Here is a 72,089-nt window from a genome sequence, read left to right as displayed (position 1 = left end):
TTGCTCAGGCAAGTTAAACAGAGCCAAACTGAATATAGGAAAGTAGAGTGGTCCCCCAGCTGCTTTATGACCATAATGAATGAAGTATAGTGTGAACAGCATTAGTAACAAGGGAGAATTCATTTGACCAGCCCCATTTTTCCTCATAAAATTAATGTCTTCACTGCTTTTGCTGTTGTTTCTGTTTCTTGTTTACTTATTGCTAATCAAAACTCTAGCAGAATTGTTGGTTGTCTAGGTCTCTAAACAGTCAGGCATATGAGTATCATACCAATTTCATTTTCTTCTAAAAAACCTCCCCAGGAGCCAATAATGGTCCAATTTGCATGTTGCTTTTTCTGTCAGATGAATAGCTGTCAACTGAGAGTCTATTTGGCTTTTTGGCTATTTTTAGTCTTCAATTTCCCATATCCACACAATTCTTATCCTTTGGTGACTTTATTTCCTTGGTCCTGTCCTCCAGGAGTTTTTTTTGGAAAATGTGTATGTGAAGAAACTATTGTGGTAGTAGCAGTATAAAAATGTCTTTATCCTATACTCACTCATGATTGAAATTAATAAGGTTTACAATTTTAGGGCTGAAGTCCTTTTGTTTAAGAATATCTAAGTATTGTCCTTATATCTTCTCTTTTCATTGTTTCTCTTAAGTCTGAGGTCAGGATAATTCCTTATTCTAAAAGTTTTCTCCACAATGTATCTTGGTGCTGTGATTTCATTGTATATTTTCAATCTAGAAATGTAAGATTTTTTATTTTAAAAATAATTATTTTTCTCAAGTCATTTCATTAATCATTTACCTCCTCTTGTTCCATACTCTTCCTCTGTAAAATTCTTACAATACATGTACTAGGTTTTATAAAGTGTTTTTTAATGTCTTGCCTATCATTTTCCTATTAGTCTTTCTTAAAAATTATTTTGTTACTATTAATTGTGTGTGTGTGTGTGTCTGTGTGTGTGTGTGTGTGTGTGTGTGTGTGTGTGTAGGTGCCTTCAGAGGCCAGGGGTGTTAAAAATCTCCTGGAGGTAAAGTTACAGGAGATTGGTCTGTGTAGCCAGATGTGGGTGCTGGGAAATGAACTCAGCTCCTCTGCAAGAATAGTACATGTTCTTAACCACTGATGTGTAGCATGAATCTTAAAAGTTCTTATTAATAAAATCAAACCCGAGGACAGTTATTGGGGTCAAATTCTGGATGGTCAGAGAGACAGAACAAGCCACAGATAACCTCACTTGGCCAACTTCTCAGCTGGTCTTGTTTCCTCAGACTGGAAGCCTCTGTGTCCTCATATCTGAATGGCTCTCAGCTGAACTGTGCTGTTAGAAGCCTGGAAGCTTAACCAGCCAAATGCTTAACCAGCCAAATGCTTCTAGTTTCTGGCCCTCACTCCTTATATACCTTTCTGCTTCCTACCACCACTCCCCGGGATTAAAGGCTTGCTTTCAGGGATTAAAGGCATGATGAGTCACCATGCCTGTCTGTATCCTTGAACACATGGATTTCTGCCTCTGGAATGCTAGGATTAAAGGCATGTGTTGCCACTGCCTATCCTTTATGTTTAATATTGTGGCTGCTCTGACTCTGACCCCAGATAAGTTTATTAGCATGCACAATATTTGGGGGAATACAATACCACACTGATGCACCTCTCTAACTCGAGTATATTAATCTTTATTACTATTTTTAAAATTTACATCACTTACTCCTTCCAAGAATCCTATCAAATCACTAAATTTATGCAATTATGTTTTCTTTTACACTGACTTTAATGTACCCTGCTATGATATCTTCTTTTTCTAAGATTTAATTTTTATTTTTAAATTTATTTTAAATTTTTAAAAATTATTATTATTTTTAATTAAGATTTTCTTTTTTTAATGAAAATAGATTCTTCTCTCACACAATACATTCCAACCACAACTTCCCCTCCCTCCACACCTCCTAGCTCCCTTATACCTCCTCCCTTCCCCACATCCATGCCCCCTCCTTTTCCTCTTCAGAAAAGGGCAGATTTTTAAAAGACAACAACCAGACAAGATAAAACAAGGTACAATAAGACAAGGCAAAAGCCTTTATATTAAGGATGGACAAGGCAACCAGTAAGAGGGAAAGGATCCCAAGAGCAGGCAAAGGAGTTAGAGACACATCTGTTCTCACTGTTAGGAGTCCCAAAAGAACACCAAGCTAACAGTCATAACATATGCAGAGGACCTGGTACAGACTCATGCAGGCCTCATGCTTACTGCCTCCATCTCTGTGAACTCACTTGAGCCCTGCTTATTTGATTCTTCGGTCCATGTTTTCCTGGTGTCCTCCAATCCCTCTGATTCCTACAGTCTTTCCTCCCCATCTTCTGTGGAGTTCTCCCATCTCCGAGGGGAGGGGGCCCAATGGAAACCTCCAATTTAGACTCTCTCTGAATAATGTCTAGTTGTGGATCTCTGCACCTAGGCCAGTTTGCTGCCAGAGGAAGCCTATTTGATGATGACTGGATATGGCACCCATCTGTGAACTATGAATATGGCAGAATATCATTAGGAATTGTTGTACTGATTTTTTTCTTTTCCTTTTATTCTTCTTTCTTTCTTTTTTGCCAGTAATGTTTGGTTCTACCCTAGGTCTTTGAGGTATCTGCTCTCATGTTCCAGGCCATCCAGGAAGTGTAGAGCCTGGGCTTCCTTTCATGAGTGAGCCTCAATATACTCCAAACATCAATTGTCCACTCCCACATGTTCTTATCACCATTGCCCCCAGCACATCTTGCAAGCAAGACAGGTTGTATTTGGAGGGTTGTGTGCCTGGGTTGGTATCCAGGTTTCTGTTTTCATAGCTTGGGTAGGATTATGTAATTATTTCCTTCCTGTGATAGTTTACATAGAATTTGTTTTCTAATGACACAGAGAGTAGACCACAAGAAGGAAGATTTCAGGTCAAGTTTAGAGTGAATCATCAGGGTCTTTGTCCTGTGAGTGTGTGTAGTGTCTCCAGCATTAGGGGAACACCCTCAAACCCTGAGCAGCAACTAAGGACTACATTAATAATTTATATTGTTTGGGGAGACATTTGGACTATCCTGACCAAATATTTAAAAGGAGGATTCTTTTCTCTGATACTAGGGTTTTCTTAATCTATGATTCTTGTAGGAAGCACTGTCAGCACAAGTGTCTTATCTTTCTTTACATATATACACACACAAATTCATATGTGCATTGTTTATAATTTTAGGTAAGTATAAAGTAATAAGATTCTTTGAGGATTTATCAACCTAATATCTTTCTAAAGGTATATTTGATGTATGATTTTAACTTTGCTTCCTTATGTAAATGCTCTGTATTTTTTTTCCATAATTTTGTTGTGTGCATGGTTGATACACTTAACAATCATCAGTTCATGGTGGCTACTTCTTTGTTTTGGTATCTGCCCTTCTAGTTATGAGCTTTGCTTCATTTTCATGCAATCCTTTGTGCTTTGGTAATATTGCAGAATGTAAAGTTGAAAAGCCTAATAGGTAAGTCCTGTTAACTACCCATCTCAGGTCTCTCAACTGTCTGCCTCAGAACTAATGAACAATTAATCATATCAAATTTATCAGATTTTAGGTAAGAGTGTAAATGCTAACCCCTTTTCTGTTTACCAGCAATAAACCAGTAGAAATTAAAATTGACATACTATAGATCATATTGGAATCTTAAAAAGTAAAATACTAAGACATAAGTCTAACCAACAAGGATGAGATGTACACTAGGAAAGCTTTGAGGAATGATCTATTTTAAAACCTAATTAAATGGAGGAAAAGATACTCATTGTTGTACCTTCTGTTTTCTCCAACAATACCTTTAGAAACATTGTAATCTTCATGGAAATCCAAACAAGTTCATGAATATCTATAAATTCTTTATTATGTTTATACATAAAAGGGAAAAACAAACAAGCAAGCAAGCGAAAAAAGAAGAGCTAACTCTACATAGAAGGAGAAAAATAAAACTAAACAGTGGATGCTTCTGTTCTGTCATCACCCCAGTTTCCTAACAATAGTTACTGTTACCTCTTCAAAAGAGAATATTGTTAGAATAGGAGATGCAGAGTGGATAGAAATCTCGGGACAGGGACCCAAAGATCAGCTGCTCCATAAAAGCTCTTGGCTCTCTGGCCAGGAAGGTAAGAAAGGAGCTCAAGTTAAAGGTTTTCTGTGATGGTGGAAACTAGAATTCCAATCCAGACATTAATTCCTTTTAGTCAACAGCCTTAGAAATAGACCTTCAAACTCCCATGCTAAAAGTAGCTTATGTCTATTCATCAATTTCAGCACAGATCTTGAATGGTTTTGAGAGGGCAAGATGACACTGTCAGATGTAATCTCTTGCAGGGATGGAGACTTTTCTTTCCAATTGGGAAGGGTGAAGGACCTATTGAAGGAAACAACCACGGGAAGGTGGGGTCACATCAAGCCATGTGAGAGAAACAAACGGAACACAATTAATGAGATGACATAATGTTCCCTTTCAGAATCCTGCTCCCTTGCACAATCTTACAAACTGCAAACATGTTCATCAAGCCTGCTCACTTTTCTGACTACACAAAAACGATGTAGCCCCCCCTTTTCCGTCTCTGTTATTAGCATCCACCATGCATCTGAGCTCCATACCAGCATAATACAAAGGCCATGGATTTTTTTTTTTCTCTCTCTTCCATTCTCCTTCTCATGGTAGCTGCAAAGATTTATGGTATGCCTACTCTGGACTGTTCTTTAAAACTCTAATAAAACTGTTCTTGAATTTTAAAAACAAAACAAAACAAATGACTGTTTCCTAAAGAGAAAATTACATCAGTAGAACAGAATATAAAAGTCAGGAAGAAACACACACACACACACATACACACACACACACACACACACACACACACACACACACGACAAACATGCAAGGACAATACAAGGAATAAAAGTATTCTGTAATAAATTAATATTCAAAAGAAAAGCAGCAAATGGACCCATACCTATACCTTACAAATTGTAGAGCATTAATTCAAATATATTGGAGACACAGATGAGAAATGTAAAATTATAGAATTAATTTAAAATGTAATAGGAGAAAATCTACATTATATTAGATATGAACATTAATTTTATAAAACACTAAAGGTATAATACATGAAAAATAGCTGGTAATCTGAATATTATCATTTATACTATGGAGGTGGTAATGAAAATAAATAGTAAATTAAACCTAATATACTTATAAAGACATACCTATAAAGAACTGTTACCTAACACATGTGTAAATATAACTACACACACAAAGAATTTACAAAATTGAACGTATGAAAATGAGCATCATTAAAAATGGCACAAACACTTGAACAGACACCTCATCAAAGAAGATAAACATATGGGATATAATATATGGAAATATGTTTCACCTCATATGTCATTAGGGAAATGCAAATGAAACACTCACCTCTTAAGGCAGCCCAAGATCAGAGCTCAGCAATGGCAAATGTTGGCAAGAGTGTGAAGCAGTAGGAACACTCCCATTCACCATTGATGGGGATGAAAAGAGTGCATCCATGATGGCAGCCAGTTCGAGGTTTTGTAGAGAACTACATATACATGTGTATAGCATGGGATCTCCCAGGTGATCCGGGGTCAGGTCTTACTCTTCTAATAATGCACTTGTCCCTTGTCTCTGTGCCTTAATCTTAGATTTTGTTCCTGTCCCTCTCTGCCTCACATTGCTACCTTAGTGAGATTCCTCTCCTTTTATTTTCTTCTGTATTTTTAGGAAACACACTATCATTTTATTACTTAGATCAGTAACACACATCTTAGAAATTACATGAAGAGAAAATGTGAATCTACATAGTACATACTGAAGGATATAATTTTCTTTCTGTTTTGAAAACTTGAAGAATTACTTAAATACTGCAAACTCACCATTGTTTTTTCCTTTTTATTTAAATTTAAAAGTTTTTTTTTCCATTTTCCATACCAACCAAAGTTCCCCCTCCCTCCTCCCCTCCCAATCATCCCCCACCCTTTTCCAACCCCTCCCCCATCCACTCTTCAGAGAAGGTAAGGCCTCCCATGGGGAGTCAACAAAGTCTGGCATATTAAGTTGAGGCAGGATCAAGCTCCTCCCCGCTGCATCAAGGCTGAGCAAGGTATCCCTCCATGGGGAATGGGCTCCAAAAAACCAATTCATGCACTAAATAAATCCTGTTCCTACTGCCAGTGGTCCCACAAACTGCCCAAGCCACGCAACTGTCACCCACATTCAGATGGCCTAGTTCAGTTCCATGCACTTTCCCCAGCTGGCAGTCCAGAGTCAGTGAGCTCCAACTAGTTCAGGTCAGCTGTCTTGGTGGATTTCCCCATCATAATCTTGATGACTTTGCTCATGTAATCCCTCCTGTCTCTCTTCCACTGGACTCCAGGATCTCATTGTAAGTACACTGCTCAGTAAGCTTTAATAATGTACAGGGTTATGGAGATAACAGGAGAATCATGACAGGAAACTGTCACTACCTTCAAATCTCATCATTACAGTTAGCCCCTCTTTAGAATTCCATGTAATTAAACAATGAAAATATTTTTTTCCTTTTGTATCTGACTCCATTCACTAATTAAAATGTTTTGAAGACTTATTGAGGGTGAGGCTGGTGTGCACTGATCCATCATTTTATTCTATCAGTATTCACATTAAAAGCAAGTGCTAATACTTCCTTACTGTCGTGGTATATTGAGTTTTGAGTTCTTATTCTAGAAGTGCATGTGAAATTATCATTTTTCTTAAAGAATGCATAATATGTACAGTTCCACGATACAGTCACTGGGACACATGTGATACAACATCTGAGAAACTGGTATTTCAAAGCATGACTGTTTGCTGAACAATTAACAAGTTCAGTGTGATCCTTCTACAGAGATATCATGTATTTAGTTTTCAGTTACATGCAAGGTTTATTCGTTTATATTTTAGTTACTTTGCCTTCTAAATATGTTTATAAATTTATACTTTAATGATTTTTAAACAGGATATAATTTGATGTATTGACACAAAGAGCATCTAAAGCAAGAGTTGCCTTGCTCCCACCTGCTGGGTTTAAACAGTACTTTTCACACAATAGTATCCATACACAATCCATATTCTATCCAAGGTCATAGAAGATGGAACCTTTATGCTTTTTTGTGGATGTGAATAAAGAAGTGCAGAGTTGTTGAACTATGCTTTGAAAACATGCTGTTAATCATTTATCATAAAAGTGATACCCATTTGCATACCTGGTAGTGATTTGCTGCTCATAGTGATCTTCTGTGCATCAAGGAGAAAGGGAAGCTGAAACAGTGAGTTTATCTGGTTCTGTATGAGCACTAAGGATAGTAATCAGAGAGTTCCTTAACTGAAAACATATCCTGGCTTATGTTACCAAATGTTCTTGGACAGCATAAGTATTTTTATTTGAAAGTTGCATTAAACAACTTTCTGATGAATTCCAATGAAAGACAAACATATTTACTATATTGCCTCATCATGCTACCTACTGACTACAATACAGAGGCCTGCTCCTCTTCCCAAATCCTATTTTAGAAGACAGGATAAATTGAAATATTAGAAGAAAACTGAAAAGTCAAAACAATACCAAAGGTATCCCAGAACCTTAAGGAGTTACTGAAAATAGAGTGTGCCGTACCTGGCTGGTAGGGAAACTGCACAGAGCTCGGTGAGTTACAGCCATGCCCAGGGAACACTCCAAGCCTCCCAGTAAATGAATGTTCCCAGCAAACAGATGAGAAAATACTCTAAGTAGAACAGGAGGTGAGATAGAGATCAGCAAGGCAGCTATCTGCTCAGGGCGCATCTAAAGGCAGGGGAACAGCTGCCGAGAGATCCCTTTTCATGACAGCTGTCAGGGCATTTTCACCAGGGCAAGACTCACTAACAGATTTCCTCAAAAGCAGCAGGGCATATGCTAAGGGGGACTCAGAAGTCATGTCTAGAGGACAGCGAGGAAAGCAGGAAGGGATCCGCCATAGTCGTCTGCACAGCTCCTAAAACCGGAGTTTCTGTGATCAGAACCATCATTCCCTGAGTGCTTGCTCATTCTACTAAAACATTGTTCAGGCATCAGAAAAGAGTAATCTATTTACAAAGATAAATACATCAGCCGCAGACAGAGTCTTTTCAGTGGCATTTTGTCTGAACCAATTGAGGTCATCCTAAGCTAACAGCTACTAAACCTCGCCAATGTAATTGCTGAGTTTAGAATTATAATACTCATAGCCTAAACTAACTAAACAGTGACAAAAATAAAAATTTAGTATCTATGAAAAATGTAATATTAGAACACACCAGAAAGCTTTATGTTGCTGTACCAGAACACCTGAAGAAATTAATTTACCAAGAGTACGATCCACTTTGAGTTTTTCCAAGGTTTCCGTCCATGACTGTGTGATCTCATCATCATGGTGGGAATATGTGGTGAGGCAAGGGTCTCACAGTCCTCAAGGGCATGGTCCCAATGAACCAAGAACTTCTCACTAGATTTCCCTCCTGAAGGTCCCCAGTACCTCATAATTCCACCACCCCAAGGACCAGGACTTTACCCAGAGAGCTCTGGATCTCACTCATCTAAATCACAGTAGCAAAAAAAGAAATAGTTAAAATGATTTAAAAAAATAACCTTTATCATACAAATTGTTAGTGCAAAGTAGTATTAAGGTACAATGTGGGGAAATCCTAGAAAGTATTGGGTCTGTATATGCATAAATCCTACAGCCTGCTGTATTGGCTCCAGGAGATGATTAAAATAATATAAAAGAAAAACAAAACATTTACCAGAAAGACATTTATCCATTAGGAGAGACGACCCATCAACTTTTTATAGAAATATTTAAACATGAATAGACCTGGTAAGTATGTATTTGTTTTTAATAAAATAAAAATACGAATGAAATCTTGTAAGGAAAAGGCAGGGGGACTAACTACAGATTCCATCATTATTCTAATATTTTGGATCCCACCCTTCTATGTGTGCTTGTCAATTCAGGATTATGTGTGCCTTGGACTGGTGCACACAGATAAGCCTGTCAAGACAGGAAGTCTCTGTATTCTTGAAAAGAACTATTAGGCAACAGTAGGCAGTTATTCCAGGAAGAGTTATATGGAGTGAATTTTTAAACATAAATGAGAGTGATGTTGTTGTAGATCAGTTGATAAGTTGCTTAAAGCAGGTACAGAGCCCTGAATTTGATACCCAGCATGGCATAAAACAGATCTGGTGGTGTGTATCTGTAATCCCAAAACTCAGGAGGAGAGGCTAGTGGATCAGGAGTTCAAGAACATCCCAGAGAGTTCTAGCTGAATGAGACCCTGTCTCAGAAAGAGAGAGAGAGAGAGAGAGAGAGAGAGAGAGAGAGAGAGAGAGAGAGAGAGAGAGAGAGAGAGATGAGCGGAGGGAAGGAGGGAGGGAGGGAGACAGAAAGAAGAAAGCAAATGAAATCTCTAGGAGAGAATGTCTCCCTTCAGTTACAAAATAGTGCAGACTTTTCTGAAACAACTCTTTACCCTTGAGATTTTCTCGGCCATTTTCCCCCCTGGAGTTTCTGATATACTTCTAGGAAGGTCACCTATCTGCCTCAGGCTTGTAGTTCAAGCTGTGCTTCTCAGCTATTGCTGCTGCTGCAGCCCTCTTGCCTCTTGCCTCCTCTTGCCACTGCTGTACCATCGTACACTAAACCCTGAAATCATAAGCCCCAAATAAACTCTTTCTTCTACAAGTTACCCTGGCTATAGCGCTTCGTCATAGCAATAAGACAGTCACTAAGACACAGTAAACAATAATCAGTGAAGGTGAATTCGTTCCATGTATTTGGCGCTGATCCAAGTACTTCATACGTGTTAATTTTCATCCATAGACAGAAACAATATTTCCAGCTTCATCTGTTGATTTGACAGATAAAAGGAAGGAAAAAGAGGCCCAGTGAAGCTACAATGGCAAGCAGTGTGCAGGAAGATGTTACAAACTGTTTCCTCATAAAGTATGGAGAAAGCTGGTGTTGCTCAGGACCCTGGCATATGCTATTGAAGATCTCCAGATCCAGTTAGCAGTGTGCCTGTGTTCTAGAGGCAAATCAATATCCTGACTGGGTAGAAAGACTTGTTTGGATGACCATTATGATAGGGTAGAGTAATCCATTTCCCCACCTGGACTACATCTAACTATAAACATGGTGGTCCAACATGTTTACAAGGGAAACGAAGTAGTTCAGGGAACCCCAGGTAACATGGCAGACTGAGAGCCCCTCATCAGCCCAGCACAACCTAGGTACGACTTTATAGTTGTCCTCAAGCTTGCAACAGATTTTCAGTGCAGGGAGCAGAGGAGACTCTGACAGTGCTGTAGGTTTTGATCCCATCAATCCTTGTAAAGTACAGAAGAGCAGCTGTGCTAACAGCATCGTGGTATTATAGTAGGACGTACTTCAGAAATTATTGTTCTTTTTGTATATGATGCTAAGGGTCAAATCCATATTTTCACTCATGTTAAGCACGATTTCTACCACTGATTTACATCTCTGAGTGATGTGGGACAGAATAAGTGTAGCCCAGGCTGGCTTCAAACTCACGACTCCCCTACCTCATCCTTCACAGCTAGAAATCCTTTTATAAATCCTCTCACTAAATGAGTGCAAAGTGTAAGCGACAGTGTCCCATGCGATGCCCCACAGACGCCAGCTCCTTGGAGCCTAGGGGCAGCATTTTGTTGTTGCCAGCACAGAGGTGGCCCACTGACAGCTTCATTGAGAACTGGGGAACTGACTAAACCACTTGGGTTGCTCAGTTGGGGTGATGAGGATGATGATGATGTGGAAAAAGAAGTGGAACTCTGATCTGAGCTTCATGCTCAGGGGAGCACAGGATCCCCAGGACATTCCCTTCAACTGGACTTTGCATGAAAAAGTAACCAGCCACAGACACCTGCACCAGCATTTGGCCTTCCTGAAAGGAATTTTTGAGATTTTTTTTCAAATGAATACAAAGTAAATTTTGAGAAGAACAAAACTGATATTTTTACACCTAAAAAGGTAGAGATTTCAGTGATTATATTTGAGTAATTATGTTAATATTTGGAAGATGTGAATGTCCAGGGTCTATCAATCTCTCCCTGTGTCTCTGTCTCTGTCTCTTTCTCTCTCTCTCTCTCTCCATCCCTCCCTCTTCTCTCTCTTCCCTTTCTCCTTCCTTATCCACCCACTATCTCATTCTATCTGTCAGATTATTTAATCTCTAAACTCAGCTTTACTCTATTTTAGGTTTATTCTCCAAAACTCAATTTCAAGGCTGTATAACAGCATAAAGAAATTAATGCACCTAATAGAATAATAGCTTCCTAAATTTTTAGTAGGAAGTAGGAACAGACTCACAGTCAGAAAAATAATTATTTGTACATGCCACCTGTGAACACACTTTTAAAAAAGCAACTCACTTTAGACTTGTCCTAATTTTAACTTAATTTCATTTTAACACTTGTGTTTGCAAACATTTCTGAGATTCTTTCTGTAACGATTGGTTTCCATCAAATTTATCAGCGAAATTAGTGTGAAGACTTTGGAATTACAGGTTCTGATTGAATCTGCATGTACTTCGCTGCACTAATTGATTAGAGTCAAGGCATTTTTAGGATATGCTGTATTGCATCCATGGAGACATCTTAGTAACAACTGACACTTTCTGTCAGGGTCCACCACACTTACAGAATACAGTCTGACTGTGGAGAAGCAAAACATGATTTTGACAGATGAAACACCTAAATATATTCATGCTCTTTAAAATCTAAACTCTCTAGGTGGGTCATTAGAAACAATACTTCAAAATCGAGACTGACAAGTCGAGGAATAGTAAGTATCGCTCCATTGTTAAAGCTCAATATAGCTTCCATACCATTAAAAATGGGGGTTTTGATCTGCTAACAAAGTGACGTTTTGATTTTACTGTCTCTCCTCACACCCTTCTCACATTGACAATTTGTAGCAAAGAAAGAACAAATCAAGCAGATAATTTGAATATTGGCTTTTGTCTTCCTTTCTGTCTGCCTTCTCTAAAGAGATAAACTGACAAGGGATGCCTTGGTTTATCCAATCTCAACAATTTCTCTTTCACTTGACATCTTTCATGAGCTCATTTACGTTAGCATACGGACTGTTTCTCCACTTAGATTTTACATGAGATGAATAAATTGTAATTAAATGAAATAAAGTACTAATGACCCTAAATCCTTTATAGTTTCTTAAAAAAATTATGAGCACTGTTGTCACATGATTTAAATAATGATTAGATACATCTCTGTGCTTACATTTTTAAATTAAATTATGATATGTAAATTTCCTTCTACAGAAATCTCCTCCCCAAAACCAGCAGTTAGTATTTCTGGATGTAATTTCTTCATAAAATAGTGTTTTATTAGTATGTATATTCCCTTTATCCACATTTAACATCATTGTGAACACTGAAGTTTTATTTAATAACTTTTTTAAATATATATAGGCATTTACTTCCTTGTTTTAGCAAATGAATATTCAAATTAATGAAACTTATACCTTTACTGTTGGACATTGAGGATATTTCTGATTTTCTTTTTGGATTACAAAACTCATACCAGAACACGTGTCTGTATGTATCTCCTAAGATGCTCAGTAATAAATATAAACATATCACATTGTTCATCAATTTTCCCAGTCCAAACTTCAAATACAACAAAGTAAAGAAATGTTTCTGACTTTAATATTCAAGAAATACCTAACGATGTGGTCAGGCAGGAATGACTGTTAAGGCCAATGATAGGCAACAGCAGGTCTAAGCAGCCAGATCTAGCTCTGTTTATGGTGGGTAGCAGATTGGAAGACTTCTGAGACATGACGTCTCAGCCTTTTTCCCCGTGAGGATGAATCCCTGCTACTTTGTTATGTCAAAAATGAAAAAAAAAAATCAAAATCCACATGACAATGTCTCAAGTGGAAAACAGATCAGAGAAGCCCAACTGCACACATCTTTCCTCTCTTACTTTGGTATAGCACATTAAGGAGATTTTGTACCTGACCCGGTGGGTTTCATTCCAGGGATGCAAGCTGACTCGTTCCATGCACACAAATAAATAAGTATAATTCATTACATAAATAGATTTAAGGTCGCTAATCAAACGATCATCTTAATTGGTGTGGAAAGTCCTTCTCAAAGTCCAACACCTGTTAATGATATAAACATTAGGAATAGAAAGAGCATGCTGTCACATAACAAGGTGAAATATGACAGACCTGTTGTCAATTATATTAAAGAAGGGGGAAACAAGACCATTTTCTCCATAATCTAACATGAGACAAGGCTATCCACTCTCTCCATTTTTACTTTGTATATTGATTGTAGTCATAGCTAGAATAATTAGACATGGATATATAAAGGATGTAAACAGTAAAAGATGATTTCAAATTATTTCTACTTGCAAATGGCATTTTTCTAGACCTAAAAGACCAAACAGAATCCCACAGAAAACTCACAGATGTAATTAGTCATCACTTTCAGAAAAGTAGACTAGAAAATGAACAAAACCTGTTAGTTTAACTACATACTACTAAACTTACAGAGAAAGCAATAGGGACAGGACAGGGAACTCAATCACAACAGCCTTATTTTGTTTAATTACATACAAAAAAAATTCACCAATGAAAGACTACACAATGAAAACCTTAAAACACAGGCAAAAGAAATTAAAGAGGAAAGTAGAGGATGTAAAGACTCTCAAAGGACAGAGAGGATGAATAGTGTGAAAATAGCTACATTATAAAAGTGATCTACAGATCCAATAAATCCCCATCAAAACCCAAATTCTAGTCTATATTAAGCTAGAGGAAAGCAATTCTAAAATTCATGTAGAAGTACAAAAGACTGTAGTAGTAAAAACAACCCTCATCCAAAACAGGAATTATAGAGATATATTGCAATATCTAATCTCAAAACACATTATAGTACTAGAGTAACAAGAACAGCACAATACTTGTAATGAAACCCATTTAGACTATTGTTATAAATTAGAGAATCTAGAAATTAACCAAACAGTCATAGGCACCTAATTTTTTGACTAATCTGTCAAAAATAAACACTGAGGAAAAGACAACTTTAACAAGAGGAACTGGAAAGAGCTGGATTTTTATATGTAAACAACAACTCTAGACCCATAAATTTCACCATGACTAAAAATGAACTTAAAGTGAACCAAAAACTTGAAATTTTGAAGTCAATAGAGGAAAATGTGTGTTTGTGCTTGCGTGTGTGTGTGTGTGTGTGTGTGTGTGTATGTGTGTATGTGTGTGTGTGTGTGTGTGATGATAAAAGAGATCATGAATTTGAAACAGAGCAGGAGAGGTACATGGAGAGTTTGGAGGAAGGAGAGACAAGGGAAAACTACATAATTATAATCTCAAAAAATAAAAAGAAAATATGGGTAAAATTCTGCAAGACACAGATATAGGCAGGATTTTCTGCAAATGACTCCCACAACATAAGAAAAATTCAACAGCTGAAGAACAGGATTGAATCAAATTATAACACTTCTGGAGAGGGAATGAAACAGTCATCAAAGAGAAGAGACACACTATAGAATGAGACCAGTTCTTCAAAAACTACACATCAAGCACAGATTAATATCTGAAATATTTTAAGCAACATAAAATTAAAACACCAAAGAAACAAATAACCCAACCAATAAAAAAACTAATGAACTGAATAGACAGATCTCGAAACAATAAACACAAATGGCCACTGCATTACTGAAAAAGCATTCTATATTCTTAACTCTTACAGAGTTCCAGGTTAAAACAGCTATCAGATTTTATTTTATCCTTGTCAGGATGGCTATCATCAAGAAAATGTATATTGGCAATAACATAGGGGGAACAAAGCCTGCTGCTGCTGAGAATGTAAATTTGTGCAGCTTCTGTGGAAATCAGTATGGCAGCTTCTCAGAAAACTAAAATTGCAACTACCATATGACCCAGTTATACTATTCCTGCTTATACATGTGATGGATTCTAAGTCAACACACAACAAAGGTATTCATGCATCCTTGTTTACTGTTGCACTATTCGTAATAGCTAAGGTAAGAACACAGTCAAGAAGCCTAACAAAAGAAGAATAGATAAAAAATGTGGTACATACATATGTAGAGTTCTATTCTACTGTAAAGGGCAATGAAATCATGACATCCAAAGGAAAATGAATGGAACTTGAAATCATCATGTTAAATGAAGTAGACCAGACACACAAAAAGATAAACATGTCACATTTTCTCTCATATATCAAACCTCAATTTAAAATGTGTGTGTGTGTGTGTGTGTGCATGTGGTGTGTTGTGTGTGTGTGTATGTGTATGTGTGTGTGTATGTGTGCGTGTGTGCATACATGTCTGTGTGTGTTTCAGTCGTGATACTATAAAATGGATCATGAGAAAGTAGGAAAAGATCTTAAATGAGGAGGGAAAAGAGTAAATACATGTGACAGAAAAGGATAATGAAGAAAAAGGGAAGCAGCCAGAAGAAGGCAAGCCCCACTTGGGAGGAGAACAACAAAATGAAGTGGAGCATAGTATAAAGACAAACACAAATATAAAGATAATGATATAACAAAACCAGAAATGTCTTGTTTCAACTAACATTCCTATTTGAAAAGAAATTAGCTACACATGTTCAAAATGGCTGCCTTGAAGTGTTATCAAAATGTGAGTTTGGTCTACAATTAGTATTTCAGCATTTATTTCCAATTAAATACTCAAAGTAGATATAGATTATAAGTAACCATAATGGGCAAGTCAATGAAGCCATGCTTCTTTCAAGCTAAGTAAATATATAACTTAATGATAAAAATGAGACAATAAAAATTTATATCAAAAAACATAAGCACAAGTGCATCTATGGTTATTTTCTTTGATGTGAGTAAAAGATTCCTTTGCCTGTGCATGACAAATGCATGCAACAGAGAAATATTATTCTGTACAAGTGTTTGGAGACTTAAAATGATTGATCATAGACACTATATATATATATATATATATATATATATATATATATATATGCACATACATCTGTGCACACACATACACTTAACTTTTACAATCTTTAATTAATTTTGCTCATATTGAAAATATTAAATTATGTGAATAATCAAATTACTGTACACAAAAATGACTTTAACAAATTCATCTTATACAAAAGAGTATAGTAAATGTTCAATATAAAATATTCACTTCTAGTTGATTTTTTTTTCTGCTAAGAAAATCTCAGGAGGAGCTCCTTGAATGTAAAAAGTTATAGAGTCTACATGAATAAATATCACATAAGCGTATGAGTGTATGATAAGCCATCACAGCCGTTGCCTATAAAAGGATTCACAATTTGGTGACAATGTGGGAGATTCTATTCCCTGGAGGGTTATAGGTTGCTTTTCTCTATGCAGAATTCTCAGCAGCACCATGTCTCTACCATATGGACAGCTTATGGAAGACCGCCTGTTGTTATTTCTGGAATAGGAACTTGACCCACATACTTACGTTTTTTCACATTCACCCATTTCTTCTAGTAAGATATCCTCTGCGCATAGTTGTAAGTCCTTTGTAGAGATTATTAATATTAGGAGCTGCATTGCAGCTTCTCAACTTCCGTTCACCGCATCTACCTTATACCTAATACCTAACAACATATTTTTTGAAAGTATAAAATAAAAAATATAGACCTTATTGGTCATTTGGTGACCATCTAATGGTTTCATTATATCTAGTCTATTGATAGTGTACAAACACAGCACACGGGGACACCGTCTGCCAAAAAAAGTATTTTACAATAAGAAAATGAGCGATTCTACTGCGCTTAAATTCTGCCAAAGCATGTTGAACCACATTTCAGATGTTTTAGGATGAGGAAAACCTAAAAGACAATTTTCTAGGTATCAGTCCATGTACATGCCTCCAAGGGACTTCAAAGTACATGACACTAATTCACTCCTGCTTAAATCATTTCAATGTTTCCCAAGAGCTAGTGAATACTTTAAGTTTTCTCTGGTTCTATGTTTTCATGAATTAGAAAAGGGTGCTTCACTTATAGCTAATGTCTGAGAGAGGTTATAGTTCAGGTCTGAACTAAGCTATCAGAGAATGATCTTGGCTTCCAAAGTGCTTTTAATAGATTGCATTTAAAATCTGATCATAGTAGTGTGTTTTAGGAATATTAGAGGGGTTAGATCCATAGTACTGCTGTTGGGAACTGCCAATGTCAGGATGGACAACTAAAGGTAGATGGAGTTCATCATTCTCAGTATCTACTCATGTCACATGTATGCTCCTTTGAAAAAAAAAAACGCAGGTTCCTTGGGATTAAGATGGATAAGATCTGGAAATTCTCACATATACTCATATTTTATGATATGTGTTAATTAGTGTATATCACAGAATGAATCTAAAATAATAATATCAAATAATTAGGAAGGATGTGTGGGGAAGTCAGAACCATGGTCACTCTGATGACATTGGTTCTGGGGACACAAGATGTCAAAAGGAAGACTACATTATTAGTTTATCCAAGAATATGAGCTCATGGAGTGTAAAATGGAAACAGAATCTGCTATAGAGGATAATGCTGAAACTTGCCTGGCTAGAGTGAAGAATTCAGATAAGAAAGTCAAAATACAGTACAAAGAAGAGATGGATTCCGAAGGTAGATGTCATGGAGTTCCTATTGTTGTGTTAGACACCAGGACCAAAGCAACTTAGGGAAGAAAAAGTTTATTTAAGCTTACAGTTTACAGGCTAGCAGCCAGGAAAGTCAGGACAGGAACTCAAGAAAGGAATCTGGAGGTGGGAGATGATGAAGAAGCCATGAAGAAATGCTGTTACTGCCTTGTTCCCCAAGCTGACTCAGCCTGCTTTAATATACCATCCAGGACCACTTGCCCACACGTGGTATCACCCACACTGATTTGGACCCTCTCACATTATTCACCAATCAAGAAAGAGCTCTACAGACTTTCCTAGAAGCCAATTCTTTGGGCGTTTTCTAAATTAAGATTCCTCTTCCTAGATGAACCCTGCTTGAGTTGAGTTGATCCAAGAGCCTGCCCGCACATGAAAGCTGCACCAAGCAGAAGAGCTGGAACATGAACTACAGAATAAAGCCATCATGATACACATGAAATTTGGGAGACTCAGTCTCAGAGCTACAGATAGGACAGTGAGAGGACATAAATCCCAGCAATAAGATCTAAGATACTCTGATCATTTCAGTCATAAGAGACAGCATCAACAGTGACTTTCAGTAACAAAGGCCAGTGGGACTGTTCCAAACCGAAGTGTGGGGTTAATCATTTCAAATTTGTGAACAGTAGAACTCTTTATGTGTAAAGTTTTTCTGGAACAGTGGGCTCTGTGAACAGAGCCCTTGAGTCTCACCCTGAGGATAGAACACAATAGTTTATACAATAAATGGGGGTCTCTGCAAGCTCAGATATCTTCCATATTGTTGGAAAAAATGATGTCACAATATGTGTAAACTTTGAAGCTGCAATGTAAATAAAATATGATTATTTTTATGCTATATTAGCCATATTTCTGAACTCCTTCCGCTCTCTACTTTAGCTGTGCTGCCTTTCAGTGTGCAGCTTTCAAAGGAGTGTTGGTTAATTGACTCTGACCAAGAAGACCATAAAACAAGCACTACTTTTAAACACAATAGTAACCTATAGAGTTTTAAAAATGGAATTAAGATAGACAAACATAAAAAGTTTTAATCTGTATATTTTAGCCAAAACAATTTACTTAGGGAGCTATATGGTAAAGCTGATTATATTCATTGTGATTTGAATACAGAGAAATATGTCCATTTATTTAACAGTTCCTGCTATTAGTTGAAACTAATAGAGGAATTACTAGTGAGAGATGAAGATAATATATGAAAATTTTAAGATCTTATGCAATGAAGTTTTAGAAATGGGAAAGGTATTTTTCATGTCAGAATTTTAAGAAGCAGATGGCTTAAGTCAGAAGGTTGAGTCATACTTAAATCCATGTAGAGGAGGAATTAAGAAGCAAGGTCATAGCTGAGCAAAATGAAAGTCATGGCATCCTCCTGCGTCTTCTGTGTGTATCCTGTGCCAGCACCATGTCCAGATAACACTTTCTACTCTTCACTGCACCACACAGGCATGTACACATACGCACTCACTCATGCATGCACTGTCCATACACACACTGAAAATCCTGAATTAAACATGAACTGATAAAGCTAGAGACTGAAACATCAGCTGCAGGAATATTAGTGTGTAATGTGGGAATTGTCCCACTTTGTATTTTGAGAGAGGTCTCCTAAAAATCCTCAACTTGAACCCAGGGCATTGAGTTTTAGGGCAGGGAAACGTGTCCCAGGTGACCTCAAAGAAGCTGATTTTGTGTTACAGGGCCACACCTGCAGCACGTGTGGGTACCCAAATACTTTCATTACTACGCTTATATTCTTTTTTAAGTTTTTATTAGTTATTATTGTTTATGTGGATGTATGAAGTGTGCGGGCAGAATGCATGTCACAATGCTCATGGAAAGTGAGAGGGCAGCTTTGTGGATACTGTTCTCTTCAACCACCTGTATGTGGGTTAGGGACTTGAACTCAGTTCACAGGCTTGTGCATCAAGCCCCTTCACTCACTGCGCCATATCACCAGCTCTTGCTTATCTTAAGCTTGTAATCTAAGGACACATGTCTAGGTGAGGAGAAGCAATTTAAGCACTCTTCAACCAATATTTATCAACTGGTCACTACATACCAGGGCTTGCTGTGTGTCTTATGTCTCTGATATCGAATAGGAGACATGCACATATTCGCAGAGCTCTCATTCTATGGGAGGGGATTAGCCTGGAGAGAGGGCATGTCAAAACTTGAGAAAATGGTAGGATCGACAATGGTTGCTAGGGAGCATTCAGAGAGGACAACTAATATGTTCTTGTATGGAGGAGAATTCCAGAGCCAAGCCGAACATGCTTGCTTGCAAAGCAGCCACAGTTATAACTGAGAAAACCTCAAAACTTTCTTCCTAAAATTCAGTCAGTTAAGTTCACTGTTAGAATTGACAATATGTGACAACTTATGCATTGTTCACCTGGACTGCCTAGTGAAAACAAAGCAGTATTTAGTACTCTGACTTTAAGGCTTCCAGTTCTGAATGCCTGGGACTCTCTTACCTAAGACTATAGGATTTATCCATCCCTATGCCTCTTCGAAGATGATTCTCTGAACATTATGCATATCTATTTCAGCAAAATGCCAAGTTCTTATTCTTTATCACCAGCCAAATTATCCTATCAACCATATCCCAGTGTAATAAGAATGTAAAGCTCATTCATGCTATTTGGAATTAATACATATTTAATAACTATTTAATGGAATACAGAATAAATTAGTTAGCATTTCTTAAATGTAAAGGTTACAGTGAAGCATTCAAATGTCTTAATTTTACCAGCTTATCAGTATAATGTTCTTTTAAGTGAAATGTAGTCTTTAATTTAAATGTAGGTGAGCCTGTATTGATCTTTCTTCAAATTTTCCCTGCAGTGATGTATTTTACGAGGGTCTCAGTGCACAATTAATTATGTACCATTGATGAGATGACATTTTTTACGTGCCAGACACTACTCACATTCAGTGGGTGTCATCTCATATGGTCTTGACAGGAGTCCTCAAGAGAGTTATATCATTTTTCCTAAACCTCCCGATGAAGAAAGGAAAACATAACTAAGTCAGGTCACTTACTTGTTGCTAATGCTGTGAGTGGGTGTCCTGGGCTTAGAGGCCAGGCAGTCTGCCTGCAGAGACCATTCTATTAAAAGTGTCTTATACTTTCTGTTCTCTCAGAGAACTAGATCATCTGCAGGATGGAACTACCCCTGAAGAAAAGACAAAGGAATGAGCCACTAGGCTGGGTACACATTCAGATTAAAATCGTCAATGTAAATATATCAATCTAATAATATATTTATAATATACTAATAATAATTTCTAAAATGTGTTGATAATGTGAAAATTCTGTAAATTGGTTTAGTGTTGTTCTGAGATAAAAATTTTATATGTAGCTTTCTACAAATTATCTTTTTTTCTTTCCTTTTTCTTTTTTCTCCTCTGTGAGAACAAAGGTAAAATAAAGCTCCAATTCAGAGTCATGTTGTTAGTGGCAATTATCATTTCTTACTGAAAGTTAAAGTTTCAAGTGAAAGAAAAAGAAAAGACAATCATATGTCACATGGCAACAATTTTTACATCTCTAAGTGCAGTATACAAATGAAAGCAATATTCAGAGTAACTAGAAAGGGTTATATAGTACATAATTTTATTATAAACTGATATGTACCCTTATAAAACTGCCTTAGTGTATTTTCATATTCAGGTCATCAATAAATGTCATTTTTCAAAATTACTTAAGTGATTAAATATTCACTCTGACAAATATGTCTTGAGAAATATCTTTGCAAAAGAATACAGCTGTAAAAGCCCAGATCATGGTAGACAGTCAGCTGTATGAAACATTAATATTAGTTTTTATATTAGCTTAGCTTAGCATAAACTTACAATGTGACCATCTGTTTCTAAAACAGCTACTTCTAGAATAAACTTTTAGTTTTTCAGAGCCCTGTCATCCTTGGAATTGTCCAAGGTAGATATTCTATTCCAAAAATTAATTTTGCAGGGCAAAAATAGGGGCAATATTTTTAGAGGAGTGAGAGAAATGCATATTCCTCAGCTATACTTAGACGTGGAAGTGATGGATTCAATCAAGAATTAGGTTTAGGTTTAGGGCAGTAACATCAGAGACTCCTGGGTTGGCTGTGGTGATATATTTTGTCCCCCAATATATTGTGCATTCTAATAAATTTCTCTGGGTTCAGAGAGCAGAACAGCCACTAGATATAGAGGCCAGAAATAGTGGCACACACATCTTTAATTCTAAAATTCCAAAGGCAGAGATCCGTCTGGATCTCTGTGAGTTCAATATCACACTGGAAATAGCCAGGCATGGTGACGCATGCCTTTAATCCCAGGAAATGATGGCAGGAAGCAGAAAGATATATAAGGTGTGAGGACCAGGAACTAGAACCTGTTAAGCTTTTAGGCTTTTGAGCAGCAGTTCAGCTGAGATCCATTCGGATGAGGACACAGGCTTCCAGATTGAGGAAATGAGATCAGCTGAGGAATTGGCAAGGTGAGGTTAGCTGTGGCTGGTTCTGTTTCTCTGATATTTCAGCGTTCACTGTAATACCTAGATCCGGGTTTATTTTTGTTAATAAGACCCTTTAAGATTCGTGCTACACCTGACCATTTGGAGATTTAGAAATCCTCAGATTATAACAAATTTATCCTGAAATTCTTCCTTTCAGGCACAACTATACAAAGATACGTGTGAATTTCCAAAGAGTTCATGCTATGTGCTGAATGTTTAACTCTACTCAAAATTCATATAGTGAAACCCTGAGCCCAGTACAACAATTTGATGGGAGCTTTAAGTGGCACAATAGTGGAATGTCTGTGTTCTTTCAAAAACTCATGCCAATGTTCAGCCCCCATGGAGAAGTATCACCTTTACAAAACTAGCTAATGAATGAATGATTCACCCTCACAACCTGGAGTAATGATCCCATTTTTTAAAAGCTCTAAATGAGTCTATTCTTTCATCTCTTACACCAAAAGGCCACAGGATTAGGGATATCTGGAAGTTGGAGCATGAGTTATGATTACAGAAAAATGAGAAGAAATCTCACCAACTCACCTTCATCTTAGACTTTGCAGCTTCTCATGAAATAAATGTCTAACATTAATGATTTCTTAGACCTGGGTATTTTTCTAAAGTACTGGAAACAAACAAGCACAGGAGGTAATTAGGTTTAGAAGAGGTGAGTTGGTCACTGTCCCTTCAAAAAGGAGCTGAGAAGACGGAGGGCGGGGGGTCCATTAGTAAAGTGATGCCATGCAGTCAATGAAAACTAGAGTACAATGCACAATGATTTGTCAAAGGCCAAGGCAACACACACTGATAACCCCAGCATTCTAGGTCTGGAGACAGGGGGATCTTCCTGTTCTCTGGCCTGTCAGTCTAGCCAAAGTGGTGAGTTCCGGGTTCAGTGAGAGACTGTCTCATAACACAAGATGCAGAGACACTGAAGAAGTTACTGAACATTTACCTTCAGTCTACTACACATGCACATGCAAGAGCACACATACATGCAAACCTGCACACATGTAAACACATACACATGCATACAAACTAGTAAATATGCATATGCAGATATATATAGAAACAGAGATGATGAGAACAGAGTACCCTTTCCCATCCAGGTAAGGATGGAAGAAAGCTCAATCTTCAAGCAAGAAAAGTTCTGTCACCAGCAACTGCCTATGATCACACACTGATACCCAACTTTTCGGCCTCCAAAACAGTAAGAAATAAATGACTGCAGTTGAAGCTGATTAACCTGTGGGATTTTTTTTTAAGAACACACTTGATAAGATTTTCCTCTTTCAATTAACTCCCTATTTTTGAAACATGGTCTTATTGTGTAGACAGGTTGTCTTCAAACTTGCATCGTTTTAACGTAATTACTTTTTTTGAAAAATTTGCCTTCAAATAGTGTCTCATTCTGAGAACATAAAAGTTGAGATTTTCACATATAGAATTCTTGGGAGACTTGGTTTGACCGTGATGAATGAGAAAGAGAATTGGAGCAGACTGTGGAGAGAAGTATGGAGAAACGGCAGTGAAGAAAACGTCAGTGTGGCTTTTGTGTTATGAACAAGAGAATGAGAAATAGTTTAATTTAAATGTGCTTTTCTCCTACCTAAATCTCATGTGACAAATCAGAATAGAAAAAAAAAAACAAAAAGAAAAGGAAAAGAAAGAAAACAACAATAATGTGAAAGAGATGACAAATACTTCTGAGTTCCCAGTATTTTATGACAATTCCAAAGTTGACCAAACAGAGGAAAAATAAAGAATAAGTTTGGAATTTTATTTTAATGTACCTTCCAATCAAGTATGTTGCATAGGTACAATAAAATTCACATTTAATAAAGGAGGAAAATTATTTAAAAAGGATAAACCACTGAAAACCATGTTTCATAAGCAAACTTCTTCCTCTATTTTATCTTTGGATACTGATCATGAGGTAACCCAGAATTCCGGTTCTGTTCAAAGTATGGTATACTGCAGTCCCCAAGGGGTTGGTTGTTGGTCAGTGACCCTCCACTTGCCCCAAAACAACACAGCCTATAGACATAGTCCCTAGTTACTGACCTGAACTACATCATAAGATCATATTGCTGAAAGCATCATATTCTTGGAGTGCAGGACATTGAGAAATGAATCTGGAACTGAACTCGAAGCTTTCTCTCTATGGGCTACTTTCTACAGTGCCAGAGGAGCTACACAGGCTGCTGAGGGAGAAAAGTCATCAATGATTCTTACCAGCTGGGGACCTTAAGAGCTACAAATTACGCCCTGTTGGAAAGGTATGCTATTGGTGCAATAGTGGCATGTCTGTTACAGGGTTAACTAATCCACGTTTTGGTTAAATTTGAAGACTGCTCCTCCTGAGAAAACTTACACCTGGAAGCCTGGTCAAGAATCTGTGGCTGGCCCGGCAGTGGTGGTACACACCTTTAATCCCAGCACTTGGGAGTCAGAGGCAGGCATCTGTGAGTTCGAGGCCAGCCTGGGCTACAGAGTGAGTTATAGGACAGCTATGGTTGTTACACAGAAAAACCCTGATTCAGGGGAAAAAAAATGTGGCTAGGGGGTGTCATAAATCTACTACTGTGTTTTGGCTAAAGAATTTTTATCATATTACTTTCTAAATACATGTGTTTATACCCATAGATTAGTGCTGCTCTTGGCCTTTGTCAGAGAAACTTCTCTTCGAGCAGATGGTCAATTCAAAGACTCACAACTGGCCACAGTGCAGAGAACAGATGATTGTTGAATACTCAGCTCCTACATCACTCCCTCCAAGACTCACAGAGGATCGCAGAAATGGGATGGAGTAGGAAAATGGAAGAAGCAGAGGTTGTAAAAGAGTGCTATGAATCAGTGTCTTCTGAATACGACATGGTTACTATGCTCATAAAAGTATGTACCACATCTATGTTTATGTGCATGAGTCCTGAGCAAGGCTAGGCGACCATCACCATTCTACCATGCATGGAAGAGGGACTCAGTAAGCCCCAGCCCTCATTTAAGAACTATGGGCAGTTAATGGTTCCTCAGGAAAGGGTGTAGTATCAAGTGATGTAATCATTGATAGCTTTGCCTTGTTCCAGTAAGTAATACTATCTTCACTCATGCAAGCAATAATTAAACTCAGTGGTTAACATATAAAAATGACATCAAAGCAGATGGTGGGGGCTTGTTGGGTAGGAGGGCTTCGGCAAGAGAGGGTGCATATGTCAGTATAATAGAGGTTGAAAAGTGACCAAAATTCAGTATATTTATGCTTATATAATAACAAAGTATAAAGTTTATTTAGACAAAAAGCTGGACCACTATTCTTCCACTTATGTTCTGAAAAACAAATGTGTTAAAACAATTTGATGAATATTTAATAATACTGTTCTTTTAATTACATTAGACACATTTTATGAGGTGAAAAACTTTTTGTTTCATCTTATGCAGTTTTCTTTTTTATAAAATGACACTCCTATATCTAATTTTCATTTCATATATCATTTGCTAATAGAAAATGCTTATCTAAAGATACAAAAGTGGTTCTCAAGGCCAGATATAATTTACCTAATAACTGAAAGTAGCATTAAGATGAAATGGTTATTGTTCTCATATTTCACAGTCTTGTGTTTTAAGTACAGAATGGTGTAAATTGATCTCATTAGAATCTTTAATAAAACATATTTTGTGCCATAAAGTGGCACAGTTTGAATTTTTAATGTTTTCCTTAATTCCAAGATTTTTTAAGATGAGCAATGAGCTGAATAAATATATAAAGCGTCCAGCTGGCTTGTACATTATTCAGCCTGAGTAAAACCATGACATGACAAAGCATATACATATCATGGAGATGGTCTTTATTGCTACTAGAAATATTACTTTCTCTGCTGTGTTCTGCACTTATTTACCTAAGTTATTAATTGCTTACATATCCTGTGTTATTTTTCATGCCTGTGTCAAAATATCTAATGAAATTAACTTACTAGAGGAACCCTTTATTTAAACCTAGTGCTTCAGAAGCTTTGGTCCACAGGAGGTTGGGTGCCAGTCCTCAGGGGATTTATGGGAGATAAAATACCACAGCAGGAAGCTTAGGATGGAATAAATCTGCCCATTTCATGGTGTCTGTGAAGCAAAGAAGCAATAGCAAAGGACTGGGTCTTGCTATCTCCTCTGTTGACACATCACCAATGACCTCACCTCCATTCGGTTGATATTGACCAAGTAGAAGTCTGTTGAATTAATTTAACAACTGTGTGCAGTTAAAATATCCACAATAATAGTTCTCATTCATGGACTGATTACTATATGATGGGAGGCACACTTGTTTGGTTGCATGGACCACTGTGTTCTTTCTTTCCTCACAGTAGCATAATCCTACAGCATGGAGATTATTCTAATATATTTAACAAGCAAATGGAGACACAGTTAGGGACTGGGCAGATGGCTTGCTGGACTAGCATGTGGATCTTAGTTCAGACCCCCAGCACTCATAGAAAGGCCACACGTAAAGTAGGTGTCTGAAGCTCCAGTGCAGAGACATTGGGATCCCTGCAGCTCATAAGCTGGCTTTACTAGATGAAAAAGTAAGTTTCAATGAGAGAAATTTCTCAAAAAAACAAGCTTGAGAAGTGTTCGAGAAGGACATACTAACTTCAATCTCTGTCCTCTATACACTCATACAGTGACATACATGTGCATACATGCATACAACAACAGCAACAACAACAACACACACACACACACACACACACATACACACACACACACACACACACACACACACACACACACACACACACACGATTCATTTTCTGAACTTGCCGTACTGGAATCTGAAGTCTTTGTTTTTAAACTTGTAAATTAATGCACTATGGTGTTCAGGAGGCTGGTGTGCATAGCCCCAAGACACTCACAGCTGTGCTTCTTATCAGTAATATAATCATGGAAATTTTATAGAAAGGTTCTAAACCACAGCATCTTAACATTCTTGTGCCTCAGTTTCCCATCTGAAAGTTAGGAAGAGCACAAACGATCTATTCATGAGTTGTGTTGCGTTACAAATGACTTATTACATTCAAGTACTGTGAATCATCTTCCGGTTCATAGTAGGCACTATCTGAGTGTTAGCATTTTTATGATCATAGATCACTTTCAAAAGATAGTATCCATTTCCCACTGTAAACTTTGATTGCCTAATTTACCACCTTGCTTTCAGCTGCAGAATGTATTGCAAACCTGTCCTACGGTTTTCACTCTGCAGCTATACTGGCAGTGTTTACAGGGACCCTAATCATTTTCCTTTGAGATAAAAATCCCTTTAAATACAAAGCTCAGGTCAAAACTGAGCAAGACCCTGCAGGTGTAACTTTGTGCTACCTAAATAGACTGGATGAATAGAGGAGGTGCCTGGGTGTTTCTAGGCGGAAACAGAATCAAATAAGTGAATGACCTCAGGCATCGTATGTCATACTATTACAAGGGCAATTTGTTAGTCTACTAAACATGATAGAATATTGGGTTTTGAGCAAACAAAGGAAATGATGAAGTAACATCAACTAATTCTCTGCAAGCACTGCATGTATTGGGTTTAACACAGATTTAAATAATAGGATGCAATGGAGGAAGGGGACATGGAGCTACATTTCAATGACACTGAATAGTAGCTCTGTTTAAGGAAGGTTATTTTATCTTTCAATGGTGCCAGGTGTAAGATACAAGGAATGCATTCCTGAAGGACATCTCAAGAAACAATGGCTAGTCTCAAACAGAGAAATCTCTTGAACACCAGAAATAACCAGAATGATTTGTTGCCTTTCAATATACAATATCCATTTGTTAGCTGTGAGCAAGATAAGTTCCACTAGTAATTAGTGCAATAGCTTCCACTAATCGTGATCTGTCACACCCTACAATTTGCTCTTAATATCAAATAAAATATTAAAATGTGTGACTTTTTATACCATCAGCCTTAAAAATCTCACTAAGTTATTTTAATCAATATACTTGTTTTAAGTAAAAGCCATTTACTCTCCTGACTTGTACATTAACCTTCCATTAAGTATTGGTGAAGAAGTTAAATGTACCTTAGTCAATAATGCTAATGCAGGAGCTGTTGTATTACCTATGGAGAAATGCGTATTCATATTATGTTAAAGTGGCTGTTCTTAACGATTAGCCATTATGTGTCAGGAAACTGATAATAAATTTGAAATATTCCCTGAGACAATGAATTATAATGTTGAAACTAAGTTCTCTGTACTGTAATAATTTTGAAATGAGGTCATCTGCTTCTTCTGGTCAGTACCTTTTAAGGCAATGATATTGAAGTGATGAAGACACCCTTGGTGGCATTTGAACTTCACCTTGCAGTTTCACATCTTGGTGGGTAATAAATGGGTCTGCTAATTGAAACAGAGGAGCATGAATCTACCACGCAGCAGTGTTTTTACAAGTACCCCTTTTAAGTAATGTGCTGTATCTCTAAGCTGCTTATGCTAATGCAGAAATTCTTCTACCTCAAAACCATGTTAGATATTTTTGCTTATCCGACTATCATGAAATGATATTCATTTTGAATTCCCTATTCCTCAACACTCGCATATGCTTTTAAGATTCTGTAGATAGTCTCTTAACTAAGATCTTCCTATAAAGTTAGCAAAGTAGATTCTAATGGACTTTTTAGATTCTATTGCAAATGAATTTACTCTTCATTGAAGAAAAACTAACTATGCAAATAAACAGGTGCTTACGAGTCAGGCAAGAAAAACATGCAGTCACTAAATAGTTTTTTGCAGGTTTATCTCTACCCAATGCTGCAAAATGTGGATATTAATTTCTCATCAGGCCTTAATGCCCATAAATATTCCTCCATGTTTGTAGGACTAATCATGACAAATATACATTGAGAAATACAACTGAATGTTAGGAACTTGTCATAAGTCACTCTAAACGAAATGACTGACTGTTTTTGTATTTTCCAAGTATATGTACACTTACATTATTAAAATGGAAGGCAGCATTTTACATATACAAATACATACACGTGTATGGAACATATACGTATTTTCCACATATATTTAAGTTTCTAGAGAAAGTCTACATATGTTAAACATTCATGAAATTTTAACTTTCTTATGAATCCTTTTGATTTGTTAGCATAATTAAAAATAAAACAGAAATGAATGCCTAATCTGAAAGTTAATAAAATGTTTTACACTACATGGCATAAATTTCTTCTCAACAAACACTTTAAAATTACTTTTTGCTGATGCTGATATTAACACAATTGTGGTCTGATTCCACACATCAATTCCTGAAAGTCTCAGTTTGTAAGGTAAAGTATGATTCCAGGTATCTCATGTCATCAGCTCAATAAAATACTTATTTGTTACATATTGTAATAAACTTAACCCCACCATTCACATAAATTATTAAATCTAGACATAGCAATATATTTTTGTAATGCCAGCACTCTAGAGATTGAAGCAGGAGGAATGCTTCCAGCTTGGGTCTAGTTTTGAGTTAAATACTGAGTTCTAGGCTGTGCAAAGTTAAAAAGAAAGACCTTGTTTCACACACACACACACACACACACACACACACACACACACACACAAAAATAGTATGTGTTACATCATTTTATAAAATGTGTATGAATGAACAAAGAATGCATTCAAAGGTCTCATAGTTTATAACCATTACTATGTAAATTTTCTTCCATTTCAATGCATCATATATCATTTTCATTTCATTGTACTCATCAATAAAACTGCTTTGAAAGATGTAAAATTTCAAACAAGCAAATATCATAATCTTCAAAAGGGAAATGACAAACCTGTCAGGATTTTAAAATCATAGGCACAGTATTCACCAACATGCTTTCCTTATTGTATTATTTTATATTAACCCACAACAGATAATGGCATTATAGTTGAGGACATGTTCACCAGTTACTTAGGATATGCCAAAAAGCGAACATGGAAAATAAATGCCATACCTGGCCACGAGCCCAGGGCTGTGGTGGTCATAAGTCCGGGGAGAGGACCTAATGCTCTTATTTTGTTAACTAGTTACAGTATCAAACTACTCTCAAATTTCTTATCTTTATACCCATAGGTTAGCTCAGTCTCATCCTTTATCAAAGAAGCTTCCTTTTGCAGTCAATAGAAGTTGATGGAGAGACTCACAGGTGGTGATAGTGTAGAGATCAATGACGGCCAAGTGTTCCTCTCGACATGAGTCATCACACTGCTCCATGCAAAACTCAGAGAACACAATTGGGAGACGGAGCTGGGCAGACATATCCTAAGAGTCAGAGGTTGGTCTTTACACTCATGAATTGACTGTTGCAGTCATTGCCTGTACAAGATTTACACAAGCTCAAACAAGTCGATACTCCAGCAGGGATATGGAAGGGGATCATGAGATCCAACTGCTCATTGAGGAGCTGGGAGAACTTGGGGAGCGACAGTCACATTCATCTTTGCTTTTGTGTTTTGTTTTCTGGAACATTGCCCATGGAAGATTGCCCATGCTCCAATGGATGGCCCTACAACCGTGAATATACAGACAGAAGTAAATGGACTAAATGGGTTATTAAGAAAGAAAAACAAGCTATATGAAGCTGGAAAAGGGACTGAGGTGGTGACTAGGAAAAGTTGGAGGGACAGAAAGTGAATATTATTTAAGTAAATTATATGCCTACACATATGAAATTACTAGAGAATAATTTTGAAGAAATTGAGAATATGTGCTTTAATGGCTCAACCATAGAACATTCCCATGCTAATAGCCTTCATTATGTACCGAGCATCATCTTTGTTAGCTTTGTGTAAACTGAGTTTATAAGACTGAAAATCTCTTGATGTAGATGAGAACATTTATATCATCCATACCCTTCCCACCATCAGTTTTTGAGAATATACAGAGGCTAGAAAAAAAAAACACCACAATTACAATCTTATTTTTTTTTCTTTATGAAAATTTACCCTATTTTTGAGACAAAAAAAAAATCACAGAGAGAACAGGCTTTCTTCAAATTCAGAATCTCTCTTAGTCTCCCAAGTGCTGAGAACAGGCTTGGAGCATGACACCCAGGATGAAAATTATTCTGTTATTATCATGACAATATGTGTCCTCAGTAACTTGTCCTTAAACACTTTTTTCAAAATTCTGTTTGGGGCCAATTTACTTTGTCAGAATTTTTCCATACTTTAGGGCACAATTCTTTATTGAATTATTACCATAAGCTAAAACAAAATTCTTCCGATTTTAAATAATTTGGCATGTATCTATGTTGATGGGGAGTTGTGCATGCAAGTGTCAATGCACATGTGTGAGAATGAGAGGAAAACTTGCAAGTTACAAAAACAAAAAGTCATGTTTAGTGAAGAGCCACATGGAAATAGTCTAGATAATGCTACCCTAAACACATATTCACCAAAAGATCCTGAGAATAGAGCACCAGAAAATTCCTAGTCCACAATGTCTTACTTGTCTCCTAATCACTTTGTGGTGGCAGTACTGTCAGACACAGGCACTGAACTGATATATGGGTGCAAGATAGGCCAGAGATCTGTGCTTTACCTCTTTTCTATTAAATATGAAAGATATAATGGATGTAAATCCTTTAAAACTGTTCTGGCAGAGTCAGCCTTCAATACTAGAAGAAGCTGTATATCATGAAGTTTAACTGCAGAAGCCCTGCAACCAGACTGCCTGGGTGTGAATCCCCCCTTTCCCACACTTCCTCAGGCTGCCTTGAGCAAGTAGGCAACCTCTTTGTGTTTGCGTATTGAGTTTTTCATTTCTTTCTTTTTTTTTTTTTTTTGGTTTTTCGAGACAGGGTTTCTCTGTGTAGCTTTGCGCCTTTCCTGGGACTCACTTGGTAGCCCACGCTGGCCTCGAACTCACAGAGATCCGCCTGGCTCTGCCTCCCAAGTGCTGGGATTAAAGGCGTGCGCCACCACCGCCCAGCCGAGTTTTTCATTTCTTAAATAAAGACAGTGATCAGGTGACTTCACAGAATAGATGGAGGATTAAAACAAGAAATCTGAGGTGACTATTTAGCACAAAAGTGGTAATAAGGCCTTTATAAACTGTTAATATTAATAATAATAAGTTGTGATGATTAATGATATACACAGCACTTAAGAATTATTAGCCCCTTTCTCTCTTCTTCCTCTTCTGCTTATTCCAAAGAGGACTCATTTTATTAGTTTTTGTCCTTTTTTTTCTATTTTGTAATTGTACTAGTTGCCCTATTTTCCTTTCATATACCACTGGTATCTTATCACAATTGATAATACATTACTGTTGTGCTTAATATTTGAAAAAATATTTAAACCCTCCTTGTGTTTAAAAGAAATCATTCCTATTCAGAGTCTTAAGAAATGGATTTGCTTTTGAAATGACATTACGTTTTCAAAGAAGATTACTTCTGCTAAGGGATGATGATATAGAGAATTCATTCTGAACTTCCATAGCATAAACAAAGACACTATTCAAGTTTCAGAAATTCTTTCAGCATGCCAGATGTAAAATCAATCAGCTGCAGTAGAAATATAGCTTCATATTTTAAACGCCGCATGATTCTAATTGCTTGGTCTGCAGGTTTTTGAAACAGTAATATGAGGGGTGTGTCTTGAAACATGTTTTTACTTTTAGAATGTTCTGTTTGATTTTGAAAATTGCCCTTAGATCAATGTGTCGGGACCTTCCTTTAGAAACTTAATAACACACATATACATTTTCATTTTCAAAATAACCTCTCAGAAAGTTTGCTCCCATGAAAACAGATAATCAGTGTTCACCATTTACCATGGCTCGTCAAAAATGAGACCATACATCCGATGAGATGTCATTAAAATTTATGATTTAAAAGGTTCAATAGACTAAATATTTTCAGAAGAAAATATAGTAAACTTAGTTACAAACCATAACACCAATGTAACAGACAGTAGAAAATTGAGTGTCCAGTTAATGACTTTTGAAAGAAGAGGTCAGCAGGCTTTATAGAACTTAGTTCTATATGTCTAATCCTTGTAGGTCATAATTATGTTGTAAGAAAATAAAATATATGGAATTGCCTGATTCATTTTGGTAGCATACATCAAACCATTAACAAAACTATTCCAATGGGTAGTATGGGTAGCACAGCCTTCATAGCAAGTCTAGAGTAACGATTTGCTGAAAATATTTCCTACTAAAGACACTTTTACCTATACATGTTATCAAGATCAAAATCATTAATTTTCCGCATCAATTTGATGAAGTTGGCAATAACTTATCTGAAGGCCTTCAGGTCAAATTTATTCTGAAATTTTCCTGTTTCTATATTTTAGAAATAAAATATGGTCCATATAGAGCACTGATATTCTAATCAAATGAATTAGTACATTATATATGTATACACTATATAAACTATATATATGTGTGTGTGTTTGTATATATGCACACTAAAATATATAGCATAAAACTGTCAAATTTGTAAACCAAAAGAGTTTGCTTTGGAAGACATTGGAAATTTTTCATTTATAAACAAGTAATTGTGGACTTATGACATAAAAGACAAGATTAAAAACGATTCTTGAAAATAAAGTGTAATTACTAAACTTTAGTATTTAAAGTGATACATTTGTTGAGGCTGGGAAGCCAGCTCAGTCAGCAAAATGTTTGCTGTGCAAGCATAAAGGCCTGAGTTTGATACCCAGACCCGATGTTGGAACATTAATGCTTTTAACCCAAACACTGGTGGGGCTCAGAGACAGAGAGATCCCTGGGGCTCACTGGCCAAACAGCTTAGCCTAATTAGTCAACCAGTGTTTCAAAAGGTAAGATGGGACAGTTTCTGTGGAATACATCAGAGGTTGACTCGGGCTTCCACATGCATGTGTACACTCCTGCATACATAATCACACATACTGTACCCATATGAACACACACACACACGCACACACACACACACACACACACACACACACACACACAGAGAGAGAGAGAGAGAGAGAGAGAGAGAGAGAGAGAGAGAGAGAGAGAGAGAACTGAAATATATAATTTATAGTACTCAGTGTACCATCCAAAATTATCACACAGAAACTAAGGAAAGATATATCCAAAGAAATACAAGAAGCACAATGAACACCAAATAGATATGACCAAAAAAGAAACTCCTTATAGAATATTATCCATAAAAACTATATATATATAACAAAACATGAGTATTGAATGCTTCAAGAGAAAAAAAAAAACACAAGTCACATAAGAAAGGAAAACCATTCAGAAAGACACCTGATTTCTCAATGAAAACTTTAAAAGCCAGATTCTAGAGCAGCACACCCCAAATTCTAAGAGACAACAGAAGCCAAACTGGACTAATATACACATCACAACTGTTCGCCAGATTAAAGAGGAGAAAGAAAAACTTTCTGGAAGTATTCATGCCCACCGTGGCAGATTTAAAAGAATAACTGAAGCAATACTTTGGCCAAAAGAGAAGAATAAGCACAACCAAGAGACCCCAGAAAAAAAATAACTAAGCTATAATTACTGAAACACAAAGTATAACTAAGAACACAAACAGCAAAAAATCAAAAGAAAATGACTGCAATCAACATATATCTTTCAGTAATAACTTTAAATATTAATGACTGAACTCACTAATCAGGAGTCACAGGCTGGGTGAAATTGTTTAAGAAACAATATCTGTCTTCTGCTGTCTACAGAAAAACTATCTCCTTGTAGATTTAAAGATATGAACCACATTAAAGTGAAAGAACATAAAAAGTATTTCAAGCAGATGGGAACAAAAAGAAAGCAGGCATTACTGTTTTAGCATATGAAAAAACAGACTTCAAAATAAAATTAATAAGATATAAAGAGCATTTCATTGAAATCAAGCTAATCATGAGAAAAATAAATTAAGAAGACATTACAATCCTAAATACATATTCAACAAATGCTAGTGCTTCTAATATCATAAAAAGCATACTTCTGGAGTGAAAGACACAGGTTAATATCAATGTATTAACAGTTAGTTTCAGTGCTCCCACTTTCTCAATATACAGGCCATCTGGGCAAAAAGAGAGGACCTAAATTAACAAATTAGAAATGAAGGGGGAAATATTACAGCAAAGAAATTCCAAATATTTTAAAAACTATTTTAAAAACCTGTACTTCATTAAATTGGAAATTCTAAAAGAAATAGATGATTGTCTAGATTCATTCAAAGCACAAAAATTAAACCAAGAAGAGATCAACAACCTTAACAACCCCATATCAAAGGAGGAGATTGAAACAGTAATAAAAGGGCTTGAGACTAAAAAGAAGTCCAGGGCCAAATGGATTCACAATAGATTTGCAGCATACTTTCAATGAAGATCTATAGTCAATCCTTAAATTATTCCAAAAAAGGAGGAACAAATCCAAATTTCTTTTTATAAAGCTGACATTACTTCAATATCAAAAACTAGGTAAAAACATAACAACAAACTACAGTCCAATATCCCCAAAGATTCAATAGTCTGCAAGTGAGATCCAAAAATCCTTAGTAAAAACATTTGCAAGCCCAATGTGTGATTATTTTGAAAAGATCATCTATCATGACCAAGTTGGCTTCACTCTGGAGATGAAGGAATGGATCAACATGTACAATAAATGTTGCTCATCACATAAAAATACTCAAAGACAGAAATCAAATGATAATCTCATTAGATGAAGAAAGAAGCTTTTATCAAAATTCAATATCTTTTTATGATTAAACTACTGGAGAGGCTAGGAATCATCATCATCATCACCATCATCATCATTGTTGATATTATTATAATAATATTATTATTAAGATAATAAAGTCTATATGGGATGGCCTATATCCAACATCATGCTAAGTGTAGAAAAAGTCATGTCATTCCCTGTAAAACCAAGAATAAGACAAAGCATCACTCTCCCCACTCCTACTCAGTAGTGCTTGATTGTCCTAGCTAGAGCAATAAGACAACAGAAGAAATCAAAAGGAACACAGTAGGAAAGGAAGAAAAGTATTCCCGTTGCAGATGATCTGATTTATACATAAGAAACCCTAAAGACTCTACCAATAACCTCATAGAGCTGATACATGCTTTCAGCACAGTGACAGGATAGAATACTAACACACAAAGCCAGCAGCCTTCTTATACATGAATGGCAAATGAACTGAAAGAGAAGCCATTGTCACTGTTCTCAACCACAGAATTCCTCAGACTACAGTAGAGTGTATTCTGGGACTCTGTGGGGAGAGTGGCTTAGGAAAGGGAACAGCTGAAGTGAAGTAGGAAGTAGGATTGAAGTAGGAAGACGCTTAGCATGCTTCAGGAACAGAGGAGACCATTCATGACTTGAGAGCATACGGCTAGAGAGAAGGAGGTTTGTAGGATACAAACGCAGGTTTGGGTCTATTCGGGGATAGTGTGATGTAGGAATTGTCTTCTGTGTGTAACAGAAGTGACTGCAAAGGTTTAAATGACAGGGGTGGTAACTGTTTATCATGCCATTCCAGGCCATGATTTTTATCTTTTAGAGATAAGTATGTTGGGAGAGGGTTACAGGAGGAGAAAAAAGAAACAGAAAACTGTTCATCAGAAAAAAAAATCAATGGGAATGAATTTCTGTGGGGAAATAAAGAAAAAGGAGTGTTCAAAGCTATGTTTACATATAAGGATTGAACACTTAATGAGATAGTAGATACAAGTGAGACAAAGACCTCTGTAGACAGGCAACTGAGTATGAAGAAAAGAGATCTTTTTTGAGCATATTAAAACTAAAGACATTTCTGAGACTTCCAAGAAAAAAAAATGTGAAGTAAGCAGCCAGCTGTATGAAAGCAAAGCTTGAAAAAGTTATGGACTGTCGTTATGAGGATCTGTTGTTCTAGATGTGATTAAGGAAAAATGTTGGCTAAATGAGAGAAAGGGCTACACATTTAGTCTCCCTGTACTGTAAAATTTAGACTTGACTGAGAAGGCAGAGAGGTCGAAGCAGAAACAAGAGACTAGCAGAAAAGCCAAAACAAGAAAGTATTTAGAAAGCAGCTTTTCATTCATTTAAAATAAAATTCATGTTCACTCAGTATTTACATATTCCTGGTGAAAAAATAACAGACATGATACACATAAAATATGAATAGATAACACAGAACATTTTTTTCTATAGGAAAAAAATGATGTAAAAGATATTAACATGGATGCATATTGTTGACATTAGAAAAAATGGCTTACAGTATAAACATAATGGTGATGATAGGAAAATATCAACTTTATCAAAGTGAAGATTAAAGATAAAGTGATGATAGAGCAGCAACTTCTGTATTTGAGGTAATTATTGAATTTGATAGAGACATCTCAGAGCATGAGACAGAAGAATTGGGTTCAAAAGAAAATGTCTAAATAAAAAAAATATTCTAATACTCAGTATTACCGGGAAAATTGTTTCCATATGAGCTTTGAAAATGCAAAGCTAAATACACTGTTGAGGAATGCAATACTATCAAACAAAGGTCATGGTATCTGGGATGGTGTGAGTTACAATGACAGAAATGTTTCGTTTTGAATAAAATGAAATGGATGAAGTAAGAGACATGAAATGTGTCAAGAACACAGTTGTTAGGGGAATGAGAAGAAACTGTATCCTAGAGCCTAGCAGAAAGGACAGTGTGGAAGGACACTCACACAAATCACTCACAGAGCTCCCTTAGCAAGATGAAGGTATAGGATCTAGGGTTGGCAGGTGTGGAAAGCATGTGAAACTAATGACTCCTCCCATGAATGTAAGCCCTTGATTTGGGTTTTCCAGTATCGCTACAACATGTCAGTCATGCTTCTTCTCTGTGTTGAAACTCAAGAAAAATAGAAAAAGAGGGCTAAGTGCAAAAAACGTATCTGCCTCACCATTCGGGTAGTTAAACCAGTGAAATTAGACATATGTAATGGCAGATATTTGCATCCAGGTATCAAAATGAATCCTAATCAAAAGGATTTTAAAATACTAAACATCATATTTTAAAGCCTTGGATTTGAATGAATGTACCTAGGAGAGAATATGGCTCTTAAAAATGTAGAAATACATGTTTTAGGAAATCTCAACTGTCAAGGGCAAGTAGAAAACATTGAACTTGATGATACATGACTATAACACAAATGTTTCAGATTCTGACATACATGGCTATAACATTGAATAGCAAAGAAAAATCCCCCAAGCTAGTAAAAGATAAAGACATACATATGAGAATCTCATTAATAACTGATCTACTCAGCTCTCTGCTGCTGTAACAAATATCTGAAATTATGAAGTCATGAAAAAAAGGTTTATTTTATCTCACAATGCTGACAGTTTCAATCTATGACTGATTGGCACCATTGTTTTAGTCTGATCTTTGGTCAATAGCAGCAGGAAAGCATGTAAGAAGAAACTGTTTTCTCCACAGAGTCCAACATTCTCTTTTAATATCATTTCTGAATGAGCAAAAAACTAGACTCCACCAGTGAAAAGTTTCTACCATCTCTCAAAAGTGTCTTGGTGTAAGGAGGTAACACTTACAACCTAAACTGCTTTCATAACCTTAGCAAACAAAATTTAGAGGAAAGATTTGAAGCTGGATGCTAGGAGATTGAGTGCTGACAGGGAGCGAAGAAATGCAAGGGTACTGAGATGGCTCTGGTGCAAGAATCTGGACCATTCACATAGAAAACAAGATTGCCTTGTTTATAAGGAGTGGACAGTATGTCCTATGACGTTTATACAGTTTAAAGATAGCAAATAAATCATGTGTATTTGCTAAGAGCAAACTAATAAGTAGAATTTTATACATATAGAAGAAAAAATAATTAGAGAAACTAAGAACACAGAGATATAATGATAACATCTGAAGTTACCAGAACAAATCTAAGACAAATAAGTACATTAACTTAGGAGATTTCATCTGAAAGTTCTTAATGAAATATGAAGCAATAAAAATCAGAATAGGTTGAAGATGGATTGAAAGAAAGTTAATAAAATAAGATTCTCTTCTACAAGAAGCCTGTGTAGTCAGGGGAAAAAAAGAGAAGAAAACCAAAAAAAAAAAAAAAAAAAAAACCCAGAACAACAATATTAGCATAGAAGTCTACAAGTTGAGATACTCAATGGAGAGATAGTGTCATAAATGAAAGAATATTTATTTAGAGAATTCTTGCTCCATAGATGGAAATGATTCCACGGTGTACACCCTCCATGGTCTCTGGGTTGAAATCAGAATCTCTTTAAAAGGCATGTGGGAACAGTGCAAGTCACATGATAAACCAAAAGCTGTCAAGAACTAATCGTTCATGTCTGTACAAGTTACGTCTTCAAGGAGAAAAATCATGTGAAGAGAAATGTGGTTTTGGTTGTTTGATTAGTTTTTGTTGTGTTAGGCATAACCAAGATCTTGCACTTGATAGACAAGCACTGGATGGCTCAGCTGCATTCCAAACCCCTGCCGTTTCCCTTTTGAAATAATGGAAACTGCCATAAAGAGAGTCACTTTTCTTTGGAGGTATGGTGTGATGACATTGCTCAGGAATAATTTAAAAACATATTTTCGAATTGTATCAAAACAGTGACATTTCTGGTTTAGATCTAAGAGGCATGGATGGGTTAACACTCTTGACAAAGCATCTGAAACACAGGCATTTAATTAAGACTTTCGTGACATTCCTGTTGAACACTGAAATAACATTGACTTGATAACTGATCTATCTAGAAGGATTGGTTGCCAAGTAACTGGTTGATGCAGGGTAGAAGCAAATCTCTAAGTGAATTATTTATTGAAGAGTACAATTTTCAAACTTGTATACTGCACCCATTTTATCAATGAATTAGATGCAATAATATGCCATGTGTTTATGAAAAGAAGCCAATTTATAAAATGTATTAGTGTGTTCATAAAGAGAAATGAAAGAAGGATGGGAAAGGTGGAAGAAGAAAGAAAAGACAGTGAATTGTATTTTTTTTTTTTTTTTGGTTTTTTTGAGACAGGGTTTCTCTGTGTAGCTTTGCGCCTTTCCTGGGACTCACTTGGTAGTCCAGCTGGCCTCGAACTCACAGAGATCCGCCTGGCTCTGCCTCCCGAGTGCTGGGATTAAAGGCGTGCGCCACCACCGCCCGGCAGTGAATTGTATTTTTAAATAAGGACAAACATAAAGTCTGTCCGCATATCCTTACATCTCATACTAATGACCACCACAGTTCTTGACAGGGGCACAGCATAGCCAATTTATCTATATTATTTGTCCAATATTTATGGTTTAACAATTTAGAGAAAAATAAATTTAGAAAGTAAATAGAAAACAGATGGTAGTATACAATGGTCTGCCAATAGTGTGCATTCATGTACACATGGTAGCCCATGCCAATTACAGATATGTGTGGTGATACTTTATTTGTGCTGAAATGTGATATTTTATTTGTATGTTAATAAATAAAGTTTGCCTGGAGATCAGAGGTCAGTGAGCCATAAACAGAATTCAGGCGGTGGTAGCCCATGCCCTTAATCTGATCACATGGCAAACAGAGTCTCTGTGTGGTCAAGGACACAGCCAAGCTTGGTGACTTGAGCCTTTAATCCTAGTACCAACCATAGAGACCTGGAGGTCCCTATAGACAGGTAGTGATGAGGAACTAATGTGGCTGGGCTTAGAGCCACTGAGAAGGCAGAACGGAAAGCAATAAAAGTTCAGTTTAGACAGGAAACTCTCTGTTGAAGCTACTGCTGATGGTAAGCTAAGGCTAGTCATGGCTATTTGCTCTGATCTCTTTGGCTATTAACCCTGTATTTGACTCTGTGTTTCTTATTTAATAAGACTGTTTAGAAATTCATCTACAGATATGGGCTTGCATTCTATACTCTCCATTTACTACACGTGTGACAGGATTTCATTATATTTCTCAGCCACATTTTTCTTCTCTGTGTGTGGTTCGTGTGCCACTGAAACATCAAAGAATAGATATTGTGTGGGTGTTCGTGTTTCCCATATATAGGCAATTTGTTCCTATTAAATTGATATGATAAATAAATACACACATACTTATGAGTAGCTTTAAAGAGAGAAGAAGATATAGATGAGAGACATGTATATTAGTTTGCAAAATAGTGGCTTATGTGTCACAGAATGAAGATGTGGGATCATCCAAAACGTAGCTATCAACTAGAATTGTGTGAAAACATGTATGCTGTCTAGGAGCAGAATAAGATTGATCCCTGAAGAGACTCCAGATGAAGATGGAAAGCAGCATGGCCATAGTCCAGGTTCTGATGAACAGAGTAGGAGACAGGATGAGGGGTAACAGAATTCCTACCCACAGTTTAATACTTAAAAAATGATTCTATAGCTTGAGTAAAATTTCTCTCTCATTTTTATAGAGCTCGAAGTTTAAATTATACTAGATTTAAAATAGTTGGGATATAGCCATGAATCTTAAATAGATTGAGTGCAGGTGAGTTCTCTTGTTCACCCAAGGATGCTGAGTGTATCTAACTTTTCAGTTATTTACTTATAGACACACATTCAAACACATACATATTAAAGGAACCATGCTAAGCTATTTGACATATACACCTCCAATGATGAAAAGACTATTCATTGTATTAGTAATAAGATGAATGAACAACCTTGGCTGTGTTTTATTTTTAGAAATGTCTTAAAAATAGGAATTTATTTAAAGTATCTATAGTCTCAGCATCCAAATTTAACTAAATGTATCATTGCAGACTTCTTTTTATAAATTATGGTAGGTGTGCATAGTAATAAAAAATACCTACTTGTTTCTTTTTTACTTTTTCTCAACATCCTTGGTCTAAATTGGGGAAAATGCTGTCATGCGGGGTATTTCTATCTACTGGTCTGTAAAGGGAAATTGTGTTGATTTGTTGTTGTTGTTGTTGTTGTTGTTGTTGTTGTTGTTGTTCAACCTAAAGAGCAGAAAATCTATAGCTGTTTTTCCTCTGTTCCTCACCTCTCTTTAAGGCCAAGAATAAAGATAATAACCAAAATACATGCAATACTTAAATGTTGTCCGATAGTCATCATATTTATATTATTTACGGATGCCACTGTTCATGGTGATTTAAAACTACATTAAAGTCAAACCTGGGAGGACATCATAAACAGCTCTTGTTTAAAGGGCATTGTGAAGGAGAGCCTTTAATCTGATTGATGAAATAAATGGAAAGTAATCTATCCTCTATTCAACAGCTTGTTGATGATATGAAAGAATTCCTACTCAAGCAAGCAAGGCTTTAAAGAGAAAGACCTCTTTCATCCTGTCAGCCTCTCATTTTTAGAAAAAAGTTAAGTTTTTCATCATGGTTCAGGGGAGTCCTTGTAAAACGTTCATTGAAAATTTAAGAGCAATTACAGTGTCAGACAGCGAGAAAAATTGCTTTTACTGAGTGAGAGTTCTCTGACAGATGCATTGTGGGAGAATTGATTCTTTCTAAGGGATAAGTGAATTGTCATTGTTAGGCTCTTCTCATGACATCTAGCTAGATGGCATCTGCTTTGTAACAGAAGATTTGAATCAGACAACTGTACTCAACACTAGACAGTGTCTAGATTATTTCTGCAAAGAAATGAGGCTTTGCTCTGCATGGCATCCACTGAGCTTTTAAAGATTACAGATGAGCAAGGGTTTCAAAAAAAGTTAGAAAAATCAAAAACAAAGCTTTATAGCCACTTCAGAAAGCCTGGATGTTTAACCTGTAAGGAAGTCCGTCAAATCCTGTGGAAACCATAGAGAGAAAAGATCAATAGGATACCTACTGGCTCCATTAGCTTCATGTAAAATGGGGAGAGGGAAGCTGCTCTTCGGCAAGAGAAACTACATTATTCCAGGGATTATGCTGGATCAGTTCACTTCGCAGAGGAGAAGAAGAGAAAGTGAATGAAGGTTCTTGGTGGGCCAAGACTGCAGAGAAAGGGCTTGCCAGGTAATACAACTGGTGATAAGAAAGTGACTGAGTGACTGGGAGGTGTCTCTAATTAGATGTTCATTTGCATAGGGGAATGTGTCAGTGCTGATCTGGAGTGAGGCATGAGAAACGAGATTCAGAGAAAGATGCACAGAAACTGCTGTCACTCAACCCTGCTGCAAGCTCAGCTAACAGTTAGTGCTAGTGTGCTGTTTATGCTTTTAGAGTGAAAGCATATACTTGCTTGGGTAAAACATGCATTTTAATCAAGAAAATAACTCCACGTCTCATAAATCTTCACAGCTGTATGTGTATTAGCTATAGAATCTGTGATAAGCATTTTGTTAAGTAAGCAACGATAAAGTAATTTTACTTAATGTTATGCTTGGGAGAAATTATATGTAATCAGTATTTTCGAAAGATTAATTGATAATCTGAATTTAAGCTTTATATTTTGTATTTGTTGTTTACCATAAAGATTGTGGTTAAATGATCTGACATGAAAAATATTTGCACAAAATTAGCTTTTGACATTTTCAGTTAAATTTAAATTCAGCAATGCACAAAGCTATTACACATGGGAAGTCATGAAAAATTTCAGTTTAAATAAGGGGTATTGAATTGACTCAAATATTTCTGGTATTGACAGAACAGTTCAAAAATTGTATTATTGAATAATTGTGATGAAATTTTGAATAAAAGCTATATACTTAAAATCCTATAACTTTAATATACACTTCTTAAAAAACATTTTCTCAACCTTAAAAGAATAAGCAAACTATTAGCATTCTTTTTGTTTCCAATTTCATTTATTTAAATTTTTTTTACAGCTAAACGCTTTAAGGATTTTTAGGAGTATGCAATGCCAGCACAAGCTTTGTAGAAAAGAAGGTGTTCTCCAAAGAGTAAGATTTGTCCTGATTCCTGCTCTGAGCATTCTTGCCAATTAAGTTTTCCTAGAGCCCCTTATCAATGTTTATTTGAATCCTCAAATGAACTGACAATTATTCAAAAGGCCAAATTTGAATGCCACCAGGAGAGTGCAGTTAAAATCAAACACAGGACTCTCACTGTTTTGTCTTCTGGTATTTTTCTTTTAATTTTCATGCACATTTGTTTCACTCAGGATGGCAAAGTGCACTTAAGTACTTTGCTAACAAGTGAGTTATTTCATGTGTATCTATCATAAGAAACAATACATTACTTGGAGAATTGAATATGGGAGGAGAATATAACCTAATCAAGGAGTTATAATGTAAAATCTTTGACATGATAAATATCACAATATATATTAAGTTTAAAAGAACTTGCTTGATTACAGAGAGTTGCTAACTATAAATTTAACCATGAGATCAATGCAACAAGCACAAAAATGCGGCACCTATTGGGTATTTACAAACTAATAGGCAAAGAAAATCACGTCTTTTAGTGTCACAGGGGCATGCCTGTGAACATTAGTATAATAGGGTCTTTCACTGTTAGCATATGGCACAATCTTAAGAAATGTTTTATAATGTATTATGAAAACCAAAATTCAAAGGACCTAAATGGAATTCCTGTATGCAAATGCTTGTTTTTCAATTAGTAGTAAGCATTATAAAGTATTCTCAATTCCAAAGTAACAGCATTTAAAAGGGGGTGGGGAAAATGTGGTGTCATGTGATCTGAGTGCACCTCAACAGTGTAAATAAACGATGAAGCAATTGAGAGGCAGGTTTGCCCATCAACTCCTGTGAGAAAGAAGGCATGGAATTATTAATACTATGAATGTCTTTGTGTTAAATAAAATCCAGATTAGACTTCTATTTTATTTGGAGGTTTATTTTTCCTAAAATTCATTATTTCTGACTATACATATTTATTATTATTCATATTATTTACATTATTATTAATATATGTTTATCATTTTCCTTCAAGGTACATTTGAAAGCATGAATATAAGAAAAAACACAAGTATTTTCCAAAGAAAAATGAAATAAATATCTTAATAACCACAGTTAAATGCTCAGGAACATGAGAGTCATAGCCTCATACAGAGAAAGCATTGGTAAGGTGTGGAAGACAGCCCTGTTTGTGATTCATGCCCTCCAATAGCTACCTACCATGGCCATCAAAGCTACCACACTTACTCCCTGACTGTCACTGACAACCCGCAGTGTTTATTATATGAAGGAGTTTCTAAAACATACATAAGGCAAACTAAAATATCTAAAATTTTGGTGACTCTGGTGAATTTGAGCTCATGAGAGACATGAAAAATCACATGTAGTACTTATGTTCAAAATGAATGGTTTTCTTGACTCCAGTTCTGTCGCTCGAGCTGATCATGTATTTGTGAAACTTCACTATCTGTGGCAAAGTATATTACCTAGTGTCACATTATGAAAGCTGCAATATAGCAGGCCCTTTTCTTCCCAATATGTGCAGAAGAATTACTTTAATCTTTTCCCTCTATGAGGAAAGATAAATGCTATCTGCTGTATATACCTGATGAAACACTTATCTATTTCAATAATGAATGAATCCATTTTAAACACATGTTATACAATCCATCTTTTGTGGTTCAAAAATGGATGACAGTGTGATTATGTCTTCCTGAGATAAGCAAATGTGTGTATTCTTAGATCCTCTGGCTTTTAAAATACCAGCAAAGTACAACTGAGCAAATTAGTCATTTTTCTTAATGTTGACTTCAAATTTGGTAGTCTTTCTATCTTATTGAATGTTCTGTCACAGTTAATTTTAAAGAGATTAAATTAGATTTGGTTGGAATGTACTAATAATTTATCATACTTTTATGTAATTATTTTGTAAAGTATGTATCATAAAACATTTCTATGACCAGGGTTACTGTAGCTAGGAGAAAAGATATTATGAGCCTTATTTACTGGTCTGAGATTAAAGTGTTAAGAATGTGAAACACATAGGTTCCTGATATTCCATCCAGGCCAAAGGTTTTTAACAGAGAATTATCACCATCCATGCATCTAAGAACACAACCATCCAAGCCAATACAACTACAACTTTGGATTTAAGAAGCACAAGAAATAGACGGTATAAGAGTTGAAAGCATTTTTTTATCCTTAATCTTAGAAAATTTAAAGAAGTTTTCAATATTCCTTTATCTACATTTGAAAATATCTAGAAACATGTATGTTTAAGATAGTAAAGGCTTGAAAAGTATTTTTCTCACACACTAGCTCACCACCTCACCATTAGCACTGTCCTTTTTGAAAGTCCCTTGCTGTGCCCATGAAAACATGTCACTGACCTTCTACCTTGCCCCATACATGAATAGCTGGAGTTATCAACCAACTACTAGCCATGAGAAATATTCTTGAATATGACAAAAGTACAAGATGAAAGAAGTAATACTTATGTCAAACTCAAAACCAGACATTAAGAATTGAGTAGCTTTTAATTAAATATACTTTGAAAAAAACGCTTTTTCTCATCTCCTATTTCTTTCTGCATATTTTAGATACTTAAAATTGCATAGTCCCACACACACTGTGATACCTACAGACCATACCTAGTCCCAGTGCACCATTCATCTAAACCAGCTGAGGGAGGAGACAAAAGGCAAAAATGCATGCAGGCTGCTAATCTGCTTATAACAAAAATAGAGACTTCAAAAACCTCTCATCAAAAAATATATATATATTGTATGAGGGGAGAGCAGAAATTGCTTAAAATGCTCTGAGAATAACTAAATATCCTTTTCTTTTAACTTTTAATATAGAACATGAATGCTCTGGGGTCTAATTTGACCTAAAATGATGCAGTCCTTCTCCTGGAATTAGTTAGTTATTTTAGCTCCCATTTGACAATGGAGTGGGAAATAATCGGACCAAAAATAGTTTAAACTTTGAGCTTTTTCTACTGGAGCAGTTTTGTTATCACCTGGTGTTGTAATGGCATGCCACGATGGGGATTTGCTTTCTCAGAGTGATTTAAGTCACGAGAAGATAGAAGAGGGCCACTGGAAACACTGTTGATAGCAGGGCGTCTCTGTGAGTTATATTTAAAGCTGTGATGACACTAAATTGCTCCCTCAAAAATACATTGTTCTGTGTGACATGTCTTGTAGAGTATAAGATTGACAAATTGTGTGTAATATTGAGAATTTTGAATTAATCTTTTTTTCAGTGAAGAAGTGTTTAATTAATGACAGTCTCAATACACTTAAAATGATATATATTCTCAGATTAGAGGATGTCAACTCTGTTTACATGCTGATTCACAAAACTTGAGGTTATTAAGAATTTCTCAGTGGTTGTACCTTCCTTATTCAAAGAATCTCTAATTTCATAGTCCAATATTAGTTCATGAAAAAGTCTGTATCTTAAGAGAAACAAGCTATAACCATACAAAGTACATTAGGGACAAACCCGCAAAAGCATTAGAACATCATGCATGGCTCTAAACTTCTTATAAAATCAAAAGTTTTTGCAAGTTCTACAACTTGCCATAGGAACATTCTTAAGGTTAATTTTGAGCAAGCTGCTGAGCAGAGCTTAATTTGAGTACCAGGAATTTCATGAAATAATATTTTTCCTCTGCTTCTATTTCTTTTCTCTTTATTACAAATTTAGCTCCATTTTTAGAAGTACTCCATTTGCCTGCATTTGTTCCCTCATCAAAAGCCATTTGCCTTATACAATAGTTTCTGAGAATATTAAATAATTTAAGTAAATATGTAGTCGAGGAATTGAAATATTAATGAAGATCATGCATCTCCATTGCCACCTGGAAATCTCACCTGATGGAAGGAGAACTTAAGTCACATAAATTTTGAATTAAAGGGATGTCGTGGTGAGGAACAGGTGTGAGGACATGTCTGGCAGGAGGAGTAAGTAAATAGAACGAAGCAACTTGACAGTACAGCTGCAGTGTAGTTTGTAAGTTAAGTTTCATGTTTTACTCACCCAAATGCTGACTGATGAAAACTGAGGTTCCAATTGAATGACATATCTCTACTGGATCTACGTCCATGCCCCTTTTTGGATTCAATAGATCCAATGTTCTACATTGAAGAGATGATAAACACATTTCTGTTACTTGTCTTTCTATGTTGTCAGGGACAATACACACAATACAGGGGATTCCTGACTTGTAAGTCTGCTACTATCTTGTCTATTCTTCAACTATATTTTTCAATGGTTCCTCCTATTGCAATCCACAGAATTTTGTAAGTGGAGCATGACATAACATATTTCTAGTCATATTTATTAGGAGAGATATACATAATGTTTTGTCTCTGAAATTAGCCAAAAAAGAAAAAAGAAATTCCATCATGTATCTCCACTTTCAAATGCCCCTCATGTTCCTATCCTTTCCTGAGATTTTATGAATAAACTATTTCAGACTTAGCTTTACATCATTTTAGAATCACGGGAATAGTTTTATAAACTATTGACAAATATATTGTGATAAATGATGCATACAAATTAAGGTGGGTGATGTTTCCTTGTATTTGATCAATGTAATAAATTTTAACCTGAAGAGTTGCCCAATGCAGAGTGGCCAGGCCTGAAACCGTAAACACACAAACAATAAAACTGGACTCAGTAGGTTGTATTTATGTGACATATATACCTATGTAACAGTAGTAATCAAAGAATAAAAGGCTATCATTTGAGAATGGGGTCATGAGAGGGATTTAAGAGAGAGTACCTTATAGGGACTGGCGGGAGGAAAAGAAGAGAAAGTGGTGTAATCTATTTCAATAAAACATACTTTTAAAAAAGAAAAATCTCTGACTTTCCTCATTACTGTATTAGTATGCCTATCATTTTCTACATAAACTTGTGCATATGCACACAAGCATACATACATAAACATAGACAGACAGACACAGGCACATACACACACACACACACACACACACACACACACACACACACACACAAACACTTCTTGCTGTCTAACCTAGAAATCCTGTCAGGTTTCAAAAAGTAGTCTTCCATAATAACCTGAATATCAAGTTGCTCTATTATTCCCAATAACTACAAATAAAATTCTGAGCTGATGAGAAAAACAGAGACTGTACTCCACAAGTGGTGATATTGTTCGTCTGGGATGACATGGAACTTTGCATTAGGCAGTGTAGAATTTAAACAGACAGAAGCTTCAACAGCAGGAAAGTAATCAATTTGTGGAGTGAATGATAGATTTGAGACCCTGCCATGGCAGCACTGACCACCGTAACAATTATTTACACTAATAATGGTGACAACAACTGTTTCTTATTCTAATCAGTGCCAGAAGTGAATTACAATGTTGACCATAAGAAGTGTTGAAATGATAAAGGCACAGCAGCTTGGTGCTTGACTAGATAACTGGATGCTGTGGAGAAAGTAAACTACAACCCTGTACAGGGTCCCCAGAGGCTGTACTATGTCATCTACAAGCCTGTCAATCACTGTAACCAGGAGCCTTGAGATACCTGACCCTGTAGTCAAAGCAACATAGTGTTTATAGCACAGTCCTGAGTTTGAGAACTGGCTTAGGTGCCATATATGGCTCATTTTGTGTATCTCAAAATCATGAGTAATAATGATGATGAGAGGAACAGCTAGCATCTTCCAGATATAGATCAAAAACTTCATATTATTTGGACCATTGACAAAGTGAGTTCCTGAGATTAATTAGTATAGGTGCAGATGCCTTTTAGGATGACACATAAACTCTGGTTTGCTGATTTAGAAGATTCATTTGACTTCTCAGGAGACATTTGCTTAGTTAAGTGTACTAGAAGAATAAACAAATTGAATGCCTTAAAAAATAACTAATTCTTTTTCTATAGAAAATATTTTTCTGACAGTATTTGAGAAATCACTAAGCACAGCTGTCTTCTGCTTATAGATGTGTTTTCTAACCTTGGGGAGGAAAAAGAAACTGATAAAAATTCCCACCATGTGGTGATCACCCAAACAGTTGGAGGAGTTACATGATTTTTACAGTATATCATTTGATGATGTCACCACAGAAGAAAGCAAAACGTGAATCTTTACAACTCTGTCTCATTGTATACACAGATGATATAATATTCTGCTGAGCTTTTAGCTTTACATCTGCTGCTTAGAAAACCCATTGACCTTGCAATTTGTCTGTCACTGTGAATAAATTTATATAATATTCATACTAAGCCATAAAGACTGAGCCTGTGTAGATGAACCACGTTAGAGTTTTCTTTCTCAGATATATCCCAAATTTCCTTAGTAATATCATACAGTTGTTGACCAAACATCCATCTTATCATGTCATTCTCCTTTCAAATCTTACAGAGATGAAATAGCATCAGGCAGGAGGGAATCATCTCGATGCATTTCTCACACTGCTCTTTGTTCCTCTCCATGCATCATACAAACACCCTACACTGCTGCACTCTGGTAATACCTAAGTGATTGGAGTTTCCTAGCACAGTGGTAGCATTGTACATCAATGCTTCTCTACATGCAGTGTTATTTTCCTAGAATTCCCTTTCTCAACTCTGTTCTTTCTTATTCCCATTATGCTCAGGTGCTATGTTCCCAGAGATCTGCAGTCCATACCTTCTTGATTTTTTAAATGAAGTGTCTGCACTGTATGTAGTATTTGGTGTGTGTAATAAATGTCTGTTGATCAAGTAAATCAACAATATCTCCATGTAAATGTAGTAAGATGTTTTTCATTTCTTATCATTTTAACACAATTCCTAGAACAAATTCACATGGAAATTACTGTCTAGATTTTGTATTTTATTCAAAAGTCTAACAGGCTTTGTCTGAGGCTTTGCATGCACTCTCCTATTTAACATATTCTCATTTTAATAACTGTAAATTAGGTTCAAAAAGAGTATTTCTTGTCTTTTCAGTGAGATCAATGCTCACAATGCTGGGGCAACATAAATTATATACACAAAAACTGTCAAAACTAAAGTGATATGAAAATGTTTATTAACTATCTTAACCTTACAGCTAGGTCCAAATAAAGTAGCTGATTTAAATAGTTGCATGTACCTATATATCATTTTCCATTAAAAAAACAATGTGACCTTTTAACATGGAAGCATAAAATCATATTCAGTCATAAGCAGTAAAATATTATTTACATGATTTTGTGTACTGTGATCGTACCAATCATTTAACTGGGTATCAAAAGAACATGGCTTACTTTTGTTGAGACTTAAAAATAATTTTAACTTTCTTAAAACACCTCTTGAATTACAGATACGTTACTTTACAATCAGTACTGAGAGAAACTAAGTATTGGGTTTTGAAATAATCTTTTTTTAAGCAGTGAGGGGAAGCAAGACGCCCAGAGTTAGTGAAGGGTAAAGAAGTGAAAGAAGTGAAGGGGAGTATATTCCACTTATATAACCATTATCGGAGTAGATCAGGAGATTTCTGCAGATTAACTGTATCAGAATTCTTGCAGTATATTTTGGAATACCTCTGAAGCTCTCTTCTCAGTCACAAGCTATTTTGTGGTCGTGATGACAGGACACTTAATTGGTGGAAAGTAGAACCATACTGAAATAGTGCTATTTGCAGTCATTCTCAGTATGGAGGATGATATTTTCTAAGACTCTATCCTCAATCATATCTAGTCATACTCTTCAAATTAGGTTGAATGAGAAGGTCCATTAACTTTGGTTTTTGATCCAACTTTTAACCTTAAATTGGATTGGCAAACAATATATATAACTCTGCAGATATAAAGTGGACAAATGGAGATTTTAGTGTACTATGCTTCTGGTAGCAATCAACAACAGTAGTGGATTCCAAAATAGCAAATAAACTCTTGTATTTAGTGACCACGCTAGACTACTTATCATGTCCTAAAAACACATACTTTAAAAATATATTGACATCTTGGGTCATGTCTAAGAATAGTGATCAAATGAGACAAAATTGATAACTTAGAGCCAGAAGCTGAATAACTGACATCTCTCCCTAAGTTGAGGACAGTTATGAGAACAGAGGAGAATTCCTGTAATGTGGCTGGACTAAGAACAAATAATGAAGGGAACAAAAGCAATGTGCAGAACGCACAAGGCTATGTGTTTGCATGTGTGCACCCCCACACACCCACACAATCAGTCAAACATCCATCCTTTTTAGCAATCAGAGCACTTCAAAGGTAAGATGTGCTTTCCCAAGAACTGAGAATCTCTAGTGCTGGTGAGACATGACATGTGACAGAAACTACATTGTATCATTATTTCAGGAATATTATAGACAAAATTTAAATATTTCAAGTAGAAAATAGAAGAGTTTGATTAAATTACCTGTGTGGATTCTTCAGGCTTGGAGAATCATATTGGTGTAAGTACCAGGTATAAAAAAAAAAATAAGAAAAATGCTAATCATAGTAGCAATCATGGAAGTGTTCCTCATAGCTGTGACACACTATATGCTAGTCATTTCACAGTCCCCATAACGAAAGTAAAGTCAGAGTCATTGTTAAGTATAATTCATCGACATAAGAAGGTTTTGGAAGCTATCTGACTTTCCCTGGAACACACTGAAACAGTGAGTCAGGATTTAAACACAGGAAGCCATGACTCAGTCAGAACAATCAAGCTGAATTGGTGAACCCAAGATGCACAGGGCAATTACAGAAAATCAAAGCCTGTTCAAGAAGAAAGTTGCCATTGGCTTCAACTAGGAAGAAATTCTTGCCGGTAATCAGTTTTATACACTGGTCTTGTCTCTGCTGTCTATTCTTTGAAAAGGCAAAAAGACTCTTAACAAATGAAAATGAACAAGTTATATACCTGGGTAAATTTTATCTCATTGATAAGTCCTTTAACATAAGCATCTTAAGAGGACTTAAGCAAATTAAGAGGGCTTAATTGTGACTCATTTGGTAGAGTACTTGTCTAGCATGCATACATTCAGTCCTCAGCCTTGCCAAATCTAGGAGTGGAGGAACATGCATGTAATCCTAGCACTGGGGAGTTGGTAGATGGAGGATCACAAGTTCAAGGTCACCCTCTATTACATAGGGAGTTTGAGGCCAGGCTGAATATGTGAGACATTGTTGAAAGAAGTTAAAGGAGAGGACAGAAGGGAGGTGGGTGATGAAGGAAACAAGGAATAAAAAGAGGGGAAAAAGCATAGTGTAGATGAAGTTTGAAAACAGGAATGATGTGGACACAGATGGAAGGTTTTCCCCAAAGATCTTAGCTTATATTTCCAAGTAAACAGGGTAATAATTTGCCTGCCTCCCCTACTCTTCTAATGCCCAAAGAGGGGATGTCACATTATTAACCTATTAAATTCCATCTGACATATAACTGCTATTGGCAAATATTGCTATTTTTTGATACTAAAGCAAATAGGGAAAATAAATTTGCATTTCCTACAAGCTATTACACTGTTGAACAATAATATTTAAGGGTACATATGCAGTCAGCATGACTTAAGAAACAGTTTCTGTTCTAAAAATGTGAAAACAAAGAAACAGAATGTACTGCCAACTCGTAACATGCACACATGCATCCATACATGCACACTGTGATGGCTAGGTTTTATGTCATCTTGACACAGGCCAAAGTCATTTTGAAAGGGGGAACCAACTGAGAAAATGCCCCCATCAGATTGGCTTAGAGGGTAGTTTGTGGGGCCTTTTCTTGATTCATGATCGATGTGGGAGGGCACAGCTCACTGTAGGTGGTTCTACCCATAGATGACAGGTCCTAGATACTACTGAATGATATAAGAAAGCAGACTAAGCAAAACATGGGGAGCCAGACATTTAGCAGCTTTCTTTGCTGGTTTCCTACCCTGACTTTCCTCAGTTATGGACTTAAAATTTATAAGATGATATAAGCCCTTTCCTCCCCAATCCTTCAGCAGTAGTGCTTTATCACCAAAATAGTGAACACACACACACACACACACACACACACACACACACTAAATAAATAAATAAATAAATAAATAAATAAATAAATAAATAAATAAATAAATGAATGAATAAATATAAATAAATTAGGACCTGAATTCAGTGCCAACAACTAGGTCAGGCAGCTCACAGAAGTCTGTAACTCCCAATCCAGGAGATCTGAAAATCTCATCTATTCTCCAAGGAAACTTGTACACATGTGTATATACACTGCCCCCACAGAAGCACATGCATGTGCACACATTCCCCACACAGAAACACATGAATGTACTCATACCCCATCCAAAACACATGCATATGCATGAATAAAAATAATAAATATAAATCTTGCAAAAAGGAAAGAGGACTAGCAAAGACTGAAGAAAGTACTTCTAGTGCAGATCTGAAGAAGAAAGTACTTATAAATGAAATTGTTCAGGCCAAGAAAATTAAATAAGTAAATTTCTAAAAAATGCAAAAACACATAAATAATTTTTAAAGGTAAGAAACAAAAAGACATAGACATTGACTGCAGAATCGGACAAGGTAAGTTCCTAGGCTTTATGTTCTCATATGTTCTCATTTCATCCTTGACAAACTTTGCTGCTATTTAATGTGAATTTTTGCACATCCCAGTAGAGTATCTGCTCTTAGTCCGTATCACTCATAGTCCCCAAAAGAATTTTGCCAATCCTTTGTAGCTCAGTGATGAGTATTATGACTCACAATTAAATCAAACATAAAGGAAGATATACACTGGCATTTTATATGTTGAGATAAAATGACTTTAGTTCATTTTAAGGGCCTTAGTACTAAATAAAGTTGAACACTGCCCAGAAGATACTTGATACAAAAAAATGTAAACTGTGTAAAGGTCTATAGCATACATATATTGCCTCCTCTCCCTATAAGCAAATGCAAACTTGTTTGAAATCATACACTTTCTATGCTATGAAATTTCCATGCTATGAAACATATCCACTCCAAACACTTTTGAACGAGTGGAAAATCCCACTAGGTCATAAATTTTGATCGTTCATGCTACCATGACAACTAACTGCTATGAGATGTTCCTCCCTGTGTCTGACCAAACAGGTTTCAATTGGCCATCTTCCAGACACTCCCTAATGAGACAGGACTGATCACACTCAAGTCAGAACTTGGAAAGCTTACCCACGAGAAGTTGCTCACGAGAAATTATTATTTGACATTGGCCACAGGTAGGTGAGAATGGCCGGGAATAATCTATAGGAAAGGCTGTCATGAACTTGTACACGTAAATGAAACCAGAACTGTTCCATGGACTCATTAGAAAGAAATCTTGTTAGTTGGGCACTAGAAAACCTGAGTGTTCATGGTAATCCCAAAGAGAAAAGGAACCTCAACATCAGAGCCCCTGGAAGCAAAGAGAAATGGAAGTCACTCCAAAGACAAGGATTCAAAATTTGCTTTTTAAAAAACAGATGAATTGCTTATTTTTATAAACAAACTGCATCCACTTGACTCTGAGCTTTTTCCTTCAGCTTCTTGAGTTCTGTTCATTAATCTCTGGAGTATGTACCATCTTTTCTAGAATATGGATGCATCTTCTATGTGTCATGATTGTTCTGTCTGTCCATAGGTTTGGCCTTATTCCCACTTTTACCAGAGAGCTTCTTTAACCTTGCTCCCATTTTCAGAGTCTAGGTTGATGTTCTTCCATGGTCTCTCGACTGTGTGATATTTTATTTGTGCTGAAATATGGTATTTTATTTGTATGTTAATATATAAAGTTTGCCTGGAGATCAGAAGTCAGTGAGCCATAAACAGAAGTCAGGTGGTGGTAGCCCACGCCCTTAATCCAATCACACGGCAGGCAGAGTCTCCGTGTGGTCAAGGACACAGCCAAGCGTGGTGGCACGAGCCTTTAATCCCAGTACCAACCATAGAGACCTGGAGGTCTGTATAGACAGGCAGTGACAAGGAAGTCATGTGGCTGGGCTTAGAGCCAATGAGAAGGCAGAACAGGAAGGCAATAAAAATATGGGTTAGATAGGAAGAAGCTTTCTCTGTTGAAGCTACTGCTGATGGTAAGCTAAGGCTAGTGGTGACTATTGCTCTGATCTCTTTGGCTATTACCTCTGTATTTGGCTCTGTGTTTCCTATTTAATAAGACTGTTTAGAAATTTGCATACACTGGACAGCCTCCATCAAAGCACCCTAGCCATGCTTATTTAAGGGATTTTCTATATCCCTTATTGTACTGTGACTTAGAATAGCAGAGACTGGGTCCAATTTGTTCAATCTTGAATCTCCATTCCTAAAACCAGCTCTCCACATAAGGAGCAGCCTTAAACATTAAAGAGCAAATAAGTTGATGGAAAATACTTGCGTCAGTCAAGAAATATCCATCCATTGTTTTGTAAATGAAAATTCATACTTCCATGTTTCCATTAAGTACTAGGTTCCAGGGTTCACTGATTGAGCACATTAAAAACACTATTTTATTTGCCTTTGCTGTAACAACAGAGGAGATTTGGAGAGTTAGGAAAAGTTCCCACCAAGACAGAACTAATAACACTGAAAGATGGCATTTGGACTTAGGTGCATGGTTTTCTCTTGTCTAGAATTTTATAGCACTTGTTCAGCAGTTTTCTGTTAGGTTTTGGACCCACTGACACAACTGAACTATTAATGAGAACTTACTGCTCTTGAGTTAAGATTACATCCTATGATGGTAGTCCAGCAGTCATTATTGCCTTTCTTTGATCAACACATTAGATTTATCATTACATAATTACAAATATTTTTGTAAACCATGTTACAGCATTACCAGTTTAAAGGTAAGGGGACAGTGGAGGAATTAATACGTATAAACTCTTGTGCATTGCAACTTAGTTTGTGATTGAATTGCACGGATCAGTTGAGGACCAGATTCTGAGCAGCACTTATGCAGTGTTTGTGAAAGTGCTTGTAAAAGCAGTGGAGTTGCAACCAATCCTGAGTCACGCTGTGAATGAAACAGCCACAGCCTGGTGGATGTAATTGCTCATCTTGTGGCAGGATCAGGTAAGTCACCTGATTGTGCACCCCAGCTAGAGGTTGTGGACCGAGGGCAGCAAAGTTCAATGGCTCATCTGCCAGCTGTTGCCAGGCAGAGTCAGCGATAGCAGGAGCCTTGGACTCTGATTACTCACTCGGCTTGGTGGGGAGTATTGGAAACAGAACTTTTTTTGTTGTCTTCACAAAGAAATTCATTCTGAGGATTGTCATGGAGATACTAAAGAAGAGTTTGGGTGCCTGGGTTTTCAAAGAAATAGAATCTTCTGGGATTGATGAAGCAGGCCTGGGAATAATTAATAAGCAAAGGACCAGGGGAACCTTAGAGGAAAGTCTCCTTGTTCTGATCCTGGGGAGTTTGGTACTTAGAATGTGCAAATGTCTGCTGTCCAATTGCCTCTAATCCGGCTATTGAAATCCTGAAATGTGCCTTATCTTCTATAAAATGTACTTAAAATGTGAAATAAATGTTGGGGCCCAAAGGGTCATACAAAAAGAGAAGATAAAGGGTTTCATGGATAACTGAGATGTTTATTACACATGTTGAAATAATACTTTTAGATATAAAGAATCAAATGAAATATATTATCAAAATCAATTTCATGGGTTTTTTTTAACTTTTAAAATGTGACTTCTAGAAATTTTAAATCTACATATACAGCTTTCCTGTGTGGCTCATTTTCTTTTAGTTTGTCTTGATTAACATGCATATATTATATGTACCAATGGGCCTCAGTGTGATAATTCAACATATACATACAGCATTCCCAGGTTTAATCTGGACTCTTTAACCATTTAGTCTTACTCTCCAATAGCCATCATCATATAGTCTCATGAATTTTTCTAAAATTTGTATCGTACCTTCTGTGTCTACTATAAAGCAGTGTTTTATGGCATAGTGACATATATTTTCTTTTAATAATATCTCAAGTGCATCTTTAATTTTTTTATATCTAAGAAAATTGTAGAGTCTAAATTTGTGACTAGATTACAAATAAATTAAAAATCTTTTAAAATCTTTAATTTTTAGTTTATGCTTAGCACATAATAATGATACACAATACAGCATACATTGTATTCATTTTGGATTTGCATACAATTGTGTCATATTATCCAAGATAATTATTATTCCTGTCACCTCAAATACTTATTCCTTTCTGTTATAAATATTAAAATTAACATTTAACATTACATAAAATATTTATTACAGCTTCTATTATTCAATTTAACAATTTCACAGCATTTGTTAACCAGAGTAACATTCATTCCCACTGTTTTCTCTCTTTCTTTTTTTTTTCCCCGGGAGCTGAGGACTGAACCCAGAGCCTTGCGCTTGCTGGGCAAGCACTCTATCACTGAGCTAAATCCCCAACCCTCCCACAGTTTTCTCATGAGACACTCATATCCACAGATACATATTTCCAGCAAAACTAGTCATAACCAGTCCTGTAAGTGCATTGAGGTATTTTGAGCTTAAAATATACACAAAGATCACATATTGCTAATATGTTTAAACTCCAATATTATGATCTTAACGTTCTTGGAATTGCTTTGTTTTCTTTTGATGTAAGTTCTTCTATTTCTGGGCTCTTTTGGAAACCAATTGTTCCCTAGATATTTTAAGAGATTCAGTGATGGGCTTGTTTAAGAATAAAACAAAATTTGAAACAGACAAGAGCAAGATGTCATCACAGGTGCCAGTGCTAATGGGACAAGAGAATCAAGTGCTTTGATGGTTGTAGAATATTAATTGAAGATGTGTTATATTTGTTTCTTCTGTGGAATATAGGTTTAAATTATAAGGTGAAAATATCTACATATTAAGAACAGGTGTCCTCTGAGTTACCTGTGCCTGCAACACCAGACAGGAAGGTAGCAGAGATGGACCCTGACTTTCTATCTTATTGACTCTGCTCGGCTGGAGGACCACTATCATGTGCAAAAAATTAAAGAAGATAGAGAGTAAATGGGAGAATGGGATATAGTAGAAAATAATTAATATACTCATGGTACACTCTTTACCCAGGATTATTATATGTAATGTCTAAACAGGCATAGTAAGAAACAGAAAAAAAAAAACTAAGTGACATGGTATAATCTAACAGAGGTGTGGTCTGTTCCACAACAGATGCCACATAAGCATGACAACTTCAATGTGGAATAGGTACATGCCGGCAATGGAAATTCATGATAGTAAAAGGTTACATGAAGTAAAAGAGGAAACAATATATAGAGAGATACCAGAACTCCAGTTATTCTTTTAACTTGGAAAGAAAAACTGTAATGTATTGCAAAGAACAAGAATTAAATTAGAAAACAATGAGATCTCATTTGGAGAAATGGTTCAGTGAATAATGTGCTTTCTACAGCAGTGCAAGGAATGTGATTCTGGATGCCCAGCACCCACATAACAGCCAGGTCTATGATCATGGCACTGAGAGAGTAGAAACAGAGATTAATTATCTAGTCAGTCTAACTGTAATGGCAAGTTCCAGCATCAGTGAGAGACCTTCTTTCTAAGGAATAGGGTAAGGAGCAAAAGAGGAAGATATCCATGCCAACCATTAACCAACTGCTCACACACAAATGAGTGCATCAGGCATCTGTGCATACACCTGCAAATATCACACAAAAGAATATAAGTCTTTAATCTCTCTCTCTCTGTCACACACACACACACACACACACACACACACACACACACTCACATGTGCACAGTTTTAATTGAAGTATTTAAGGTTGATTTTTGATTATAATAATTTGTATTTGGTTAAAATTATTAATTTGAAATCTCAATTGTTAACATATCAAGGGTATATTTTTCAGTATTTCCTCACAGATTGTACTCTATATAACCTAGTCATTATAGACAAGTGAAATAGACTTAGAAAACAGAAAAATACGTGCACAAGATTGAGTTTGACATGAGCCTCTGAATGTTTTTCATGACCTGACCTTAATAATTTTCCTTTCCATTCTTATCTCCTAGCAGGATTTACTCAAGCACTAAGGCTAAACTCCAACTCTGGAAAACCTTCTTTAACTCTCTCATGCCTAGATATGTCCTCCAACATATACTTGTGAGACCAGAACCATAGAATAACTCCATGCCATCGGTAGTTGTACTAAAATGACAATAAGAGAAGTGGGTGAATGACACTGTTTGCTCCTGTGTTTGATTAAGATGGTGTTATTGTTATTAGTTGTATAAAATTATTGATACATATCAGCGGCACTGTAATTCTGTGGCATTGTAGCAGTAAGATAATATTAATTCCATACTGATACGACAGAGAGATGAGGGAGCCAATAACCCATTTTAGAAAAAGTCTTAGCATAATGGGATGTAATAATTCATACTTTGTGAGAAGGTCAATATGTTGATGCTGTTTTTTTAATACACAGACAAATATATCCTTGAAACACTGTATTGTTTCTGTAAACATCAGGTAGTTAGTATATTTTGTATACAGTCACTAATTTAAAGTGAAAGCACAAACTTCTGATGAGATAAGAGCTTTGAAATGTGACAATGATATATAACTGGACAAATGTACTCAATGAATAAATTATGAATCTCAAGAATTCTGATTTTTTTTACAAACATAACTATTTCAATATAGCCAACCAAGAGCTAAAACTCTCAGCATATGAGTTCCAAATTAGTGCGTCTTTAGTTGTTCTGTACTAGAATGATTTGATTTGATTTGACTCTTTATGTTAGTGCTATTATTGCTATTAAATTACTGTACAGCCAGGCGGTAGTGGTGCACGCCTTCAATCCCAGCATGCAGGAGGCAGAGGCTGGCAGATCTCTGTGAGTTCGAGGTTAGCCTGGGCTACAGAGTGAGTTCCAGGATATGTGCCAAAGCTTCACAGAGAAACCCTGTCTCGAAAACAACAACAACAAAGAATTACTATACAAAGTAATGGGTTTTCGTATGGGATTTTCATACACATTTTGTTTCCGGTGACCATCTTCCCCAACTCCAGCCAATTTCCATCCTCTATCACTAACTCCCCATCTGCTTTCATATCATAAATATTCTGTTAGCCTCTTCTCTTCTTCTTTTTTAATGTGGTTTCAGCTATGCAGGCTTACTGTCCTCTCCCCTATTCTAACTATCTATATGTCTACTTTTGTACCAATGTTGTTCTGTCTTAGTCACTATGGTTCTTCTGTAGGATAAATATGTTCATTATTTTTTTGAGTTTATAATATAATTACATCATTTTCCTTTCCCCCTTTCTCCCTCCAAATTGTCCCATGAACTGACACTGGCTTTCTCTCAAATTCATGGACTTTTTCATTTTGTTTATATATGTGTTCATATATATTGTGCTATATATTGTTATACATAAATGAAATATATAAATATGTAGTATATAGATATATAATTTATGTATATATAATATAGAAATGTACTTGTACTGTATATAAGTACAACCTGTTCAGACCATATAATGTATATGCTTTTAAGACTGACCATTTGGTTGGTTAACTAGCTGACATGCTCTTCCCTGGGGTAGACAATTTCTCTTTCCCTCAGCATTCCTTAGTTGCCTTTAGTTCTTTGTGTAGAGTTGTGGCCTCCTGAAGTTTCCTCCTTCCACACTATTAGTAAGTCTATTGGTGTTTACCCTGTCCTGATCATGTTGAAGTAGCCTTATTGGTGAGTCTTCAGGGTTATAGCTCCTGACATTCCTAAGAGACACAATTGCACATCAAACTCCCTGTTCCTCTGCCTCCTACAATCATTGTGGATTGTAGGAGCCCCATCTTCCACAATGATCCCTGAGCTTTAGACAATTGCAGATTATATTGTGCTTTCTGCTTAGAACTGTCCTAGCTCAGTCAAGGACACCACAAGAAAACCCACAGAATAGACTAACCTAGGCTCATAGGGGCTTACAGAGACTGAACTGACAACCAGGGAGCCTGCATGAGAATGACCTAGGCCCTCTGCATATATGTTACAGTTGTGTAGCTTGGTCTTCTTGTGAGACTCCTAACAGTGGGAGAAAGGACTGTCTCTGATTTTTTTTTGTCAGCATTTGGGACCCTATTCCTCTTATCGGGTTGCCTTGCCCAGTCTAATGGGAATGGAGGTGCCTAATCTTACTGCAACTTGATATGCCATATTTGTTTGATATCCATGGGAGGCCTGCCCTTTTCTGAATAAAGAATGAAGGAGGGGTATATGGAAGGGGCCAAGGGGGGTGGTGGGAGTGGCTGGGAGGAGAGGAGGGAGGGGAAACTGCAATAGGGATGTAAAAATCAATAAAATGATAATAAAAAATTGTTCTGGCTCCTCATGGTCTTCTGTTTTTCCATATGAACTTCAGGATTGTCTTTCCAGTTCTACAAAGAATGCCATTTGAATTCTGAGGAGGACTCTAATGAATCTCTAGATTCCTTTTGGTACAATAGCTGTTTTCACAATATTACTTCTGTCTATCCATGAGCTGGGGAGGTCTCTATATGTTCTAGTGTTATCTTTGAATTTTTCTAGGTATCTTCAATTTTCCGTTGTGTAGGTCTTTTATCTTCTTGCTGAAGTGTATTCCTGAAGCTGTTGCAAATAGAACACTTTTCTTAATTTCTTTTTGGCTGGTTTGTGTTTGTAATACAAGACAGCAATTGACTTTTGAATGTTGAAATTGGGCACTGTCACTTTGCTTGAGAGTGCTCATCAAATCTAAAAGTTTTCTGATTAGGTCCAAGGAATCCTTTAGATACAAGATCATCTCATTTCCAAAATAGATATACTTCCTTTCTGCCATTTGTAGCATCTATTTTATAGGCTTTAAAATAAATCATTAAATTATTTTAGTGGCCACATTTACTGATGTCTATGAGTATATTATATTGTATTTTACTTCTCCCTTCAATTTTCCCCAGATTCCCTAAACATACAACATTCAAAGAGAAAAAAATATTTCTTGTAAAGTAACACAGAATACTAGGCTAAGCATCTCAAAATTTTTATTCAACAAACCTAAAGTGGTCGTAAGCAGAATATTTCTATGAAACCTACCTACCTCCTCATCAAGGGGAATCCCATAGTTAGAGAAGTCTGAAGAAATCTACATTGTAAGTCAGCAATGTGTCAGTTATGTTGACTTAGAGCCATCCTCTGAACCATATAATTTCACTACATTCCTAATAAAATTAACCCATATTAAATAAAATTTGCTGATAAATCTTTTCACAGACTGGTGGGTACTTCCAAAATTACATTGTGTGTATGTGGTTACAGCTAGACAAAATTCTTGACTCAACATTCTTAAGATTATAAAGAACCAACCATTATTGGAAAATAATTACTGTGTATTATGAAACTATTATCTAAATAGTTAAAACTTTTAGGCAATATAAATAACTGCTATTTATATAAGATACTATTTATAGTTAATTGCATTATTTCTTACAAAAAATATACATTGTTCATTGTTTTTTCAAAAATGAGCATAACAAGACCCTAAAATTTAAGTAAGATATCTAAAATCCAATATTAGGACACTAGTTAAAACAGGCAATTTCTGAATATTGTACTGTATTGCTACTCTAGAGAAAAATACTGTAACAAACTAATTAATATTTAAACCCAAATTAAAAATGAATTTTCTGTGTGTTCTTTTCTCTTGGCCATTTGTTTTCATTATCTTACCGTTGTGAGTTTCTGACTTGAGTTACGTTTACAAACATATAGTCCATGTCTAGGAATCTGGCAGCTTGTATATCCTCTATTTTAAATTCAGCTGTCAGTGCAAACCTGCAGTTGATATCACTGATTGTGAGTGGCTGTTAGGAGGTAACACTGTGGAGAAAAATGCATGCTTGAATTGGTTCTTAAGAAAACTCTTACAATGCATTTCTAGATAAAAATAAGAAAATCCCCAGGGTTGGTAACCAAATCAATGAATTTACAATCACCTATCAGGGATGTTTAGAAATAGAAAGAAGGAACCACACTGCTTAAATATAGTTACTGTCGATTGTTAAAATTGCTGCCGTTGTTGGTTATACGACCACTTGCTCCTCAACAAATAAACAGGAAAAACAATCTTGATAAACTTTTAACTTGTCAGCAAACTATTACTGATATATTCTTAATATTCTCTCTCTCTCTCTCTCTCTCTCTCTCTCTCTCTCTCTCTCTCTCTGTTTGTATGTGTGTGTGAGTGTGTGTGTGTAAGTCTGTGCAAGCATGCATGTATCCAAAACTTCAGAATTTATTTACAAGCACAACACACACACACACACACACACACACACACACACGCACGCACGCACGCACGCACACACAGGAAGCAATGAAAAATATATTTTTGGTTTCTAAATATCAAAAAATTCTACTTCAAGAGAAAATTTTCCCTAATAATGGACTTTGAGTTCCATCCTCAACACTGTCTCAATGCTGTAACATATATACTGCCAGATAAATAGACATTCGAATTAATCAGACTATTTAGGAAGAGGAAGGAGATCGTAGAGAACAAATTTGCAAAGTGTATATTTGTATGTGTGTGTGATCCATCCATAAATTTACTTAGAAAATTAAACAAAGAAAGAAAATTTCATTTGACTTTTTTCACATTTATTACATACCTTATCTAGGAAAAATGAAACAACATCTTTGTAATTGACATTAAGGCAAAGGCTACAAGATTTGAAATTTCTGATGTCATTTGTCTTTTAAAAAGAATTAAGACTGACAAGGTAGCTCAGTGGTTAAGAGTACTTACTGATCTTGCAGAGGACCCAGACTAAATTCACAGTATACATATAATTCCAGTCCTGGGGATCTGACACCTTCTGTTGCTTTAGAGGGTATCACACACACATGCACACTCACACACATGCCCATGCATGCGCACACACACAAGTATGGTTGTGACTTGTAATTGGAACTTAGACATCTGACCTCACCACTGAAGCTGCAAATCAAGAAATCACTTTGAACTCTGAATTCATTTTGGTACACATAGTCATCTATTAGAGGCAGCTTGAAGAAAATGCTAGCATTTATGTAGAAGTATGTGAGCCTGCGTGATTTATCCCATCAGCTGAGTACTTTTCCACAGACAACTAACAGCTCACAATGAATAAGGACCTGGAGCAGACTGTAAAATCTGTGATGATATTAATATGTCAGTTGACTGGGTAATTAAATGTACTGTTTAGTTCTATTTTAAAAAAAGAAAAAGAAAAGAAAAACCACAAAAGTTTTATCTCCCAATTAGCTAAAATATTGTTTTGCTAATCACCAAAAATATATCTAAAGCCTGGCATGGCGGCATACTCCAGTCCTTGGGAGGCAAAGATCGTCAGATCTCAGTTAGTTCCAAGCCAGCCTGGTCTAAAAATTGAGTTCTAGGAGAACAGCCAGAGCTGTCACACAGAGAAACTTTTCTCAAATACATACATACATACATATATATATATATATATATATATATATATATATATATATATATATATAAAATGGTTGCTTAATAATGGTCATGCTTTTATCCAAAACCATATGGATCTTTGGTAGTAGAGGGGACTGAAATCTGAAATTCGGGCCTCATGAATCTGAAGCAAGCACTTTCCTGAGAGTTACACTCTCAGCTCTCAAATACTATTTTATACAAAACTTCTATATAAAATATAGGATTATTTTATGTCTTAAACATAGTATCTCCTCTTCATGAGAGATAAAGACAATATTTTTAAAAATACACTGTACTCAAAGCACCTGAGGAATAGATCTGTTACGTACGGTTGTGTTTTGCTCGGTGCCCTGAAAAGGCATAGGCAATTTTGAGAACAGCTCGGACTCTTTGGGAGTGTTTGCACCAGAAATGCCTTGGGCATAAAGAACACCCCTGGGGAACTTGGAGGGTGTGTACTTAAGCTTTCCTTTTTCTCTTGCCCCAGGTGGCAGTTTGAGGTTAGTGCCTTGTAACTGACTCTGGGTTTCTAGAGTGACTTTCATCTTTGAAGTGATTTGGAGTAAGAAGCATCGTTCTCATTCACTGTTACTAGGGTGACACTCCCTCTCCTCACTGGTTCTCTGGTAAGGAAGGATGAACCATTGGCACTTCTAAAGGCCTTCTGACTTGGGCATGAAGCTGTCCCTCCATTGATAATAGTCTTCATTCCCTTCATACAAATTCCCACTCATTGCATAGAATGAAGACCAAGCAAGCTCAGCTGAGTGACAAAGGGCATGAACTGTGATACAGAGAGCCTTCTGCGTGTTGTCTCCATTTCCCCCTGTCCTGTGCTGCCAATCACAATAGGCAATTGTGACTTTATGTTTGATTACAATGATTGAGCTCATACGTAATACAGACTCCTTTTACTGAACTGGCTGGTGAGTTGTTTGAAGTTGCCTCTGGAAGCCAGTTAGAATTTAAAAAAAAAAAGTGTTAGTATTAAAGAAAATAAGACCCTTAAAGAGATAAGTGGGTATATATCATAGATTGAACACAAATTTTATTTGATATTAATAAGTTTAAATCATATTTGTTTCAAGAAATCTGGATTCTAAATATTAGAGAAGGTGTTACATTTGTCCTTCTGACTCTGCCATATTTTTCTTTCTTTTTTTTTTTTTCAGACTCTTACTGAGCAGCCTTGGCCATCATTTAGTACTTCGGGCTCCTTCATCTATGAAGTAGGAATCATCATGGTTGCTCCCTCAGGTTGTCAAAACATTTGTCTGACATGTGAAGAGTGTGCCCAGTAAAATTGTAAAATCCAACCTACTTGTCTAGGTTAGTTTTTGTTGTCAACTTAATACAACATAGAGTCACTTGGAATGAGGAGAGTTCAATGAGAGATTGTCTAGATCAAATTATTTGTGGCCTTGTTTGTGAGAGATTGTCTTGATTGAAGATCAGCATAGGAGGGCTCAGCCCACTGTGGGTGACACCATTCCTAGGCAGATGCAGAAGAAATCTAGCTGAGCAAGCAGAGAGCCAGCTAGTAAGTAGTGTTCCTCTATGCTTTCTGCATTAATTCATACCCTGACTTCTCCAGGTGATGGATTATGATTTGGAAATCCAAGCTGAAATAAACCCTTTCCTCTCCATATTTTAGTCATGGCATTCATTATAGCATTAGAAAGTTGCCTTATTTTTCTTAACCTAGGGATCTGCAGTTCCATCTATACTGTAAATTACTACCCTGTAATTATAGACTTGGTGGATGAATATTCTGTATGCACATATTTTCTGTATCAGTTTATTTGTTGATGGCCATCTAGGCTTATTCCACAATTCCACATGGTTATGAACATGGCTATACAGTGTCTCTGTGATATTCTTATTAGATTACTTCATTAATATGCCCAGGAGTGGTGTAGCTGGGTCATATTGTAGTTCGATTCTTTGTGTTATATGTAACCACCACCCTCATTTCCATATACATGTGTGCTAATTTCTACTACTGTCTTTGAGCCTATAAAGTACACAAACACATAGGCATCTTCAAGAATAGACTTAGGCAATTGAAACATATTAACAAAGTAGGTTTGCTTTATATATAAAGCACTGAAACTCATAATTTTGTTAAAGGGCTTTATTTCTATAAATTTGATATTTAAGGACTCCAAGTAGATGTACACAAATTTTGTTATTAGAAGAGATGTATAATGTTGAAGCAAAAATAAAATTTAACAAATGCAGTGTTTAAAACAATTTTAACACACATTCCATGACATATTATTAAAAAATAATATTTTCAACTATCATGATATATAACATTAACTCACTATAAGACAGAGGATAAGAAACAAGTCATATCAATAACATATACTGTTTATGTGTATAAAAACATTTTATTGTATATTCATTGTTAAAAATGGATTTCAACACAGTATTTTCATTCTTGCACATCACATTTTCTAGTTGAACAAGGACCAGAGATTAACATTTCTAAAACTTTGCAACTTCTAAACTATTGCTTTTTCATATCCCTCTCCTATATCACTAGTTTCTCATCTTAGGGTGTTTGAAAGACAAGGAAAATGATTCCTAAAAACAACTAATTCTGCATCATGCTGGATTTAATTTCTGGAAATGTTAACATCATTAGTCTTTTTTAGGGATATTTTCTTTTTTTATTATTAATAAATATTTTATTCATTTTATATACCAATCACAGATCCCCTTTAATTGCCATTTTTATCCATACTAATGGGGAAAATCTCTTTCTATGAGCACCTTAGAAAAGGATGAAATTCTGAGTACTAATACTGTATCAGTTGATACTTGGCTTTCACTGTTACCAATAAGCCAGCATTGTGAACTACAAGATTGTTGCCAACGTTTTCAATTCATATTGTTCTTGTAAAAACTAAATTCTGGCCTTTAATTTCCTTATTTCTTTAGAATTTGGTTTTCAACTCTACTGTCTTCCTAGCTATGGTTCTCTTCAGTAAACCTTATTTTCCAGTAACCCACATACCCTTCTCCTTCCAAAGTAAAGAACACAAATAGCCCAAACTAATTCAACGATGTTTAGAAGGGAAATGCAATAAAGCAAAATGTTCAGAACTGTCAGAAAGTTATCACAAACATAAAAGCATCTCCAGAGACAGATGATCCTTCACGTGACTTAGTCCAAGGTTTGAAGACACAGATAATGCTTCTACTATAAAAATTAGCGAAAAACATTGATAGTGTAGAGGAAGATTGCAAACATCATTTTATAACACAATAATGACACTGAAAGTAAAAGCTGACAAAGAATACAGCAACGAAATCTGTGTATCCAATTCTTTATGACCACAGAGAGGCTAAAACCTAAACAGACTGCATCAAAATGGTCTTTCTTCCCAGAATCAAGCTATTAATCAAGATGAGATCCAGTAATAAAATGTGTCACATGGTAAAGTTAAAGAAAAATACTATATAATCTTTTCCATTAGGTTCCCCCAAAAGACTCCAACAAAATCCATGAATCATTAGGTAGCCTAAGTTTTTAATGTACTGAAATGAAGGCACTTCCTCAACACAATGGAAAGCATCCATCCTGGCTCAAAAGACAATGTGGGCCCTTGACCTACAGCCCCAGGAAGACACCATTACCATCAAACACTGTCTTAAGCTTAGCTTAGTGAAACTTGGAGAGGAGAAGGCAAAATAATTATTTGCAGATGATATGAGGTTAGGTCTTCAAAATCCAAATGTCTACAGGGTGGAAACAGTGCAACATTTAAACTTTGTGAAAACAAAACATACACACAGCAGACCCAGGATACAAAGGGTACCTTTGGGTAGCAGAATTAGTAGTATTTGCTTTTTTGTACTTTTGTTCATAAATTTCTTGATGCATACCTACTACCTTAATAATGTACACAAAAACATGGAATCATTATCTGGAAATGTTGAAACTAAACTGTAACTAGAAAAAAAATTACTGCTGCTATGCATGTAGACTTGCATGTGTGTATTCAACACACACTCATAAAAACACACAAACACCATCACATTCAACACATCTCTATGTATGAATTTATGTTATAAATGTTTTCCAACTTGTAATGTTGTTGACTTTAATGCATCATAGGCATTATTTAATATAAATACATAATTTTGTCCTAATATGTCAATAGTCAGATACAAGGTGTCTTACATGTTTATTGTAACTTTGCTAACTAATCACTTCCTAATGAAATTTTAATTGTTCCAGGATTTAATTTTTACCCATAATGCTTCAGTGGACATTCTTACATATGTTACACTTTACATGAACATGAATTTTATATTACTCAATAACAGTCTCAGAAAGTCTAGAACCACTTAAATTGCAAGTAGGCTCAAAGGCTATATATGTACACTGTCCCTGTTACGTGCAGGCATATTGAAGAAAGAGGATCCTGGGACACAGCCTTCCCATATACTTTCTTTTGCTCTGTCTCTCCACAAAAATGTCTTATACCAACACAGAACATGTACACACACACCACCACCACTGCCACCGCCACCGCCACCACCACCACCTCCACTGCCACATCACAAACACACACTGAAATACACTTCCATATGTTTTGCTTTAGGAAGAAAGGACAATGTCTGAGGTCTCAGTCTCTCCTATGGGTGGTTCTTGTTATTCTGATTTTGGAATAGACATTTATTTTTTTATTTTTATGCATGTTTTCTTGTGTTATTTTTCTTTCCATGAGATAAAAGCTTCATCTCCCCTTCCACTTTACATACTCTCATATCCAACCCAAACCCTTCTTGCTTTGTTTCTATAAGGTTTTCTGCAAGTCCACATTTCTGTTTGTGACCCTTCATTCATTTGACTTTCCTTTTTGGTTTAAGAAAAAAAATGCTACACTGAAAAATATCTCTTTTCAAAAACTTGGTATAAATAAGTTTAAGAGTAAGTTGAAAGAAACTATTCTTCAAGGACAATTTCTTGGGGCTAGCAGAAAGGCTCAGTTGGTAAAGTCATGTGCCACCAAGCCAGATGACCTGATTTTGATACCTGTAACTCACATGTTAGAGAGACAAGGTACTGACTCCTGCAATTTTCCTAGTATCTCCATATATATGCTCACAAGCATAGCACACACACACACACACACACACACACACACACACACACACACAAATGTAATATGTAAAATTTTATAATTTCTTAAATTTTAGAAGATACTTATCAGCGTCTTTCCCAAGGCCCATGGAGGTATGCAATGTATTCTATTTCCTTCTTTGTGATGGACCAAGGGGTAATACTAAAATCCAGGAAAGTGCTATAAACAGAAGTCCTCAGGATCCATAAACAGGAATTCTCCTTTATTTGTACAACTCAAAAAACTCTAGCACACATGTTTTTATGTGGTTCATAGTATGCCCAAGGTTACCCTCAAAGGATAATCATTGAGGTATTATACCATAGGATAAAATGTAACATTAGCTGTGTTAAATAATAATTAGAACTATGCTGACACAATGTTTCTGCTTTTACAATCAGTTGAGGTCATATGATTTATATATGTATTTTCATGTTTTCTTTGTTTTTCCGAGGCAGATGTGATAATAATCATTTTTCCTAGATAAATATGTTATCCATTTGTCTAACATACCTAATATAAAAGTTTCATTGAGAAATATGCCTTCCTCAAGAAACAGAGAATCCACTTAAAAATGGCTTAATACAAAGTAGTTATGATTTCTTTAACAAGTTAGGGTCGAGTGGCCTCAAGAAAGATTAGGAACCACATGATTTGTCAAGGATTTTGTGTCTTCATATTTTCCCACCTCATTATTCTTATCTATTGGCCAACTGTCTTCATGGATATTGTTTCATGGGAGAAAACAGTTGCTTTGGCTCCAGACATTGAATTAATGCTAAGAGCTATAAAAAGTTGAGAGTGAACTATTGGCTGGAGACATAGCTTGCCTAAGACATGAGAGGCCCTAGATCTAATTCCCTATTACCATAAAAAAAGGAAATGACTAGAGAATGAACTCATATCTCATGTTATTCTATTTCATACAACAGCAAAACCGTCATAAGAGCTCTGTGTCGGGTTCAGCAGTACTCATGCTTGATCATCTTTATTCTCAAGGAGGCATAAAACGTATTTCCTTGGACTGACAGTACCTGATCCTTGTGAGTTGGACAAAGAAGGAAGAAATTAGATAGAATTTTCTGGCCATGAAACAATTCTATCATAAACAGCAAAGCAAAAAGTGAGTTGAATCATGGGAAAAAGTAGACAAAGCACACTTATCAGTGCTTCTAGAAGAGGGACAAGAAGTGTTTATATGTAAGTTGACCCAATTCCTCATGCAGAAACTCATTCTCGTCCCACCATCTATCTCTTAAAATTGTAAATAGATATAGATATATAGATGATAGATAGATACGTATACATACATATACACAGATAAAATATGTAGGTAAATGGTAGGTAGCTTTA

Source organism: Peromyscus eremicus, chromosome 11 (genome assembly GCF_949786415.1).
Source record: "Peromyscus eremicus chromosome 11, PerEre_H2_v1, whole genome shotgun sequence".
Taxonomy (NCBI): domain Eukaryota; kingdom Metazoa; phylum Chordata; class Mammalia; order Rodentia; family Cricetidae; genus Peromyscus; species Peromyscus eremicus.
This window is presented reverse-complemented; position numbering follows the sequence as displayed.